The sequence below is a fragment of the Lissotriton helveticus genome, chromosome 11 (assembly GCF_964261635.1).
Source record: "Lissotriton helveticus chromosome 11, aLisHel1.1, whole genome shotgun sequence".
Lineage (NCBI taxonomy): Eukaryota > Metazoa > Chordata > Amphibia > Caudata > Salamandridae > Lissotriton > Lissotriton helveticus.
In genome coordinates, this window is record NC_136072.1 from 1,198,578,029 (window position 1) to 1,198,650,117 (window position 72,089).

Sequence of the window (72,089 nt, forward strand, 5' to 3'; positions counted from 1 at the left end):
ATGCTCCCACAGTGATGTATGCTCCCATAGTGATGCATGCTCCCATAGTAATGCATGTTCCCATAGTGATGCATGCTCCCATAGTGATGCATGCTCCCATAGTAATGCATGCTCCCATAGTGATGCATGCTCCCATAGTGATGCATGCTCCCATAGTCATGCATGCTCCCATAGTGATGCATGCTCCCATAGTGATGCATGCTCCCATAGTAATGCATGCTCCCATAGTGATGCATGCTCCCATAGTGATGCATGCTCCCATAGTGATGTGATGCATGCTCCCATAGCGATGCATGCTCCCATAGTGATGCATGCTCCCATAGTGAAATATAGGAATGCGACCGAACAGTGTTTGGCCACTTCCTAATGAGGCGGTCGGGACTGGTGACCGGGTGTTGGTTGGTCCCCGGATCAAGTCGGTGCCATCAAAATCAATGCCTAAGTGCCTGTGCCGAGCACCAGAAACCACCGCCTCAAATTATGCACTGGTTGGGGCATCTGAGATGCATCAAAGGGAGGCTCAAATTCACTAATGTAGTATCAAGAGTGAGAAGAGAGTCTGGCCTTCTTCCCAATAATGTGCATGAGAGCGCCTAGTGCCTGTCGCGAGCCACCTTCCGGCCTCGGTGCTGATGAGAGGGTCTCTGCGCAGGATGAGGACACTGGGGATGCTTTCATGAGTGTCTCTTTGACAACCGCATGCCTGGCTGTGCAGGCTCAAAATCAGGCTAAAAACAATTCGTGCAGAAGGCTTGATTTGTCGAGTGCTTAAAGAAGGCAGAGTTTGAGCCGCTACATTGTTCCCTCTGTAAGTTGGGTTTGCTCGAGTAAGATCCGGGTACCAGCAGAATCCCCAGGTAAAATGGGCGGGAATCCGCAGATGTCTACACTCAGAGAGCTCTGTGTCCGTGCTTGATCTGGTCCGGACTATTGAAAGGAGAAGCAGCTGTGGTGTGTCTCACTGTTGCTCTCAGAAGCTTGCAGTGTGAGTAGTAACACCAGAGTGCAAGAGCGTTGGCCTCCGTCTGCCAGGGGCTCTGTCCTGAAGGGTTCTCTTCCAGCGCCGATGCTGCGCTTAGACGATTGGTTAACTTTTCCTGCACGGGGTGAGGGCTTCACGGTGCGTCGAATGCACCGAAATGAAAGGAAACACTACAATATTCGTGCGACCTTGCCCGACCTCCAGGAGGCATTCATTTATGAGTCAACGCCGTGCAGGGCACAAGTCTTAAAAAAAAAAGTGGGGGGACGCTCCAAGTTAGGTGGTGTCACATGAAGTGACGTCACAACAGGAAGTGACGTAACGAAAGGTAGTCCCCTCTTATTACCGGGAGACCCGCTTCACTTCGGGGGCATGTTAACCCACTGTGGAATGTAGCCTCATTCTCCGACAGTCTCGGCGCGCAGATCAGCAGTTTACAGAACATCCCTTCCTTCGATACAATGAGGTTCCGTGAATTCTGAACCTGGGCCATAAAGGTCGTGGTTCTGTTACGATTTTGGTAACAGCGAACCGTAAACAGTGAGCTCAGCAAGTATGAGTGTTTTCGTCATGTTACACCGATGGATTCACTGTGTATTTGAAGATTTCGTTCTGAACCCTTGGGTTCCATTTTGTGCATGGCAGCCATTTTGTGGTTGCCCTCGCATAGGCCGATGACTTTAGCTGACTTTTAGATGACCTTAGTGAACTGACCCTGTTGCCTGAAGCTGACCTTGTTAGGCCAGTTCCTTGCCCAGTAGCTGACCAAGATTAAGGATCAGAGCATAGGAGATTGTAAAGTTTGGTATGCACATACACACCCCTTATCCTACTTCTCATCTGTTTCTGTTCCTTCTTTTATGACCTGTTTACGATATGGGTTGTGGTCTTTTATTATGGGTTTGGCCGGCTTGTGTAAGAAGGAATGTTAGGCATTTTGCATGCTTTCAAAAGCAAGGACTGCCCCTTTCTTTTATGCTGAGTTTTGTATTCCTAAACATTTATAAGGCCTCTGTTCTCTGTATTCCTCAGACTACCTCATTCAGTTGCTACGGCTTCTGTGTGACGTGGCCTCACTTAATTAAGTTTAATCAAGATGTCTTTTCATATTTCAGCTTCTGTGCCAAGTTCTTTGTTATATTAGTAAGTATTCCCTGAGAATGAAGATTACAGTTCTTCAACAATGCCATCCAGGTCGGATTTCTCACAGGCTACCAGGGGCCTGACATCACTTACTAAATGCACGTTGCAAACTCGCTACTCACGCACCACGCATCCTAGTACACGGAAGTGCTGGTAAACAATTCCACGGAATCACGCGCCAGCGAGCTCCAAGATAAACAGAACCATTCTCCAACCGCCAGGCTTTTGGGCAGGGGGGACGGCGTCCACCCGGTTAAATAAGTGGGGAGACGCCGTCCACCTGCGTGGTACCCCGACTCGAGCCCTGACGCCGTGTCTGACAGTCTTTGTAGCTCTGGGAATGCCTAAAAAACCTGAGAACGCACAGGTACCATCCAGGAAGTACGCCTTCACACAAGTATGTTTGCACTAAAACAGGTCAACGTTCTAGCAGAAACGTATTTTGCATGGAAAGGATATACTTTATCAAGAGTTTGCACTGCGTCGCATCGCTTTGCATGGAACTGCAGATGTCTCTTTGCTCTGTCAGAGAGATGACTTGCAAGTCTCATAAAATCTTCATAGCAGATCTGATACATGGGTCCCCTAAAAGATAACCACAAATTCTGTGGGTAGGCGGTCAGAGGGGCATATTACCAAGGCGGGCGATATGAGATTATTGCCGCTTTAGCCGACCGTTTTCGGCCGCTAAGCGGCGATAATTCTATTGCCCTATTAGCAAGCTGTCGCTAACAGCAGTTAGCGACAGCTTGTAGGCGATAGCAAGAGGTTTGGGGCCCGCATTGCATGTCAGCGATATTTATCGCGCTAATGACATGCAAAGTGGGCGTACCCAAACTGTTAGCGACTGAAAGCAGTCGCTAACACAGCTATCGCCTATTATCAACGCAGGCGTAGCGATGGAAATATTCGGGCTAAGCGTGAATATCTCCAAAACCTAACGCCTGCTCAGACCAGTTCTTAGCCTATATATCCAATGGGAGGTGGATATTCAAGCTAAGTCCCTATTAGCGATAATGCCGGAATATCGCTGGATTTCCAGCTATATTCGCGCATTTCACCGCTATCGCTGGGAATTTGAACGCTTTAGAGATAAACGTTGCTAATAGAACGTTATCTCTGCGATACAATCTGTCGATGCATGGCGATAAAAAAAATGTCACTAAGCTTATTTAGCGATAAATATCGCTAGTTGTTGATAATATGCCCCAGAGTTACTCACGGTCCTTCACTCCCCACCTCTCAAACTGAAGAAAAACACATAGGGGCAGATTTACTACTTCTGGCGCCTCTGTGCTAATCAGCAGGGATGCGCCAGAAGAGTTGTGATACATCTGCCCACCTGTGCGCCAGCACTGATGCGCCGCATTTACAATGCGGCGCACAGTGGTGCACGGATGGGCAGATGCATGTCGCATCCCCCAGTGGAAAGGCGGCGCATTGCTGGAGTTGCGTCGCAAGCTTGACGCAGCTCCAGCAATGCTCGGGGTGCCCCTATTCCCAACATGCTGCGTCAATCCTTATGCCTGCTTCAAGCAGGCGCAGGGTTTTCTCGCAGCATGGCCTTAAAAGTGACTGAGTGAAATCTTGTAGATTTCACTCAGCTACTATTAGGAGGCATTCTTGCGCCGGAACGCCCCCCCCCCTTGCGCCGGAACACCTACATGTGGCGCAGTGGATTTACAACGTGATGCATCTCCCAGATGCGTCACATTGTACATACCCCGCAGCATGGCGCTGTCTTTGCTCCGCCGCTGCATCACAAAAGTGACGCAACGGCAGCAAAAAAAAAAGTGGCGCAAAGGGCTTGTAAATCAGCCCCATACTGTTTTCAGTAGGGGACAGAGGTTCTGAATGGTACTTTGCGGCCTGGTTTTGCTCACAGTAGGCAATTCTATTTTTTATAAAAATAAACCTCTCTTTGTGACGAGTGGATTTGTATGCTGGTCGCGATAGACGGGCAGGGAGGGATGCTGGTCGCGATAGACGGGCAGGCAGGGATGCTGGTGACGATAGACAGGCAGGCAGGGATGCTGGTCGCGATAGACGGGCAGGCAGGGATGCTGGTGACGATAGACAGGCAGGCAGGGATGCTGGTCGCGATAGGCGGGCAGGCAGGGATGCTGGTGACGATAGACAGGCAGGCAGGGATGCTGGTCGCGTTAGACAGGCAGGCAGGGAAGCTGGTCGCGATAGCTTTGTCAGTGGTGCAGCTGGTCGTGTAAAGGGTGTGGACCGGCCAAGGGAGTCTGGGATTTCATCCGGATGGTGGTCCCTGGCGCTCCAGGGTGTTTGCTCTTCTCCTGTCTGTCATTGTTTATGTCCCTGTTTCGACGACTACATGGACATAGAAGACAGACTAAAACAGCGAGTGACCAGAGCTGCTGACCTTGGAGCTGGGACCCAGGTTCGAATTTCAGGCTCAGCTGCGTCTCCTGTCACTCTGGGCAAATCATCTGCCCGTGCCAACCAAAGAGCAGAGTGAGGGAATATCATGCAATAGGTCTTAGCTGAGTGTCGCTCCCAGTGTCCTCCTCGTCCTTTCCTTCAATGCCCATGTAACCATGGGTGTGATATATAGATTTGCAACCAAGGAGAGAAGCTTTATGAGCAGCTGACACCAGCAGTGAAAATAAAAAAGTAATTTTTTTGTAACAGTCTACTGCTTTGGCGTGGGAGCCATCACATCACACAGTGTGTCAAAAGAAACAAGGTGGCACCCTGCCCTACAGAGGCCTGGCACACTGCCCAGCAGAGGCCTACCACCTCCCCCTGCAGAGGCCTGGCACACTGCCTTGCAGAGACCTGGCACCACCTCCTGCAGAGGTCTGGCACACTGTCCTGCAGAGTCCTGGCACACTCCCCGGCAGAGTCCTGGCACCTTCTCCTGCAGAAGCCTGGCACACTGACCTGCAGAGTCCTGGTACACTGCCTAGGAGATGCCTGGCACCTTCTCCTGCAGAGTCTTGGCACACTACCCTGCATAGGCCTGGTACATTGCCCTGCAGAGACCTGTAACACTGCCCGCAGAGTCTTGGCACACTACCCTGCAGAGGCCTGGTACATTGCCCTGCAGTCTTGGCACACTGCCCTGTAGAGGCCTGGCACCTCCTCCTGCAGAGCCCTGGCACACTGCCCTGCAGAGGCCTGGCACACTGCCCTGCAGAGTCCAGGCACCTCCTCCTGCAGAGGCCTGGCACACTGCCCTGCAGAGTCCTGGCACCCTGCCCAGGAGATGCCTGGCACCTTCTCCTGCAGAGTCTTGGCACACTGCCCTGCAGAGGCCTGGCACACTGCCCTGTAGAGGCCTGGCACCTCCTCCTGCAGAGGCCTGGCACATTGCCTTGCAGAGTTTTGGCACACTGCCCTGCAGAGGCTTGGCACCCTCTCCTGCAAAGGCCTGGCACCCTCTCCTGCAGAGGCATGGCACACTGCCCTGCAGAATCCTGGCTCACTGCCCTGCAGAGAACTAGCATACTGTCCTGCAGAGTCTTGGTACACTGCCCTTCAGAGTCTTGGCACACTGCCCTGCAGAGGCCTGGCACCCTGCCCTGCAGAGTCTTGGCACACTGCCCTGCAGAGGCCTTGCACCTCCTACTGCAGAGACCTGGCACACTGCCCTGCAGAGACCTGGCACACTGCCCTGCAGAGTCTTGGCACACTGCCCTGCAGAGCCCTGGCACTGTCTCCTGCAAAGACCTGGCACCCTCTCCTGCAGAGGCATGGCATACTACCATGCAGAGTCATGGCACCTTCAAGCAATCAATCAATCATTTGTAAAGTGCACTACATATCCGCGAGGGTCTAAGGGGGCTCGGGGGAGGGGGTCGCTATTAATCGAACAGCCAGGTCTTGAGTATCCTCCTGAAGGTCAGCAGGTCTTGGGTCTGTCGTAGGCTCAGTGGGAGGGTGTTCCATGCCTCGGCGGTGAGGTGGGAGAAGGATCTCCCCCGGTGGTTGTTCTTCGGATGCGCGGGACGGTGGTGAGTGAGAGGTCGGCGGAGCATAGCTGGCGGTTGGGGGTGTAGAAGTAGAGCCGTCTGTTGAGGTAGGCTGGGCTGGTCTTGTGGAGTGCCTTGTGAGCGTGGGTGAGGAGCTTTAAGGATATCCTCTTGTTGACAGGGAGCCTGCGCAGGTTTCTCAGGTGGGGGTGATGTGGCCGTGGCGTGGTATGTCGAGGAACAGGCGTGCCGAGGCGTTTTGGATATGTTGTAGTCGTTTGATGAGCTTGGTCGGGGTTCCCGCATAGAGGGCGTTTCCTTAGTCGAGTCTGTTGCTGAAGAGGGCCTGGGTGACTGTCTTTCTTGTATCTGTCGGGATCCATCTCTAGATCTTGCGGAGCATGCGGAGGGTGTTGAAGCAGGAGGATGAGACGGCGTTGACTTGCTTGGTCATTGAGAGCGTTGAGTCGAGGATGATTCCCAGGTTGCGTGCGTGGTCGGTGGGTGTCGGGTCTGCCCCCAGTGACGTCGGCCACCAGGAGTCATCCCAGGCTGAAGGGTTAGAGCCAAGGATGAGGACCTCCGTCTTGTCCGAGTTCAGCTTCAGACGGCTGGTCTTCATCCAGTCGACGACGGCCTTCATTCCTTTGTGGGGGTTGGCTTTGGCGGTGATGGGATCCTTGGTGAGGGAGAGGATCAGCTGAGTGTCGCGGCATAAGAGATTATGTTGAGGTCGTGCTGTCGGGCTACGTGTGTGAGCGGGGCCATGTAAATGTTGAACAGCGTTGGGCTGAGGGAGGATCCCTGGGGTATGCCGCAGATGATCTCGGAGGCTTTGGAATGGAATGGGGGAGGCGGACGCTCTGGGTTCTGCTGGAGAGGAAGGAGGTGGTCCAATCCAGAGACTTATCTCGGAACCCTGTGGCGTGGAGGGGTGCACGTAGTGGACGGTGGCAGATGGTGTCAAAGGCAGGCAGAGAGAGCACGGGGACAGCGAGGGGAACAGAGGGAAGAAAAAGGGGCACGGACCACGTACAGGCAGCGGGGGAAGACAGACAACAGCAGTCACACACACAACAATGAAAATAGAGGCAATACAATAAAAGCAATAAAGCGGAGTGTTGGACTTGGCCCTTAGGGCAGGTTCACCCCTAGACTTTTTGCCTTTAAATGGGGACCTGGTTATGGTGATTTTTTGATTCTGCGCACTTTCACTGTGTCCCAGTGGAAAGTGCGTGCGCACTCTGAGTGCATGTGCTGAGCTAGGCCTGCCCGCCCATAGGAATGCATGGGGAATGTATGTGTCCCTGGTAGTTCCTGATGCGTGGGGTGTACAGGCTCGAGTTTGGTATGTGTGAACTCGTGGGAATGAATGCTGCGCAACGGTATGTGCGGCTTGTATGTGTCTAGTGGGGAAGTGTCATTCCTAGACATGGCTGTACGTGTGCAGTGAGGGTGCTGGAGTGTGATTGGCTGGAGCTGGCTGGCATGCCAGGCTCCAGGAAGTCTGGATGGGTCTGCCCGGTGGTGAGTGGGAGATTAGCATGAGTGATGTGTGGGAGAAGTGTACCTGTGTCCTGGATGGGCTGGGTTTTCCCCACACAATGCTGGCTCCGCCCCCCTGTGGTGTGTCTAACGACCCAAGCCCTGCCAGTGAATAGAGAGGGTGGTTGAGGTAAACAGAGTACTCAAGAACCAGCTGCGACTGGTTCTGCCCCCACCCTGCACCTTCAGACAAAGGAATGTACTGTATAAAAATGGGCCTGTGTCCCCACAGAAGTTGTTCTTTTCCTGATCCTACTGGAGGGGGCTGCTGCTGCTGGGGCCAGGAGGAACCGCCACTTGGACTGCCTCCCTGCCTGGAGGGCCAGTGAGCTGGCCCCTGGCCCAGCCTTGCCCCCCCTGCCTGCCTAGGAGGACTTTTGCTGGGCTTGTTGGCCCCTAGCGCCTGGGAGTGCTTTGTTTGGGCCTCTAGCGCTTGAGAGCGTGTTATTTTCGTCGTAGCGCTAGAAGCGCTTTATTGGTGAGAGCCGGTGCCCACCAGGCATTTTCCCCGTTCTTTGCCATTTTTTTAAGCCCCCTGGCAGGTGCCCACCATGCCAGGGACATTGCTGCCCAAAGCGAGTGCCCTCTTCGCTTTATACCTTATTCCTGGAGGGAGCCCACCCCTCGCTTGCCTCCTCGAGAATCACCGCCGCCCGGCCCGCAACCAGGAAGTCAGGCAGGCCGGGGGCGGTACTGCGGGACACTCGTCATTCCCCGGGCCGCGCTCTGATTGGCTGCCGGCCCGGGACAGGAAGGAGGAAGCCAGAAGCTGCCGGGAGCCGACCCCGGGATCCGGTGAGTGAGGAGAGAGAAGCCGGCGTCTTCCCTTGTCCCCCCCGGGCTCCCAAAGCGAGGGAGAGCCCAGGAGAGAGAGGGCAGAAGTCTGCAGAGAGCCCCGAGGAGCGGGAGCTCTCGTGAAGCAGCCGGCCGCCGCAGGAGACCCGGTGAGTGGGGACGTCCTGAGGCATTGCTGCTGTTCGAGCCCCAGAGGCTCTTGGGGGCCAGAGCTGCTTTGAGTCCCCAGGAGGGGGACTCCACCAAGGCAGCACACTTGTGTAGAGCCCAGTGAGGCTCTGGAGGGCCACATATATTTCTTAGGGCCCGGAGAGAGGCTCCAGGCACCAAAGTTGTTTTGAAGAGCCCAGAGAGGCTCTTGAGCCCCCCATTGTTGTTTAAGAGCCTAGAGAGGCTCAGGGGCCATTGGTGTATTCAGAGCCCAGTGAGGCTCCAAGGGGACAGTCATTCTGCAGAGCCTGTGAGGCTCCCCCATCGTGTTGGCCCCATCATTGTGCTACCCAGTTGCCCAGCACTCTGTGGGCAACTGCTCCGTTTAGGCCCCCCTGGACTTTGGACACAGGGCGTCCTAGCCCCAACAAGGCCAGTTGGCCTAGGGACAGTCACAGGTGGTGACCTGTGTGAGTTTGGCGCAATTATTATTGTTTTTACACCTCTGAATGTATTGTTGATGCATCATGTGTTTCCCTCCTTACACCTCTGAATGAATGTTATGCATTGCATCATGTGTTATGTTCTTACACCCCTACAGGTACGGTAATACTTAGGTGGTTGTTTTCTCCCTACTACAGGTTGTGCTAGTGAGGTCCTGGTTACCAGTGATTACTGGTTGTGTGCTATTTTGTGCTAAAGTAATTTTACATTCTAAGTGCTATTTCTGAAAGTGTTACTTCTGATTCCTGACAGTGGTCCAGGTGGCCCTGTCTTGTACATATCCCTTGCAAAATCTTGCCCGTGCCCCTGGCACATTGTAAAGTGTGTGTTTTATCTAATGTGTTTTGGTGTAATACAAAGGCTATTTTTATATAACCTTGTGTGGAGTTTCCTTTGTGGTGGGCCTTTGGTTGTTGTTGCTGGGGTGCGTGCGCAAATACTTAACTTACATCGCCTCCAAGTTTAGCCTTGCTGCTCGCGCCACGTTACCTAGAGGGTGAGCAGGGGTTATCTTGGCGTGTAACTCCCTTGCCCTGACTTGGGAGTGGTGGTCTCTGACTGACTTTGGCGAAAGCCCTGGCCAGCCGGGGATCCCATTTCCAACATTGGCGGCAAGCGGTGAGGATAAGGATTTGTGTTTGCCTTGTACCTTAGTAGCAGCTGGCTGCACCACAAAACTCTACATTTTTAGATAACCACATTTTGGGGATTATTGTTTTTGGTGAAATTCCATTGTTTCTTCTCCTGAAGAGGGTAATTTGATAATTGTGTTCAGTACATTTGTCCCCTGCCCTGCTTCCAGAGTTTGGTACCTGTGTCGCTTTTGGTCAGGTTGAGAAGTCAGGGGTGGTAGAAACTGCCTTACCGATCCGAGGGTAGGGTGTGTGTGGATGAATGGTGTGTTTTCCTGGACGCATGAGTATGAGTTCTCTTTGATAAGGAGATTGTTGAAGTTTTGGAATTGTGTACTCTTACTTCAGATTGTTAAGTCCCCTGTGTTGCACGTGTCTGAGAGCATCTTGCCAAGATGGAGTCTGCTTTTAATGTCTGGGGTCTGTTTTTGCATGAACTGAGAGAGTTTTGCGAAGAGAGAGACATTGCAGTGAATGAGTCAGACACCCAGTCCCAACTTAGGGGTAACCTAATCCAATGGCAGAAGGAGGACTGGGAGCGTGAGCACAGTGAGGAGAGGGCCCGGGTCTCACACCATGAGGGTGGTGGGTCAGAGGGGAGCCCTGAAGAGTCTGAGGAGGAGGAAGAAGATGATAGCACAGGGACGCCAGCAGATAGTGAGGACCCCATAGATAGGGAGTCCCTTGCTGGGTCCAGCGTAGGAGGCAGCGCCTCATCCCTTTACCTATCCCCAGAGGAGCTGGAAGATAGGAGGAGAGAAAGGGAGCACCAGCTGGCTTTAGAGAGGCTCAGGTTGGAGCATGCCCAGGCTATGGCACAGCTGGGCGTTAGAAAGCAACAGCTGGATGTTAAGAAGCAACAGCTAGAGACTGAGAGGGTCTTAGCGCAGGAAAGGAAAGAGGAGGCTGAGAGGGCCTCCACCAGAGGCAAAGTAGCTCTGGAGGGTAGACTATCCCCTGCGCGCAGTGTTGAGTTTCTGGATCCCCCAGGGAGGGTTGAGTCCAGTGGTGGCAGCTATTTAGATTTCAGTGTAGGAAATCCCAGTCCCAGTTCCCCCAGTCTGGTACCTGTTTCCCAGGAAGAGCAGTATAGGTTGAAATTCAGGGGCAGTAGGAAGCTGCCTCACCAGTCGTGGGAGAAGTTTGAGGATGAATGTCATGGAGCACTGTGGGCTTGGGTAGAGGTTCACACTGACTCTGATTTTGAGAAACTGTTTGATATGATTGTCAAAGAGCAGGTGCTCAGTGGTTGTTGTCCAGAGTTGCGCCAACACCTGTTGGAATATGGGTCTTCTTGTTCAGAGCAGCTTGCCGTGGAAGCAGACAGCTGGGAAAGGGCCAGAGGTTCTCTAGAGTCATTAGGGAGTGATTCCAAAAGTAGTGGTTCAGGGATCTTCCAGCCCAGCGTGGTGGAAGAGGCTCAGTGTAGCCCAGCTAGGTCCCAGGATAGCGAGGAGGGTGTAGGGGCTCACTGCCTGGCTCAGTGGAGCAGGAGTGAGGGGGAGACCGAGGTTCCCCAGACGCCCGAAGCCCTGCCTCAGGACTTGGATGGTTTCTGTAGGGAACACCAGGTTGGGGACCTAGGCTGTCCTGTTAGTCCATTTGAGGAGGATCTCCCAGTGAGTAGAGGACCCGGAGCATCTGTAACCAGAGCTCCTGTGGTTCTAGAGTCTGGCAGTACCGCTCCGGTAGGGAGGGTACAGGAGTCCAGCGTGAGGAGTGATTGGGGGATGAGTTTCCCAGTGGATGCACCAGTGGACCAGGGACTAGCCAGTTGGGCTAGATCTTCTTGGGGGGACCCGGGTGGCGCCACTTCTGGTCTGGGGGATCGTCACGCACTGTCAGGTGGACAGAGGGCGGGAGATCTGCACCAGACAGACAGTCACACAACAGATGTGTCATTTGTTAGCCTCAGGGGGATTGTGTGTGAGTCCCCAGAAGTCCTGGAGTGCCAGGCAATTGTTCCACCGAAGGTTTTAGACCAGAGGTTGGAATGCCAGGTTCAGGATCAGCCTGACCTGAAGGGTAGGACGACTGTAACCAGTGTCCTGACCGGTTCTTCTTCCAGAGGAACTTCTCCAGGTGGGAGATGGCAGACCTCTAGAAGGGGGTGCAGAGGGTGGGAGAGCCCACCTCTGACCCCGGTGCAACCTGAGTGGATAAGCCCTGGGTTGGAATGGCGTTCTAGGTGTACCCCTCGTCGGAGGTGGAGGAACCCTAGGAGAAGAGGTAGGGGGAGGAGAGCCTTCCCCGAGACTCCTGGTCCGCCTGAGGTTGTAGACCCTAGGCTGGAGTACCAGTGGCAGTCTAGTCCTGTCTGGCAGACAGGAAGAGTGGAGAATGGCTCCTATGGGCCAGGGGTTACTACCCCCCGCTCTGTGAATAGGCAAGGACCAGTGGCACCTGGGTGTCCCAGGGCCTGGTCCTGGCCGCGGACAGCTTGGGAGTACCAGTGGGGTAGCCCAGTTGGTCCAGACAGTGGTTTGAGATGGAATCCCATGGGTTCACCGTGGCGTAGAACAGGAGGGTGTCCCTGCAGTTGCGGGCCCGCGTCCGTGTTCTATCGCCCCAAGCAGGGAAGTCCATCACGGTGGTGATTGTTCTCCCCTGCGTTTTGGCTGGAAGGGGGTTGTGTTGGACTTTGGCCCTTAGGGCAGGTTCACCCCTAGACTTTTTGCCTTTAAATGGTGACCTGGCAATGGTGATTTTTGGATTCTGCGCACTTTCACTGTGTCCCAGTGGAAAGTGCGTGCGCACTCTGAGTGCATGTGCTGAGCTAGGCCTGCCCGCCCATAGGAATGCATGGGGAATGTATGTGTCCCTGGTAGTTCCTGATGCGTGGGGTGTACAGGCTTGAGTCTGGTATGTGTGAACTCGTGAGAATGAATGCTGCGCAACGGTATGTGCGGCTTGTATGTGTCTAGTGGGGAAGTATCATTACTAGACATGGCTGTACGTGTGCAGTGAGGGTGCTGGAGCGTGATTGGCTGGAGCTGGCTGGCATGCCAGGCCAGGAAGTCTGGATGGGTCTGCCCGGTGGTGAGTGTGAGATTAGCATGAGTGATGTGTGGGAGGAGTGTACCTGTGTCCTGGATGGGCTGGGTTTTCCCCACACAATGCTCGCTCCGCCCCCCTGTGGTGTGTCTAATGACCCAAGCCCTGCCAGTGAATAGAGAGGGTGGTTGAGGTAAACAGAGTACTCAAGAACCAGCTGCGACTGGTTCCGCCCCCACCCTGCACCTTCAGACAAAGGAATGTACTGTATAAAAATGGGGCTGTGTCCCCACAGAAGTTGTTCTTTTCCTGATCCTACTTGAGGGGGCTGCTGCTGCTGCTGGGGCCAGGAGGAACCGCCACTTGGACTGCCTCCCTGCCTGGAGGGCCAGTGAGCTGGCCCCTGGCCCAGCCTTGCCCCCCCCTGCCTGCCTAGGAGGACTTTTGCTGGGCTTGTTGGCCCCTAGCGCTTGGGAGCGCTTTTGATTGCCTGTTAGCGCTTGAGAGCGCTTTATTGTAACCCAGCGCTTAAGAGCGCTTTATTTTGCTTATAGCGCTTGGGGAGCGCTGTATTTGCGTTTTAGAGCTGGGAGCGCTTCTCTCTCATCCCTAGCACCTGGAAGCGCTTTATTTGTTCAGCCGGTGCCCACCCGGCATTGCCCCGCTCCTTGCCGCATTTTTCCTTTGCCAGTATCGCCGCCGCCGCCCGGCCGGAAGTCAGGCAGGCCGGGGGCAGGACGAGCGGGACACCAGGAAGCTGACGGGACATCCCGTGACCTAGGTGCCCGGGCCGCGCTCTGATTGGCTGCCGGCCCGGGACCTGCCTGGAGAGAGTGAGGAAGCCGGAAGCTGCCTGCCGGGGCTCCCATGGGAAGGGAAAGCCCCGGGGAGAGCAAGAAGGAGTCTGCAGCAGTTGCCCTGCCTTCAGCGAGGCCCTGGAGAGTGGGAGCCTCGCCCGCCACACCAGCAAGTCTGCGCGGAGGAGCTTTCCCACCTGCAGACGCCGCTGACTGGAGAAGAAGTCTCCATCCTGCCACAGACCCGGTGAGTGGGGCCCCGGGGGCATTCCTTCTTTGAGCCCCGGAGAGGCTCTGGCCGCATATTTGTTTTATAGCCCTGAGAGGGCTCTGGGGGCAGTTCCTTTCCGAGTCCCAGGGAAGGACTCCGACGGCAGGGGCACTACTTAAGGGCCTAGGAGAGGTTCAGGCTGCATTCTGATCGAGCCCAGAGGCTCTTGGGGGCCCAAGCTGCTTCGAGTCCCCAGGAGGGGGGCTCCATCGAAGAGGCAGCATTTGTGTGGGTAAAGAGCCCAGAGAGGCTCAAGGTGCCAGTGTTGAGGAGCCCGGAGAGGCTCTAGGGGCATCAGTTAATTTGAGCCTGAGAGGTTCCTGAGGGGCCAGTCCTATGTTTTTCGAGCCCAGAGGAGGCTCAAGGGGACAGTTGTTTACTAAGAGCCCAGAGAGGCTCTAGGGGGCACATCTTTGTTCTTGGGCACAGAGCCCAGGAGGCTCCCACGTTGGCCCCAGTATTGTCTGCACAGCTGCCCAGCACTTTGTGGGCAGCTGCCACGTTTAGGCCCCCCCTGACTTTGGACACAGGGCGTCCTAGCCCCAACAAGGCCAGTTGGCCTAGGGACAGTCACAGGTGGTGACCTGTGTGAGTTTGGCGCAATTATTATTGTTTTTACACCTCTGAATGTATTGTTGATGCATCATGTGTTTCCCTCCTTACACCTCTAAATGAATGTTATGCATTGCATCATGTGTTATGTTCTTACACCCCTACAGGTACTGTAATACTTAGGTGGTTGTTTTCTCCCTAGTATAGGTGGTGCTAGTGAGGTCCTGGTTACCAGTGATTACTGGTTGTGTGCTATTTTGTGCTAAAGTAATTTTACATTCTAAGTGCTATTTCTGAAAGTGTTACTTCTGATTCCTGACAGTGGTCCAGGTGGCCCTGTCTTGTACATATCCCTTGTAAAATCTTGCCCGTGCCCCTGGCACATTGTAAAGTGTGTGTTTTATCTAATGTGTTTTGGTGTAATACAAAGGCTATTTTTATATAACCTTGTGTGGAGTTTCCTTTGTGGTGGGCCTTTGGTTGTTGTTGCTGGGGTGCGTGCGCAAATACTTAACTTACATCGCCTCCAAGTTTAGCCTTGCTGCTCGCGCCACGTTACCTAGAGGGTGAGCAGAGGTTATCTTGGCGTGTAACTCCCTTGCCCTGACTTGGGAGTGGTGGTCTCTGACTGACTTTGGCGAAAGCCCTGGCCAGCCAGGGATCCCATTTCCAACAGGGGCTCACAAACTTAGCCATGATATCCACCTTGCATAGGATATCATGGCTAAGTCAGGAAAATACCAGGTGTAAAAAAAAGCAGCGCTAACCGCGGTTAGCGCTGCTTTTTTTATCACTAACAGGGTTAGCGAAATCCTTGATAATAGGAGAAATGTCGCTTAACAACATTTCTCCTATTATTTTTCTCTGGAACGCCAAGGGGAAGCGTAGAGAACAAGAGTGCTAACATGCGAATTTGCGTGTTAGCACCCTGTTGCTGATAGGGAGATAAGCCAAAAAAGCGGAGATAAATCCCTTGATAATATATCCCAGAGTCCTCTCCTGGGGGTCCAACATTAAAAACCCTGCCTTCTGCCTCTTACAGGCTCTGTGAGTGACAGATGTGTCTGAGAGGCCACAGATAAACAGGGTGAGCGACAGGTTTATTTCCATGCTCTGGGTGGTGCCCCTCCAAGGGACCATCTGGTGTTCCTCATGTCCAACAGAGTCCTCTTCTGTCAGTGTAACATAAAATTCCTGCCTTCTGCCTCTCTGTTGGAAATGGGATCCCTGGCTGGCCAGGGCTTGCGCCAAAGTCAGTCAGAGACCACCACTCCTAAGTCAAGGTAAGGGAGTTACACGCCAAAGATAACGCCTGCTCACCCTCTAGGTAACGTGGCACGAGCAGCAAGGCTAAACTTGGAGGCGATGTGAGTTAAGTATTTGCGCACGCACCCCCGCAACAACACCCAAAGGCCCACCACAAAGGAAACTCCACACAAGGTTATATAAAAATAGCCTTTGTATTACACCAAAACACATTAGATAAAACACACACTTTACAATGTGCCAGAGGCACGGGCAGAATTTACAGGGGATATGTACAAGACAGGGCCCCCTGGACCACTGTCAGGAATCAGCACTTTTAGAAGTAACACTTTTAGAAATTAGCACTTAGAATATAAATTTACTTTAGCACAAAATAGCACACAACCAGTAATCACTGGTAACCAGGACCTCACTAGCACCACCTGCAGAGGCCTGGCACACTGTCCGGCAGAGGCCTGGCACCCTGTCCTCTAGAGGCATGGCACACTGTCCTGCAGAGGCATGGCACCCTGTCCTGCAGAGGCATGGCACACTGTCCTGCATAGGCATGGCACCCTGTCCTGCAGAGGCATGGCACACTGTCCTGCAGAGGCATGGCACCCTGTCCTGCAGAGGCATGGCACCCTGTCCTGCAGAGGCATGGCACACTGTCCTGCAGAGGCATGGCACCCTGACCTGCAGAGGCCTGGCACCCTGTCCTCTAGAGGCATGGCACACTGTCCTGCAGAGGGATGGCACCCTGTCCTGCAGAGGCATGGCACCCTGTCCTGCAGAGGCATGGCACACTGTCCTGCAGAGGCATGGCACCCTGTCCTGCAGAGGCATGGCACACTGTCCTGCAGAGGCATGGCACCCTGACCTGCAGAGGCCTGGCACACTGTCCTGCAGAGGTCTGGCACCCTGTCCTCTAGAGGCATGGCACACTGTCCTGCAGAGGGATAGCACCCTGTCCTGCAGAGGCATGGCACCCTGTCCTGCAGAGGCATGGCACACTGTCCTGCAGAGGCATGGCACCCTGTCCTGCAGAGGCATGGCACACTGTCCTGCAGAGGCATGGCACCGTGACCTGCAGAGGCCTGGCACACTGTCCTGCAGAGGCCTGCCACCCTGTCCTGCAGAGGCATGGCACCCTGTCCTGCAGAGGCCTGGCACCCTGTCCTGCAGAGGCATGGCACCCTGTCCTTCAGAGGCCTGGCACCCTGTCCTGCAGAGGCATGGCACCCTGTCCTACAGAAAATTAGATCCACTCCGGATTCTTGACGCGTCTTTATAAATTAAAATTCAATGTTCGAATAGAGAAGCGAATCCAGGTCCCCATTGGTGCCGGCTATCCAAAAACATTAGCAAACCCATCACACTCGATGCGGTTCTTTCTCCGCGCGCCCCTCGTGCTCGGGGGTTGGGGGGGTTCTGGGGCCTGAATCGAGGAGCGGGGGTGGGGGGCTCGAAATGAAGGGGCTGCGTCTGATTGGCTGTGATAGAATGAACACCAGACAGGCTTAATGAACATTAATTCAGGAGCACTTGAAAAACGGCAGGCGGGGCCTGATTAGGACAAGACTGACTGACGGCATTCACACGTCATCAGCTCGAGGCTGAGGGTTTAATGCACTGTTTGTCGTGGCTCAGTATTCATATTAAAAGAGGGACAGGGTTCATCCATGCCAGGGGTGGCTTCTGTCGGCCCCGCGTGTCCAACAGATGGGCATATTACCAACGATTAGCGATATTTATCGCTAACGAGGCTTAGCTACAAATTTTTTAACGCTAAGCATCGCCGGAAATTATCGCAGAGATAACTTGCTATTAGCAAGGTTTATCTCAGAAGTGATAAAAATCCTCGCGCTAACTGCCAAATGAGAGATTATCGCCGGAAAAACAACGATAATCTCTCGAAGTTTGGCGTTAGCTTGATGATAGGGGCCCACAAACTTATCCATGATATCCACCTTGCATAGGATATCATGGCTAAGTCAGGAAAATACCAGGTGTAAAAAGAAGCAGCGCTAACCGCGGTTAGCGCTGCTTTTTTTATCACTAACAGGGTTAGCGAAATCCTTGATAATAGGAGAAATGTTGCTTAACAACATTTCTCCTGTTATTTTTCTCTGAAACGCCAAGGGGAAGCGTAGAGAACAAGGGTGCTAACATGCGAATTTGCATAATAGCACCCTGTTGCTGATAGGGAGATAATTTTATCTCCGCTTTCTTGGCTTTTAAAGCCAAAAAAGCGGAGATAAATCCCTTGATAATATATCCCAGAGTCCTCTCCTGGGGGTCCAACATTAAAAACCCTGCCTTCTGCCTCTTACAGGCTCTGTGAGTGACAGATGTGTCTGAGAGGCCACAGATAAACAGGGTGAGTGACAGGTTTATTTCCATGCTCTGGGTGGTGCCCCTCCAAGGGACCATCTGGTGTTCCTCATGTCCAACAGAGTCCTCTTCTGTCAGTGTAACATAAAATTCCTGCCTTCTGCCTCTCCGAGGCTCTGTGGTCTAGAGATGTGTGCCTGAGAGGCCACTGACAGACATGGTGAGGGACAGATGTGAGGCCAAACCCTGGAAGGATATCCGGAAGCAACATTCTAGACCGGACCAATGAAAAGGTGTCTTCAGTGCCGGCTCCTCCACTATGGTGGAGGAGCGTCGCCCACTGCTTTTAAGCAGTGCCAAGTAAAAACAGAAGAAGATAACTTAGAGTTATTATCATTTTATACAGTGTGTCCTGCTGCTTTGCAGCTGAGTGGGCGGGGCTGCTCTGCTCTCGTAGCGGGGGAGGCGTGGTTTGCCCACTCCTAAGTGCACAATGACTGTTTGGTCGGCGCTCTCGGGCCCCCTTAAACCAGTCATGCGCACTTTCCCCTTCTCCATGCTGCCTGCATGGAGAACATGCCCACCCCTCCAGCCCCTGGCTGAATGCCGTGTCATGGAGCTCAGACCAATCACAATGCTACATTGCAGCATTGTGATTGGCTCAGGGTAGGTAGCCTGGCTGCCTGCTTCCTGTTCCTGGAGTCAGAGGCAGGAAAGCAGGAGCAGAGACACAGGACCCGGCCTCAAGGTAATTTTATTTATTTTTCATACCCTCCGCGCGCGATCCTTGCCGGCTGCCACTGGTGTCATCTGCAGCTGGCTGCTGAAATATCTCTCCCACCGAAACACAAACCTGGGGATAGTGGGGACTACTATCCCAGTCACATGCACTCAGTTTCAGGGCAGGCCTCTCCCTCTACAGGTGAGACCACAGGATATATTCATGTTATGCCTGTGGGAGAGGCGTACAGGTGGGTGTTCTCAAGGCAAGCGTAAAGGTGGCTGCAATTTCCATGGTCTCAATGAGTTTTTCAGATTATTCTGTAATTTACATCTGCCTTTAGTTCAGAATTTCTTTTATTTTACATTGTGTGTTTATTCTATAGCTCTGGCCTAGATACAGCGCCGTCGAAGCGCTGCACAACATGAGCGAAATCAAAATAGGACATATTTAACCTCTTCCATGGTCATGAGCCACGTCGCTCAGGTGCTCATGACGAGCTCAGCTCGTCATGAGCCGTGGAACGCTCGCATGCGGGGATAATCCCCCTGCTGTGCTGAGTGTTCCACGGCAGGTAATGCACCTGTGACGAGCTGAGCTCGTCATGAGCATAGGAGCGCCGTGCCTCATGACGAGCTCAGCTCCTCATGACCATGCGGGCGCTGTGCGCGCCCCCCCCCAGTACAGCGGGAAAATAACACCCGCAGCGAGGGGGTTAAAGATTTGTACAAACTTAGAAACGATTGATCCACAAAGCAAGCACATGTGTGTGTAAGTTTGTATGTAGAGGTACTTGTATGACACACACCTAGCTAAAATTGACGGATCACTGGAGTGAAAGGAAAACTGAACAAGCATTGGTAAATGCAACAAGTTTCGCCTATCTGATTAATAGTAAGTTTTAATTTTTGTGTAAGTTTTAGATTGGTGAGCAGCTGAGCAATACAAAATAAAGAGACTGTGAATGACAAGTAGAGTAGGTATTTACTTGTCCACCTTAAACATACTTTGGGTACCACAATGGATTCTGAAGTGATGCAAATGTAAAGACAGTACAATAACGCTAACATCAAAAAATCCCTAGGGCACAGAGGGGCAGATTTACAAGCCCCTTGCGCCACTTTTGCGTCACTTTTCCTATGCTAAAAGTGATGCAAAAGTGGCGCAAGGGGCTTGTAAATCTGCCCCAGAGTTTTTTCAACTGCAGCAAGAAACAGAAGGGAGCCCACAGGCATGCACAGGCAGTAATTTAACAAGTTCAGGGACTCATCTGTAATGTAGCATCTTTCCCTCATAAACACAATAGCCTGAGCAGTGGTTTGAACCCCTGGCTGCTGCACACGTAATCTCGCACACCGAGCTTCTGTTATGGGTAAGTATGTACAAAACGTGGCTTGGTGACAGAAACCCACAGCTGAAACGGAAGCCTCTGTGAACATATTATCTCGATAATAGATACATTAACCACCAGAACAGCTTGCTGTGTCCATATACAAATTGTCCTCGCCCTGAATGGCGCTTTGCTTTCAGGCTCTCTTTCTTCTTAACAACAATATAAATAAAACTTGAAAAAGTGTGCACTCTGAGGCATTGTAACAAGATAGCACTTGTCAACTTTATATTTAGAGCCCGATATGGAAGTGTTTGACCTGTGATGAAGCAAGGTGCAGAGCAAAATTTTGTTCAAACCTGCAAAGTTATTTTCCCATAATAATAATTGAATGAATATGCTTGTGGTGAAAATTACTAATCAATTTATTTTAAGAATACATACATCAGTACACGCGGGATAAATTAATATGCTTTATGTTGAAAACGCAAAGAAAAATAATAAACTAACCTTGTCTATTGTCTTTGTCAGTATTAAATGTGGCTGTTTAATTAATGGCATGTGCTTATTTTTTGTGCTTATGTTATGTCTTTCCGTGACAAAAGCTCAAGGAGTTTGTGTGGTTCCTAAAAGGAAAGGTAGATATAATGCTGCTTATTTGTGCTTCTGCCAGGTAACATAATTAACAGGATTAATTAGTAAAAGGGGTGGGTAACAGAATGGGTCTCAATTCTTTAATTAATTGATGTCTTGTGTTTGGTTGATAATAGTTTCCAAAAGTGAGGCCTAATGGTGGTTCAGCTTGTCCAGAGCGATGCCTTGCATATGTGCAGCTGTGAAGACTTTTTACTGCACAATCATCATAAATTGAAAAAGCAGCTCTTCGGCTGTGTTGAACGTGCTCTCGGAGAAAAAGGCTCAAGGACAGGAACTTAATGTGTCTGCCAAGGCAAGGAAGTAAAGTAAATGTTTCTAACTCGTGGAAAAAGTATCTTTCCTGAGGAAGCTGGAAGTCGTGGAAATGAGAGACAATAGGGCTTATGTAAAGCCTGGTCCTGGTCAAGTAACGGAGGTGATCTAATGTTTTATCGTGGACTGACACAGGACAGCCAATGAAAAGCTTGGATTTTCATAAAAGAATGTAAAATGTAGAAAGTTTAGCTAGAAAGAAAGGTATAAAACCTGACACTTGGAGCAGGGAAAAACTCTTCTTTTCCGATTCCTGAATGACTTGACATGCTGTTGGACTTTTGGCGCACGTAAGGACAGCAGACTTTAAATGATTTTTCCTTTTTAGGTGAAGAGAGAATCAGACAGGGAAAATAGATTTAGGGAATAGAAACTTTTATTCTGCTAATATTTCATGATTTTGAGCTTGCTTTGAAAATGTCAGTTTATCAATTCATTTCCTCACTAAAATGCTGCTTTCTTATTTGTCTATAAAATAAAGATTTCTTTAAAGTAAATGCTTTTTCTTTATGAAAATAAAGTTAATAAAATTAGGTTTGAAAAGACAAGCTGGTCTTGTTTATTCATGATCTAGTTACCATCAGTTGATTCAATCGCCTTAGTGGCCTCATTAATGAAAGATAAATCTTTTAATACCATGGTGAAAATAGATAAACTGCAGTTGTATATAATTTTGTAAATTATTTGTGAGTAGTTTAGTTAATCAGACCACATGATTCAGTCGCTCAAAAATTGTCTCATTGGTGTTATGGGCCTTTATGTGTGTTCCATGATTAATGGTGAGTATTGAGGGGTTAGGTAGCGTTTATGAGACAGTTTTTCAAAGAGAGCGCTGGATCAATTTCTTGGTAGCAGAGTTCGGTTACTATGGTAACTGACATGTTACATGGTAAATACATAGGATCAATGTTTAACATATGTTAGGTTTGTTAAGTTGTTCAGTTGTTATATGTAGTCGAAAGGTTTTTTCCGGCAGTGTGAAAATTCCTGTTTGTGCCGGCAAGAGTAGTGTGACAGGTGAAGTTACACAGAGCATTTGTTCTGTTTCAAAATAGTGGTATCGCCGTATATAACTAGTGTTGTGGACGTACAGCACAAGTTTAGGGATTTTAGGTGTGTAAGGTAGAATGTATAATGAGGATTGTCTATGAAATTGTAGCTTTCGAGTATAGGGACTTGGATCCTGTTTTAAAACTCACTGTGAAAAGAGTAGTAGAATTTATCTAAGCTTGAGTGAAGGGTAAGGAAGCGCCGTCTATCTTACTGGCGAGTGAGGATTTCTATTGGTGGGTTAAAGTCCTACCAAAGATTCATGTATGCATGGTTAGGGATTTCTCTGCATGAATGTGCGTAAATGATTTGTAATGTACGATCGAGTGAAACTCTGAATTGTCTCTAAGGAGGTGTAAAATATCTCTGTATGTGCATTTAGAGAGAAACGAGTTCGTTATTACCAGCTAGAAGGGTAAAGTAGCCTTACTTTATCGACGAATTTAAATATTCTGTGAAAATAGCGTCATCTATCACGCAAAAAGAATACTTGAATGTTTGAGAAAGCTATCACTTTATTTAGCGAAACAGACAAATGGTTTGTTTTTATGTGGAGTTACTAACAGAATTCAATTGAAAGTTTTGTAAATATGGCGCTTTGAAAAAAATTTGTAAAGGAGGTGTCAATTTAAGGAGTGGAGTGAGGGACAGAGAAGCTGCAGCGGCAGTATCCATCACAAGAGTCGCGCTGTGATTGGCTAACATAAGTCACAGTGTTCGCGCACAGATTAGTGCATGTGACTAGCAAGCTTACAGCTGATTGGCTCATCCAGAAAAACAGTAATTCTATTGGTTGAGCAAAATACTGACGTAGCTTAACCTGATTGGTTTGTTGGTGATTATCGCGCACGGATTGGTTGGAGTTGTGGAATAACAAGGAAGTTGTTACGATCTTTACCGAAGTAAGGGAAATTGTTTTTAAACATGGATTATTATTACATGAAAGAGAAAAAGAAGTTTTCATGGTTTCAGAAATTGAAAAATAAGCTTAAACCCGACAAGAAAATTGCAACACGAGGTGGAAGATTAATTCATAAGTACAAAACACCTGCAGCGTATATGTTGGGTGAATATGGTTATCATACTTGCCTTTAGATTGAGAATTGGATGAAGTATACTGAAAAGGATGGTGTATTAGCATGGCCGGAAGATGGATCTTTTAATATGGCAGTTTTGAAAAACTTAGGAGAAAAAATGATGAAACTTGTACCACAGCCTAGACCTACCCAATTTGAGGCGCTAGCTGAATGGGAGGATGAAATGTTTGAGTTACAACGAGAAAGTAGAGGAATATCAAGGAGAACAGGACTAGATCTTAATAGGGAAACACATGAGGATAGAATGCGTCGATGGAGAAGTGCAGACATGTGTGATGGCTTGTACCCAGTGAGACTAATTAGTGAGGTAACTGGACAAAAGAGTGCCCAAAAGAAAAATAATATTGGTGAAGAAAGTGATTCAGAAGATTCGGTATTAGAAGAAATTTATACTAGAAAACCACCACCTTATCAACCGGTTTAATCATGGACTTCTCCAAGTGCTCCTCCAAGAGAAATTATTGATGAGTCGTCTCCTAAAACAAATTCAAATAATAGAAAAACACCTGAAAGAGTAGAAACAAGATGTAGTTCAAATATATCAGGAGAAAATAGAAATTACACTGATACCCGAGTCCATAGAAATGATACCCCAGTCCATAGAAATGATACCCCAAATTGTAAAAGAACAGGAAGGTATGAGGAATTACCAAGTACCTCAGACAATATTCATTCTACGAATGAATTAATACAGCAGTTAACTAAAAGCATGGAAGCAGTAACAGTACCTGTAACGATTGGGCCTGTACTTCCAGTATTCGATCAAAAAGAAATTAGATATTCGGCTTTAACTGTTCCATTAAATTCAGAAATACAGAAGGTGACTGAAATTTTTTATTCGGATTTGTCTGAAATACATCGAGAGAAAATTATGATGCCTTACTTAACTTTTAATCAGAGTTTGACAAGTAAAAGTCCATCTGGTGCAGATTCTGATTCTGGAACTCCAGAAAAGAGTCCAAGTAAAATAGATTTAACACAAACCCCAGAATGTAAATTACTTGATGTTGCAAAATTGAGAGCAGATTTGGAGGAATTAATAATTGGAACAATTGGAACTGACAGTTTGAAAGCATATCAGGATGTTGAATTATTATTTATTTGCAAAAGCATAACATGGAAAACGAAAAACAAATATGATCAGTTAGAGGAAATGGCTGCTGAATTAGAAGTAGATCTAAGCAAGCAGAAGAATTTGCAGAAACATTATAGGGTGGATTTCTCTGAAAAAGGCATTGAAAATATGAATACCACAGGAAAAATCATTCATATAAAAGACTTAATTGTGATTTTGAGAAAATGGGGTGATTTGGAGAGTAAAATGGACAAAGAAAAGAGATGAAGACAGAACAAGTTTAGCTTTTCCTGTCAGAGAAAAGGAAGAGGTAGTAAATGAACTTCCAATGAGAGAAATACCGGGAGGAGGGTATGTACATGTCCCATGGACAAGACAAGACATTTTAATGTTTACAAATGATTTTCCTCGTTTGAGAGAAAAACCTGTCGAATGGTATCGACAGGTAGACAGATTTGTGAAAGTTTCAAATGTTTTGTGGATTGATCTTGATGGATTCTTTGATATAGTTTTCCCTTCAGATCTTTGGGCAGAATGTAAAATTACTATAAATTGGCATAAAGAAGAATACCCTCAACATATAGTAACAGGTGCTCCTTCACCAGAGGTAATGAGAAAGTACGATCAGGTAATTGTGTTTTTGAAAAACAAGATTCCCCCAAAAGAGATATATTGGGTTAAAATAGATAGAACAACCCAGGAGCCAAGAGAATCAGTACATTCATTTTATGAAAGATTACTGCTGGTATTTAAACAATACAGTGGTTATGAAATTTTAAGTGAAAAAGATATGAGTCATTTTATATACAGATTTGTATATTGCTTGAGACCTGAAATTAGTGAAATGGTAAGAACTGGAATAGTTGGTTGGCAATCAAACACAGTAGATGAAATCTTGAGAAAAGCAAAATACTGTAGTGATGAAATAGATGCTAAACAAAAGAAGCTGAAAGAAAAGGCTATGTGGGCACAGGTAAAAGTGGCTGAACAACAATTAGCAACTTTAGGAAATAAAAACGTTGATCGGAATCAAGGGAAATTTAAAGGTAATTATAATAAACCAAAATTTATGGGAAATATAGAAGAGTTAAAACAGAAACTCCCATGTTTTAATTGTGGCGAAATTGGACACTGGAAGCGAGAATGTAAGAATCCGCCCAGAAATTATTTAAAAAATGCATCATTAAATCCACAGATGCAGAATGAGATAAATCAGCAGCAACAGCTTCAGCGACAGGTAGTGAATCAGCAAAGTCAGATACCAAACCGCCATTGCCAAACTGTGTAAATGTGCAGAGATACAGTGCAGAAACAGGATTCAGCGGAGGTGAACAGGTAAACAGATCGCCAAGAGTGAATGTGTCAAATGTGTCACAACAATATTGGTTGAAAGAAGATGGAGGGAGTGATTCTGAGGATTACTTCTGACGGTGCCTGAGAGAGGAGGAAGAGTGTGTGCTTGGAGCCACTCTTGAAGTAGATCAATCTTGTCCATTTGTTAATGGTAAAGTGAATAATGTAGAAATTACTTTCCTAGTGGATACAGGTGCTACCCGTTCTACTGTTAGATCAGTGGAAATAGAAAACCTGCCTCTCTCTGGGGACACAATCCAAGTAGTAGGTGTAGCTCATCAGCAAATTAAAACAGATTTAACTGAACCAGTTGAAGTTGAAATTGGTAAATTTAAAGATATGCACAGATTTATAGTTTGTGATAGCAGTCCTGTAAATCTATTAGGTAGGGATATCCTTTGCAAGATGAATTGTAAAATATATTGCTCACCGGATGGTATTGAGCTTCAAACTCCAGAAGAAGATGGGCTGTACAAATTAACAATGTCAATGGTTGAGGCAGAAGAAAGTAAACTATTTCCTGTGTTTGACAAGAATAGTCTACCTGAAGAATTAAAAGACACAGTGAATGTAAAAATTTGGGATTTCACTGGAGATGAAATGGGTTTGATGAAAAATGTAGATCCAGTAAAAATATCAGTAAAACAAGGAGCAGATTATCCAAACATTCCTCAGTATAAAATGAAAGCAGAAGTGATTGAAGGAGTTATTCCTGTAATTGACAAATTCATAAAACAAGGTGTTCTTAAAGAAATTGAGAGTAGTCCATGTAGTTCACCGATTATGGGAATTAAAAAGCCAAATGGAACTTTCAGGATTGTTCAAGACCTGAGAAAGGTTAATAAAATTGTTATTCCATGTTGCCCAGTTGTACCAAACCCAGCGGTAATTTTATATCAGATTCCGCATGATGCAGAATGGTATAGAGTTATAGATTTATGTAACGCATTCTTTACTGTTCCATTGCATCCAGAAAGCCAGTAAATCTTTGCGTTCAGGTTCAAAGAGCGTATATTAGCATGGTGTTGTATCCCTCAAGGGTACACCGAAAGTCCATCCATTTTTAATCAGTTGCTAAAGAAATCCTTGGAGAATCTAGATTTACCTGGAAAATCTATGTTAGTGCAGTATATTGATGATCTCCTTGTGGCTGCAAAAACAAGAGATAATTGTGTAACAGATACCATTACTCTTTTAAATCATCTGGCAGATGAGGGACATAAAGTATCTCCTGCGAAATTACAGTTTTGCAAACAAGAAGTAAAATATCTTGGTCACAGAATTGCAAAAGGAGTCAGACCAGTGACAACAGAAAGAATAAAAATGATTCAAGCAATGCAACCTCCAAAAACACAGAGACAGGTTAGAATGTGTCTAGGAATGGTAGGTTATTGTCGCCAATGGATTAGTGGATTTTCAGTAATTGCAAAACCACTGCAGAGACTGACAAAAGCAGACATAAAAGACCGGATTAGTCTAACAGAAATTGAATTAGAAGCTTTTGAACAGTTGAAGAAAAGTTTGTGTGTGTTTGGGAATGCCTGATTATGAAAAATAATTTGAGCTTTATTGCAGTGAAAGAGAAGGATGTGCATTATCAGTGCTGATTCAAAGACATGGAAGACTGAGAAAGCCAAAAGGCATATTTCTCAGCTGTTCTTGACCCTGTTTCAAAAGCATTACCAGGTTGCTTAAAAGCAGTAGCTGCAACAAGTGTAAACTTGGAACAAAGTGAAGGAATAATAATGGGATTTCCTGTAAAAGTATATGTGCCACATTCAGTTGATATTCTCCTCACAAAAAGCAGAACACAACACTTGATAAATAGTAGGCTAACAAAATATGAAAAGGTTATCCTTGGCAATGTTTCAATTGCGAGATGTGTGAATTTAAATCCTTCCACATTATTACCTGATGGTACTGAAACATAAATCAGGGATGAGGTTGATCATGAATACTTGGATGTATTAGAATATTGCACAAAACCCAGACAGGACATAAAAGATGTCCCATTAGCTGAATCAGATTATGTTCTATTTGTTGATGGTTCATGCTTAAGAACAGATGAAGGTGTTCTGAGTGCAGCATATTCGGTTTGTACAGTTGCAGATGTAATTGAAGCCTCTTGTCTCAAAGGAATTCGTTCAGCTCAAGTAGCAGAATTGATTGCTTTGATTCTTGCATGTGAATTGGGAAAAGAGCTAAAAGTTACCATAGTGACTGATAGTCAGTATGGATATGGCGTAGTCCATGACTATGGCCAGCTCTGGTCTCAAATTATTATTATTATTATTATTTCTGAATTTGTAGAGCGCGAACTGTCACCATTGCAGGCATCCTGGCGCTGACAGAGTCTGAGAATGAAACGGGAAAAGGGGCAAGGGGCGTGAGTTAGTTAGGGAAGAGCCAGGTTTTGACCTTTTTCCTAAATGACAAGAGATCATTAATGTGCCTGATCTCAACGGGGAGGGAATTCCAGAGTCTGGCCGCAGCCACCTCAAAGGATCTACCTCCTGCTCTGACTTTCCTAAATCTGGGGATGATCACCAGTTTCGCATCAGAGGAGCGGAGTTGTCTTGGAGGAGCATACCACCCAAATTTAGATTGAAGAGGGGTCGGACCGGAGCCATGAAGGGCCCTGAAGACAATACAGAGGGCCTTGAACTGGATCCTCTGTCTAAGAGGGAGCCAGTGCAATTGTGCTAAGGCAGCGGAACCGTGAGATCTTCTTGGCAACCCCAAAGCTAATTTTGCGGCCGCAGATTGAACCCTTTGAAGCCTATCCAACAGAAACTCGGGGGACCCAAGCAGGAGGGCATTACAGTAATCCAACCTGCTCAGGATGGTACACCTAACCACTTCAATGCGGGCCTGTGTGGGTAGGAGGGGCAGGACTTTCCTAAGCGAACGAAGGATGGCAAAACAACAGGCTGAGGTTTTTTGAACGTGGGTCTCCATGCTGAGTTTGTGATCAAGCATGACCCCTAAGTTACGGACCGAAACTACAGGTTGTACAGCGGACACTGTTTCCGGGGGCCAGAAAATGTTCGGAAACGGTCGGGGGCTCCTTGAGCCAGTGTTGAAAAGTACCTCCGTTTTGCTAGAATTAAACTGAAGTGAGTTGTCCTTCAGCCATCTAGATGTAGCCCGCAAGCAGTTATGTAGGGCCTCTACTGAAATAGAGTCCTCCCCTTCCAAAGAGGTTATTTAACTTCTGCGGGATCACCAATCAGAAATGCAGAGTTGATTAAAAGACTAATTGATGGAATTCAGTTGCCAGAAAAAATTGCAGTTGTAAAGTGCACAGCACATAAAAAGGGTGAAGATTACATAACAAAAGAAAATTCATACGCTGACACAATTGCAAAATTCAGTGCAAAAGAAAATATGGCAATTAATCGGTAAAAAGAAAATGAACATGTTTTGATTTCAGTTATGCTAACATCTGTAGTTGAGACTTGGCAGGGAGTAAAACAGTTGCAAGATGAGGCAGATGATGAGGAGAAAAATACATGGTTAAAAGCAGGATGCAGACAGAGAGAAGAAGACGAAGTTTGGGTTTACAAAGATGACAGACCAGTAATGCTAGACAGTATGATTTCTGACATGGCACGCATGTATCATGGTCCAGGTCATATTGGAAGAGATTCAATGATTAGATTATTTAGGCAAACATGGTACAATCCAAAATTCTGAATAATTGCAGAATCTCTTTGTCAGAGGTGTCTTATCTGCCAGCAGATCAACCCAAACAGAAATACTGTTGTGAGCATGGGAACCATAGGACGGGAGGGTGGTCCATTTACCAGATTACAGCTTGACTTCATTGACATGCCACCTCACAACAAACTGGGATATGTCTTGGTGATAGTCTGTTTGTTTTCAAGATGGGTGGAAGCATTTTCAACACGCTGCAATGATTCAATTACTGTGGCAAAATTGCTTTTGAGAGAAATCATACCAAGGTATGGATTTCCTGTGACGGTCGAGACAGATCGTGGCACCCATTTTGAAAACAGATTGCTAAAATTAGTTTGTGAGGCACTGGATATAAAACAAAAGTTACACTGTGCTTACAGACCAGAAGCATCAGGTGTTGTTGAACAAGTGAATGGTACAATAAAAAACAGAATAGCAAAGATGTGTTTAGCTCCAGGAATGAAGTGGACTGATGTACTTCCACTTGTTTTAATGTCTTTAAGAAGCATTCCAGATAGAAAAACAGGTTTGAGGCCTCATGAGATTATAATGGGTAGGGTCATGAGGCAAGCATTTGTTCCAGTTGATAAACTGTTGAGCATTAATGATAGCATCATAATGGATTACTGCAAAAATCTATCTGATGTGGTGACTTCTGTGTTCCATCAGGTGGGAACTGAAGTGATTACAAAAGAGAAAGAACAAGCTCATGATCTGTTACTAGGAGACTGGGCGAGGACAAAAGTACACCGAAGAAGAAACTGCCTAGTACCAAGGTGGCAGAAGGCAATACAGGTGATATTAGTCACAACAAATGCAGTAAAGTGTAGGGGATTGAAGAGATGGATTCATGCTAGCCACACCATTAGTGTGCCAGCTCCTGAGAATCCTAATGAAGGAGAAACAACAGCTGATTCAGATTCAGAAGAAGAACCTGAAAGAAATCCAGATTCGGAAGATCGACAAGAAAGTCGACATCTGGAAAATTCAATTGCGAATGAGGCATTGAATAAAGAAAATGAAGAAATTGTGATACAAGAGTCTGAGGAAAATGAAAATGATGAAGATCTGCTAGATCAAGAAGCAGAAAAAGAGAATGAACAAGGAGTGATCCAAGATCAAGATCAGGAGTGTATTGAAAAGCAGATTGGGAGCTCTGGAAGAAGGAACGGAAATTCTTGAAACTGGAAAATTGGAAGTAATTGAAGAAGAAGAAGATAAAATTCCAAGTACCTGCTATAAGGATGATGTTCCTAACAGAGTGAAACTGCAGAGTAAAGAAGTTCCTGTATCTAAAAAACTGACTATTAATGAATCAGCTGACAACTCAGAAAGTTAAACAGATGAAAGTGGAGATGAATCAAAAGTGAAAAGATCAAGGAAAAGAGCTTGGAGAGTGGAGTATAATTTAGCGGAACTGAAAAGAAAATTATCGAGAAAAGGAGATAATTGGCCAAATGAAAACGAAGGCTTAAAATTTAAATTAGCAAAAGACCAGGTACATGAGATCACAAGTCATTTCATTTCATTTCATGAAGCTTTATTCGGTACATTTTTGACAATGACCATAAAAGCACACAAGCAAAATGCATGATAAAATACAGATACAATTGAAGAAAAAGAAAGGAATAAATATATTTAAAATATCATGCTGTTTCTAAACTGGATTGATTTACATATAAAAGTCACTGTATAAAAACATTTGTCCGTAGAATTCACGTTGTAAATTAACTTCATTGCGTCCTCCACATTTCTGACACCATACTTTACAAAGATTGGCTTCAAGTAGGCCACCCTGACATTCGAGAAGAGAGTACAAATTAGCATAAAGTGCAGGGTGCTTTGCTTCGAACGCCCATCACATGGGCACGGCCCGACGGGGTACTTCTTTGGTTGGGGGAAAGCCACCAAAACGTGAGCCGTACCAAATCTGAGTCTGGTTAAAACAAACCTATGGGCAGGTCTAATTACCGTGTTCACGTATAACTGTAAACCATCGCTTTCGATATATTTGTTATAAAGGTGGACTGTAGTAAGGCGACAGTTAACTACTAGACGTTTCTGGGCTCTATACAACATAAAAGTATTTTCAATATCTGATTTAGAGATGTTTCCTGCAGAACATGGTTCTACCAATAAGTTAAGCCCAAAAATATCCCGGAAGCTGTCTACAACATACTTGAGCCAAGGTATCTTGATATAATTGTCCAGATCTAGACAGTCCTTGATGACGTTTTGATTAAAAGCAGTCTCTTCCTTCCGCCAAATCGCACGCCATATCATCAGAGGTCTCAGCAGGATGAGGTCGCCTAAATAAGCGACACCAAATTCCCTATGGACCAACTCATTTGGGGCTGAGGTTGGTAGGCAAAGAAGTTTTTTAAGGAAGGTATTTTCTTCCCTTTGCACAGAACCTACATTTGTATAGCCCCATAGCCCTGCTCCATATAACGCAATTGAACACTCTTGGCCTTATAAACATCATGTCCCTGATCCGCCTATCGCTGATCTTGGAGTCGAATTTAAATATACCATAAGCACTCTGCCATCTTAGTCCTGACATTTAAAAGTTCTTGGGACCAGCTACCAGTACTCGTACATGTGACACCCAAGTAGCAAAATGTTTCCACTTGCTTCACTTTCACCCCTTCAATAAAAAAGGCATGCTTTTTATTGTTTTTAGCCCCACAGATCATTATATGTGTTTTACTCTTGTTAATCAACAGCTTTCTTTCTCTAATAAATTCAGAGAACCTATCCATCAGGTGCTGTAGACCTATAGGGGTCCTTGATAATAGCACAGCGTCATCTGCATAAAGCAGAACTGGCACGCCTGATCCATTTACCTGTGGAGCATCCGCCTTGACTGTTTTCAAAACGGAGTCCACAGCGTTAACAAAAAGAGTGAACAACAGGGGGGCAAGAATGCAGCCCTGTCTAATTCCCCGCTTTACATTGAAATTAGGGGTGCACTCTCCATTTACCCCGTAACGCACGCAGGCTTGCATCTTTTTGTAGAGTCTAGCTAAGAAAAAGATGATAGCCTCCGGTGCACCCAGTTCTAGCAAGACTGGCCATAGAATAGAATGGTCTACTAGATCGAATGCACTGCTTAAATCGGCAAAACAAAGATACAAAGTACCGGGCTTCGCCTTTGTATACTTGCCAATTAAAAGTTCTAAATTCGGGCACTGATCTAGTGTCCCTTGGCCCTTTCTAAAGCCATACTGGGAGCTCGCAAGGATCCCCTTCTCCTCCGCCTAAACTTCCAATCTAGACAGCAGCACTCCGCTCATGACTTTCACCGATGAGTCGAGCAGACTTATTGGACGGTAGTTACTAGCTGCTGACTTGTCCCCCTTCTTATAAATAGGGACAATAATGGAGTCTCCCCATGTAGGCGGGATCAGGGTTGTCACAGCTGCGATAAGAACCAGGGTAAGAATAGGTCCCCACAACAGCGGCACAGCCCTATACACATCAATGGGGACTCCATCAGGCCCTTGTGCCTTACCTCCCTTGCTAGCCCCGATACTACTTTCAACTTCTCCCAAGGAGATGTCCAACGGGACTATAGACCAACAACTTTGTTCTCCCTCGTTAGGGCCACCAGTATGGAATATGGCCGAAAAATGAGATACCCATGCCTCACTACTAACATTAGATGCAAGATGTGGGACTTTATCGTCCTTAAGAAAGGGCGAATTTACCGTGGACCAAAACAAACAACTATCAGAGGTTTCTGCTGCCCGAGATAAACTATCCCATGCTTCCAATTGCAGCTCCCTCTTCCTTTTTGAGAGTGTATTTTTATAGTCACGTCTCAAAAGTGTAATTTAGTTCAGGTCCCTCGGTCTAAGTGTTAAGGCCTGTTTGAGTTGGGCAAGGATCGCTGTACAGGCATGGTCAAACCAGCCCTTTTTGTGTACAGCATTACCTGACCTACGTCCTGTAAATATGGAGTCAATAATTTTACTGATATTAACAAAATTATTCACAATGGCAACAGGCGCACTACCTGCTGCCAGAATGCCCTCGATATCTACCAGAGATTTTGATATAATTATAGGCAATACTGTGGTGGATTTTTCCCCTTTCCACCTTAGCCTAGTCCCATTTGGCCTGTGTGGCTCCACACTAACTAGAGTTTTTAACACGTCCTGACTTCTACAGTGCCAGGACTCCATTCTCAATACAATACAATTGTGGTCACTTAAAGTAGGATCCTCAATTACCAAAGTCCTACAGTGTGGTACAATACTTGATGAAGCCATAATGTGATCTATGTTGGAATTAGTATTCCTTCCAGTGTATGTAGGGATAATTTGACCACTATTATCTGTCACTGGCTCTAATAGCTCTAAATCAAATGTTACCATAATATTGTTTATGGCCTCCCCATATGTGTTATGTGGAAAGTGGGGTGTATTCTCACCACTATTATTTAACACCCCACATGCCCTGGAGGACGAAAGTGGACAAGTCGAAGAATTAAAATCACCCAGTCAAATATAGCTAAAAATATATTTTGCTTCGGTTTCAAGCTTCACGAGGGCAAAAAGAAGAAGACTCAAATAAGAAAAAACAAGCAGGAAAGAAAATAGAAGTGATTAGTAGCAAAGCAAAAAGAATAATAATGCCAAATCAGAAGTACAAGTCACCTGAGTGGACCTACATAATAATTCCACCAGTAGTAGGAGTAAACAGTAGTCAAGGTAATTTTGATGATGCAAGTGATAATGATTGATTTTGTTCATTAGGTGACACAAGGTTGAAGAAACTGTGTTAGGTGACACAAGGTCGAAGAAATTGTGTTAGCTGGAAAACAAATTGATGTATGACATAAGGTCGAAGAAAAGCTGTTAAAAGTAAAGTTATTTGTTAAAAAAAAAAGGGGAGTATATTCAGTAATTTTTAATTTTAATTTTTTTTATTTTTAGGGCTCATGTTGAAAGAAAAGATGCCTTCTTATAATAATAATTCGAGATGCTCAATTTTTAAAAGATGTTGCAAGTTGTCTTCAATATGTGTAATTTTGATAATTTTAGTTTGGTTAATTTTAGCTGTCATTTTTCCTTTTGGAATAGATAAGGAGATGTACAAAACTAACATGACTAGTAAGTTTGTGGTTAATCATGATAAAGTTGATAATACTGATAAGATTATTGTACATAGACCAGAAATTCATCAAGATAGACCAGTAGGATATTTTTCTAGTAATACATTTTCAAGACTTCTATCTGAATATGTTAAGGTGATGGATGCAAAAGATTGCTAAATTTGTGTGAAATTACCTACTTCTGTGTCGGAAGGTGTAACATATAATATGCTTCCTCTTACTTATGGCATAACCTGTAGTGCAATAGCTAGCTTGTTTTATCAAACTGGTCGTTTGGAATATTACTACTCTGACTTTGATGAGATTTTTGCAAACTTAAAAGTTGTAGATAGTTTGAATAAAGTGAAACATGCTAAACAGATGACGGAATTTTTCTTTAGTAACTAATGAACTCACTTATGAGTATGCTTTTAGAAATAATTTACAACAAGGGGTGGTGAGGGACAGAGTCTCTGAATTAAGCAGAATACTCTCACCCAGTCAAGAGATCAGGGCTAGATCCAACACCGTTCTTTAGCTCATTGCACCATCCCAGTTTCAGAACCCGGCTGTATGCAAATTAGTCTGTCCCTGGCCCAGTGCATCATGGGAACAGGGCAGACCAGACTACAAAAGCCAATTCTTACACTGGGAAGGAAACAAGCTTCCGGGGACCGGTTTCTGGCATTACAGCCGTCTTCGGCCCGGCTTGCTTGAATCCTGATGGTGCAATGAGCAAGGGACTCATGTCTGAGTATACCCTTCCACGCTTAGGGTGGACAAAAATATTTACAACAAGGGGTGGTGAGGGACAGAGTCTCTGAATTAAGCAGAATACTCTCACCCAGTCAAGAGATCAGGGTTAGATCCAACACCGTTCTTTAGCTCATTGCACCATCCCAGTTTCAGAACCCGGCTGTATGCAAATTAGTCTGTCCCTGGCCCAGTGCATCATGGGAACAGGGCAGACCAGACTACAAAAGCCAATTCTTACACTGGGAAGGAAACAAGCTTCCGGGGACCGGTTTCTGACATTACAGCCGTCTTCGGCCCGGCTTGCTTGAATCCTGATGGTGCAATGAGCAAGGGACTCATGTCTGAGTATACCCTTCCACGCTTAGGGTGGACAAAAATATTTACAACAAGGGGTGGTGAGGGACAGAGTCTCTGAATTAAGCAGAATACTCTCACCCAGTCAAGAGATCACGGCTAGATCCAACACCGTTCTTTAGCTCATTGCACCATCCCAGTTTCAGAACCCGGCTGTATGCAAATTAGTCTGTCCCTGGCCCAGTGCATCATGGGAACAGGGCAGACCAGACTACAAAAGCCAATTCTTACACTGGGAAGGAAACAAGCTTCCGGGGACCAGTTTCTGGCATTACAGCCGTCTTCGGCCCGGCTTGCTTGAATCCTGATGGTGCAATGAGCAAGGGACTCATGTCTGAGTATACCCTTCCACGCTTAGGGTGGACAAAAATATTTACAACAAGGGGTGGTGAGGGACAGAGTCTCTGAATTAAGCAGAATACTCTCACCCAGTCAAGAGATCAGGGCTAGATCCAACACCGTTCTTTAGCTCATTGCACCATCCCAGTTTCAGAACCCGGCTGTATGCAAATTAGTCTGTCCCTGGCCCAGTGCATCATGGGAACAGGGCAGACCAGACTACAAAAGCCAATTCTTACACTGGGAAGGAAACAAGCTTCCGGGGACCGGTTTCTGGCATTACAGCCGTCTTCGGCCTGGCTTGCTTGTATCCTGATGGTGCAATGAGCAAGGGACTCATGTCTGAGTATACCCTTCCACGCTTAGGGTGGACAAAAATATTTACAACAAGGGGTGGTGAGGGACAGAGTCTCTGAATTAAGCAGAATACTCTTACCCAGTCAAGAGATCAGGGCTAGATCCAACACCGTTCTTTAGCTCATTGCACCATCCCAGTTTCAGAACCCGGCTGTATGCAAATTAGTCTGTCCCTGGCCCAGTGCATCATGGGAACAGGGCAGACCAGACTACAAAAGCCAATTCTTACACTGGGAAGGAAACAAGCTTCCGGGGACCGGTTTCTGGCATTACAGCCGTCTTCGGCCCGGCTTGCTTGAATCCTGATGGTGCAATGAGCAAGGGACTCATGTCTGAGTATACCCTTCCACGCTTAGGGTGGACAAAAATATTTACAACAAGGGGTGGTGAGGGACAGAGTCTCTGAATTAAGCAGAGTACTCTCACCCAGTCAAGAGATCAGGGCTCGATCCAACACCGTTCTTTAGCTCATTACACCATCCCAGTTTCAGAACCCGGCTGTATGCAAATTAGTCTGTCCCTGGCCCAGTGCATCATGGGAACAGGGCAGACCAGACTACAAAAGCCAGGGACAGACTAATTTGCATACAGCCAGGTTCTGAAATCGGGATGGTGCAATGAGCTAAAAAACGGTGTTCGATCTAGCCCTGATCTCTTGACTGGGTGAGAGTATTCTGCTTAATTCAGAGACTCTGTCCATCACCACCCCTTGTTGTAAATATTTAGAAATAATTTAACATGTAAACTGAGAACAGAAGGGAAAACATTCTTAAATATGGTGAAAGAGAGAAGGGCAATTTACAAACGAAATGAGATGATGAAACATACTAAGTCTAAATTTTGGCAAATAGAAGATGAAAAGCTCAATGATAGAAATGAAAATGTTGCAATTCACATAGATACAACTCTGTATGTGCCCGCCCTTTGTTTTTTTTTTACAACCACCTAAATGAAACCTCGAAATCACAAGTTGTTCATCATCACTCATTAACATCCCCCTTTGTGCAAAGCACAGTGCCACATGCCCTTTCTGGTCGTTACAATCCAACAACTCAAGATTCTTATTGTTACAATCTATGCAGACCAAATTTTCCACCTGAGCAAATCTTACCTTTATTTAACCGGTTCGCTCCCTTAACATCTCTGGAGGAAAACGATTGACTGGTTGAAAATCAACAGACACAAGCTCAACCATGCAGAATAATGACCTGGAATGTTGCTGGACTGAGGGGTAAAATGGGAAATGAAATTTGGATTGACTATTTAAAAACTTTTGACATTGTGGCCTTACAGGAAACATAGGACCAATCGAATTGTTTCTCACTTGATGGATATGTTCATTTTTTTATCCCTGCCATAGCCAGTCGGGTGGGAAGAGCGAAAGGGGGTCTGCTAACTCTATTCAAAACAGAGTTAAAAGGAAAGTTAACTCAGCTTGACTCAGGATGTAGCAATTGTTTAATTGTGGAATTGAATCCCCCATATTCCATCATATTTTATTCATACATTTTTATAATGTTTCTGCAAATGATAGTACCAGACTTAATCTGGATCAACTAGATACATTTTTGTCAGTCTACACAACCATGGCAACCGGTTGTGAGATAATTCTTTTAGGTGACTTCAATATTCACCCATGTACTTTTCCATGTGCCGATCCTGTAGAAGAGGGTCCCCCATGTTCTGCAGTAGCGCACTTTGAACACACAAAAAGAGGGGAGGCTCTCGAAGAATTTCTGGCGGCATGGAACCTGTATGAATCAAGTTGCAGGGAAGGTGATTTGACTGTCCCTACTTTCAAAGGTTCGGGTGATGGTACAGTTATTGACTTTATTTTTATGTCTTGTTACATTTTAGGAAAAGTATTAAAGTACAGAACAGAAATTTCAGTCTTTAGTGATCACAATCCAGTTTTACTGGAAGTTCTGTCTAAGGGTTTTTTATCATTCAAAACAGGGTCTCATAAGGGTGGTCAGGATGTGACCCCGACAGATCAGGGTCGCAGACTAAAATGGGCAAATATAAACCCAGATGCCTTCCTACAGGATGTACTAAATAAGGTGGATGAAGACGTAGCGAAGCGTTTAGACTCACAGGCTGCTACTGAGCAAGTGATTAGTTCATTTGACAGTATTTGTAAACAGATCAAACAGAGTTTAACGGTGGCTGAGGGTCGCCCACAAAGTCGGGCCAAGAGATGGTTTGATCGCTCTTGCTCCAAGGCTCATTCTGACCTGTTAAAGGCCTTAAAGTCTGACCCAAAAGATCGCGCCCTAGTAGCCAGGCTAGGAGTAACCTATAAACATGCCATACAAACTAGAAAAAATTAGTTAAAAGATAATGCTTGGTCACAGCTACTAGATCCAGATGTTTTAAAAAATAGTTCCCAATTCTGGAAAGTAGTAAATCAACCCCTATTCGCTTCTGTAGAGAATAGCGTTCTTGAATCCAACGTTGCTGACGAGGCCTGGATCACGCACTTTAGTAACATATACTCTAGTACCACTCCTCAAGAGTCAATATTTACGACTAAAGAGATTAATTAGTAAAAGGGGTGGGTAACAGAATGGGTCTCAATTCTTTAATTAATTGATTTCTTGTGTTTGTTTGATAATAGTTTCCAAAAGTGAGGCCAAATGGCGGTTCAGCTTGTCCAGAGCGATGCCTTGCATTTGTGCAGCTGTGAAGACTTTTTACTGCACAATCATCATAAATTGAAATCAATCAATCACCGCATTTGTGTAGCGCACTACTCACCCGGAGGGTCTCAAGGCGCTGGGGGGAGGGGGGTCCGCTACTGCTCGAACAGCCAGGTCTTGAGCTGTTTCCTGAAGGCGAGGTGGTCCTGGGTCAGGCGGAGGTGGATCGGAAGGGAGTTCCAAGTCTTGGCGGCCAGGTAGGAGAAGAACCTTCCTCCAGTGGTGGCTCTTCGGATGCGGGGGACGGTGGCGAGGGCGTGGCTGGTCGATCGAAGCTGGCGTTTGGGAGCGTAGAAGTTGAGGCGGCTGTTGAGGTATCCTGGTCCTTGGTTGTGTAGGGCTTTGTGTGCGTGGGTGAGGAGCCGGAAGGTGATTCTCTTGTTGACCGGGAGCCAGTGCAGGTCTCTCAGGTGTTCGGAGATGTGGCTGCGGCGGGGGATGTCCAGGATGAGTCGTGCTGATGTGTTCTGGATCCGCTGGAGTCTTTTCTGGAGTTTGGCGGTGGTTACGGCGTAGAGGGAGTTGCCGTAGTCCAGTCGGCTGGTGACGAGGGCCTGGGTGACCGTCTTCCTGGTCTCGGTGAGGATCCATCGGAAGATCTTGCGTAGCATGCGCAGGATGTTGAAGCACGACGAGGAGACGGCGTTGACTTGTCTGGTCATGGAGAGGGAGGAGTCCAGGATGAAGCCCAGGTTGCGTGCGTGGTCAGTTGGTTTGGGTGAGCTGCCCAGGGCGGGGGGCCACCAGGAGTCGTCCCAGGCGGAGGGTGAGGATCCCAGGATGAGGACTTCCGTCTTGTCTGAGTTCAGTTTCAGGCGGCTGTTCGACATCCATTTGGCTACGTCTGTCATCCCTTCGTGCAGGTTGGCTCTGGCGGTGGCGGGGTCGTTAGTGAGGGAGAGGATCAGCTGGGTGTCGTCGGCGTAGGAGATGATGTTCAGGTTGTGCTGGCGTGCGATGGCTGCGAGGGGGCTCATGTAGACGTTGAAGAGTGTTGGGCTGAGCGAGGAGCCTTGAGGGACGCCGCAGATGACTTCGGTGGCTTCCGATCTGAACGGAGGGAGGCGGACTCTCTGTGTCCTTCCGGCGAGGAAGGAGGTGATCCACTCCAGTGCCTTCTCCTGGATTCCGACATTGCTGAGGCGCTGTACTAGGGTACGGTGGCAGACAGTGTCGAAGGCCGCGGAGAGGTCCAGGAGGAAGAGGGCCGCTGTTTCTCCGTTGTCAAGCAGGGCTCGGATGTCATCTGTAGCTGCGATCAAGGCGGTCTCGGTGCTGTGGTTGGCCCGGAAGCCAGACTGCGAGAGGTCGAGGGAGCCGTTCGTCTTGAGGAAGGCAGCCAGTTGCTTGTTGACGGTCTTCTCGATGACTTTAGCCGGGAACGGGAGCAGCGAGATGGGGCGGTAGTTCTTGAGGTCGGTGGGGTCGGCTGATGGTTTCTTGAGTAGAGCGCTGAGTTCGGCATGCTTCCAGCTCTCCGGGAAGGTAGCGGTGTCGAAGGAGGTGTTGATGATGTCCCGCAGGTGGGGTGCGATGACAGCGTCGGCCTTGTTGAAGACGTGGTGGGGGCAGGGGTCGGTCGGAGATCCGGAGTGGATGGAGTTCATCGTGCGGATGGTGTCTTCGGTGCTGATCGGGGTCCAGGCGCGGAGGGTGGTGGTGGGGGGCGGTGGTTCCGTCGTGGCGTGCGTCGGGTGAGTGCTGAAGCTGTTGTGTATGTCCACGATCTTGTTGTGGAAGTAGGAGGCGAGGGAGTTGCAGAGGTCTTGCGAAGGGGTGATGTCGTTGTTTCCGGCGTTGGGGTTGGAGAGCTCTTTCACGATGTTGAAGAGTTCCTTGCTGTTGTGTGCGAAAAAGCAGCTCTTCGGCTGTGTTGAACGTGCTCTCGGAGAAAAAGGCTCAAGGACAGGAACGTAATGTGTCTGCCAAGGCTAGGAAGTAAATTAAATGTTTGTAACTCGTGGAAAAAGTATCTTTCCTGAGGAAGCTGGAAGTCGTGGAAATGAGAGACAATAGGGCTTATGTAAAGCCTGGTCCTGGTCAAGTAACGGAGGTGATCTAATGTTTTATCATGGACTGACACAGGACAGCCAATGAAAAGCTTGGATTTTCATAAAAGAATGTAAAATGTAGAAAGTTTAGCTAGAAAGAAAGGTATAAAACCTGACACTTGGAGCAGGGAAAAAAATCTTCTTTTCCGATTCCTGAATGACGTGACATGCTGTTGGACTTTTGGCGCACGTAAGGACAGCAGACTTTAAATGATTTTTCCTTTTTAGGCGAAGAGAGAATCAGACAGGGAAAATAGATTTAGGGAATGGAAACTTTTACTCTGCTAATATTTCATGATTTTGAGCTTGCTTTGAAAATGTCAGTTTATTAATTAATTTCCTCACTAAAATGCTGCTTTCCTATTTGTCTATAAAATAAAGATTTCTTTAAAGTAAATGCTTTTTCTATATGAAAATAAAGTTAATAAAATTAGGTTTGAAAAGACAAGCTGGTCTTGTTTATTCATGATCTAGTTACCATCAGTTGATTCAATAGCCTTAGTGACCCGATTAATGAAAGATAAATCTTTTAATACCATGGTGAAAATAGATAAACTGCAGTTGTATATAATTTTGTAAATAATTTTTGAGTAGTTTAGTTATTCAGACCACATGATTCAGTCGCTCAAAAATTGTCTCATTGGTGTGATGGGCCTTTATGTGTGTTCCATGATTAATGGTGAGTATTGAGGTGTTAGGTAGCGTTTATGAGACAGTTTTTCAAACAGAGCGCTGGATCACCTGCAAGGTTCAGTAGCAGGCTGCCGTCTCAGTGAGACATCTTAAAACGGGGCAAGCAAGAATGGGGCAGGGGTAAGCCAGGTGGGTGGGGGGGTAAGCCAGGTGGGTGGGGGGCAGCCAAAACACAGGAGAGAGGGACAAACATCAACAGTCCAAGCAACGATGGGACAACGACAGGGTGAGTAGTGATGGGGAAACAATAACTGGGCAACAGCAACGTGCAGAGGAAGGAGGGAAACAGCCTACAAACGCACGCGCTCTTAACCCCTTCACTGCGGCGGCTTTTCCGCCGCAGTGCTAAGGGGTCGGGGCGCCGCATGCTGTTGATGGAACTGCTCCGTCACCAGCCGCGGTTGAGCTGTGCTCATGACGGAGCGGTTCCGTCACGGCCCCGCCCGCTCATTAGAAAGCTCAGCGCAGGCGCGGAATCCGTGCCGCGCAGGCGCGCCGAGCGGGCCATGACGGAACCGCTCCGTCATCAGCACAGCGCGACCGCAGCTGATGACGGAGTGGTTCCATCACCAGCAGGGGAGGGGTTAAGGAGTGTATAAATAAAATGTAAACAAGTTTACAGCGGAGTCGAGGCACCACTGACGTTGTTGGAGTGGTGGCAGACTCAATATGTTCATAGGGACACCTGTGTTGATTTGATCTTACTGGTGCAGGACCATGCACACACACACACACAGCATTCTACACATGCAGCATTATTATGAGCAGCACAACTCTTTCTCCGAAGACTGAAAGCATTAAAGTGCACACCCATAGGTTTCACAGTGAACACTATGACAGGTGCTATATGTGAATACGACACGCTCCTAAGGAGCAATAACTGCATGGCTTATTTGTGGTTCTAGAGTCTGCAGGTGTTAAAACCTAAGGGGCATATGTATCAACTGAATTTTGATTTGCAAATGCTGCGAATCGCAAAAAAGCAGCATTTGCGACTCAAAATTCGGAAAACAGTATGTATGAGGATAATCGCAATGCAAATCTAAGGAATCGCAAAATTTGCATTTCCTTAACTTTGCATAAGCATTTAAGGATTCGCAAATAGCGATTCCTTAAATGCTATGCAGCAACCACTGAAGTTTTGCGATTTCTCCTTAAGAAATCGCAAGTTACCACCAACTTCAAGTTGGTGGTAATTTGCGATTTCTTTCACAAATGCACTTTTTGCCATTTGTGAAGGTGCCATGTGGCGCACATGCATGCCCTTAGGGCATGCATGTGCGCCATATGCGCACACATGTGAATTACTTGTGTCCAACAGAGTCCTCTCCTGTCAGTCTAACATAAAAACCGTGCCTTCTGCCTCTTACAGACTCTGTGAGTGACAGATGTGTCTGAGAGGCCACAGATAGACAGGGTGAGCGACAGGTTTATTTCCATGCTCCTGACCGGTGCCCCTCTCAGTGACCTTCTAGTGTCCCTCAGGTCCAACATATTCCTCTCCTGTGGGTCCAACAGTAAAAACCCTGCCTTCTGCCTCTTACAGGCTCTGTGAGTTACAGGTGTGTCTAAGAGGCCACAGATAGACAGGGTGAGTGACAGGTTTATTTCCCTGCTCCTGGCCGTGCCACCACCAGGGACCGTCTGGTGTCCCTTGTGTCCAACAGAGTCCTCTCCTGTCAGTCTAACATAAAAACCCTGCCTTCTGCCTCTTGCAGGCGCTGTGCTCCTGAGATGTGTGCCTGAGAGGCCACTGACAGACAGAATTGCAAATTGAGAATAACTTCCCATTCATTCCTATGAGCCTCCTGGCCCCGAGAAATGAATGGGAAAGTATTCCTTACTTAATTGCGAAAAGTCGCAATTTGCTAATCGCAGTTAAGGAATATTAAGAAATCGCAAAAAAAAATGTGATTTTTTTACATACATCCCTTTTTGAAATTCTTAAATAGCTATTTCTAAAAAATCACAATTTGAGAATCGCAAATGAGGGTGTTGATACATATGGTCCTAAATCTTTTCTGTGGAATAGGACACACATTGGTAAAAAGCAGAAGCAGAAAACTCTTTGGATTATCTCACCTCAAAGTAGATGCTGACATGAATTAAGCCTCATCAATAAATCAATTAACCTGCCTCTGGCAGTGCTGGCATGATAAGTTGTGTTAATGATGGGGATCCCAAAAGGAAAGTTTTTTTTACTGGGAATAAAACGGTACGAATCTTGCCGCAATGTCTACTCCCCAGTTTCGATTCTGTTGACAAACCAACTTCAATCTGCTGGAGTCTCCAAGTACAGCTAACTAAAGCGTAGAAGACCAGTCAGCCAACATCTTTGTACTGACGTCCCTTAACACCACCCATAGACGGAAGTCAGGGAGACTAGTAGCTATTTACTGAGCCGCTGGCACTTACATGCTCTGAAATTCAGCAGTTAATTAACTAGTTAGTATCCCCTCAGCCAATCACACTACAAGAGTTTCTCAACAAATGCAAGTCTCTATAACTTATTGCTATTGGTTGAATACATTTCCACTTATGTGATTGGGTATGTAAGATCTTTCTGGTGTTACAGGACTAAGGAATTTATTCAGATTACTTGAAAGGTCGTTGGACAAAAAGCTTCCTTTAACGCGTTTACCGCAGCGGCAGTTCCGCAGCGTTGTGAGGTTCCGTGAATTCTGAACCTGGGTCATAAAGGTCGTGGTTCTGTTACGATTTTGGTAACAGCGAACCATAAATGGTGAGCTCAGCAAGCATGAGTGTTTCCGTCATGTTACATTGATGGATTCACTGTGTATTTGACGATTTAGTTCTGAACATTTGGGTTCCATTTTGTGCATGGCAGCCATTTTGTGGTTGCCCTCACATAGGCAGATGACTTTAGCTGACTCTTAGATGACCTGAGTGAACTGACCCTGTTGCCTGAAGCTGACCTTGCCAAACCAGTTTTTGCCCTTTAGCTGATCAAGATAGAGATCAAAGAGCAGGACATTGCTGAGTTTATGGTACATGCACACACCCTTCTATCTTGCTTCTCATCTGTTTCTGTTCCTTCTTTTTATGACCTGTTTACGATATGGGGTGTGGTATTTTATTATGGGTTTGTTCAGCTTGTGTAAGAAGGAATGTTGTTTTTTTTGCATGCTTGCAAAAGCTAGGACTGCCCCTTACTTTTGTGCTGAGTCATGTAACCCTAAAACATATAAAAGGCCTCTGTCCTCTGTATTCCTCAGACTGCCTCATTCAGTTGCTAAGGCAGCTGGGTGACGTAGCCTCACTTATTCAAAGTTTAATAAAGATGTCTTTTCATATTTCAGCTTCTGTGCCAAGTTCTTATGCATTAGTAAGTATTCCCTGAGAATGAAGATTTCAGTTCTTCCGTTGCGGTGGCTTTGATGAGCGGGCGGGGCAGTGTCGGCCAACGTATGTGCGCAGCACTACGGAGGTAGTGCTCGCGATGGCCGTTGGCCGACAGAAGCACACAACGGGTTAAATGCGTGCAGCAAGGAAGAGTTAAGTAAACGTGCCATTAAATACTGAGAGTGTAGGACAAACAAAGAAACATAGCCAAATGTGCTGCCACAAAAAGCATCTACAAATGCTTCAGCAAGGTACGCAAACAAATGCGTGCATCATGGGAAAGTTAAATAAAAGCCGATTAAATATTAAAAGTGTCAGAGAATCAAAGAAATGTAGTCATACTTGCTGCCACAAAAATAATTCTTCAAATGCATCAGAGAAAGTACGCAGACATTATTTAAAAGAAGTTGGATCCCAGCCTCCACCTAATAAAATACGTTATTTGGATAGAACAAGCAGCTGGGTTCTAGCGGACTGCACTACCAGATTTAGTCACAATCTTATTAGCCTATATTGCCCACCTCAAATGATTTGCTGCTGGTAGATCATAAAATAGATACTACAATTTCTGGATGAGAGGCAACATAAAAAGGACACATCAAATGTACATATTTAAGTCGACGAAATGGTTCCGGTGTTTATAGTTTTCTTTTATTTGTCAGATGTGTTCGTAGTATGCACAGGATCGACAACATCCAATGCATTTCACCCAGAAATAGGGCTTCTTCAGGGCTGATCCCGAGTTGAGAGTGTCCCGTGTAAGGGAAAACTCTTTGAGGAGAACACAAGGTCCTGCAAGTTGCTCGGTCCAAGTCGAAGTGTGGGAGCCATGACCAGTGTACGTCAAGCTGTCAGAATTGGTAGTGCGAAGTGACCATATATATATATATGTATGCTTGCTGAACGGGATATTGTGGAAGCAGCTTGAAAGCAGTCTGTTGGATATATATATATATAACTTTTTATTTTTATTTATTTCATAGACTGCGAAATAAAGATTTTCTGTGTAATATTTATTATCTAAATATTTCAGATTTGTGGTTTTGGTTTGTGTTGTTTTTTATTGTTAGTGACAGTTATAGCTTGGCTATTGCGTTAGCTACTATTTCAATGTAGTGTAGTCCTTTGTTACGTACAAATTGTTGTACTTTGAAATGTAACTTTTCTTACATCTCTTTTGTCTGTTTTGATATTTTTGGTTTGATTTCAATCAATCAGGGTTCTTGTAAAGCACAGCTAATCACCCGTCGCTGGCTGATTAGGCTTACTGATAGTTCTATTCTTAGTTGTTAATAGCTGTGTTGAAGGATTTCTAGGAATTTGTATGGGGTAGAGTGACCTCGGAATAATGTGGTTTGCAAATTGTTGTGGTATTTTTCCACTGTTTCGTTGGTTTCGGATTGTTTAACCATTGCGCTGTTATAAACATTCAACCATGGGGTTTGAAACCTGGGTTGGCATCCATAGCTGGAGCAGTGCACTCTGATTACCCAATAGAGTTCAAATAGTTCTTGAGGGGACTTAGGTCTTGATTTAGATCTTGGCGGTACAGGTCCCTCTGTTGCTTTTTCAGTGGTCTTGGTGATTGGCCCACCCGATTTAGATGTTGGCCGGTTCTGAAAGAGAAGATCGACAAAGTCCCGCCACCTCCTCCGAGACTCCTACCCCCTGGTCGATGGCGGTGGAGTCAGAAGCAGCTCCTGGAGGCTGTCCCACCCACCTTCCCGCCATCCAGATAACAATGTGACTTTCAATCGAGCCCTTTCTGGCGGGGTCACCTCCATGCACAAATCAATGGAATGGAAGGAAAAGAGGTGAAAACTCACCTTTTTTTGGCAGTCCCACTTTGGAATCTGTCTAGTACGCCATTGTCCAGGACCTTCTTCTGCTGCTGGTCAATTTCCCAGATGCTCAGCACCTCCGTTGTCGCGACAATCTAAGGTAGTTATTTGTGGTTGGTGTGTGTGTAGAGTCAATGGTGTGTATATGTTGATGGTGTGCAATGCTACATGTAAATACAATGGCCAGTGCACATTACCTACACAAACATATTGACATATACACAACATATTGACATATACACAACATATTTGTGTTTTGAGATGTAAATAAGTAGTACTTACATGATTACTTGGGACCAATGCCGCAACGGACCGGCTGTGAGACCGGCAAGATCAAAATCATTTAGCAGTTATGTGGATTTTGTTAGTGTGCTGGAAAGGGTAACTACTCCTGTAATTGGCATGCATGCTAAGGCGTTTTTATTTTTTATTTCAAAGACAACCTCAATGTTATTTCATATTTTTTAAACTTATTTCAGATTTTTTGAGGTGTCTCTAAATGCTTTGATTAAAATGATAAAAGCAGCCTTGTTTTCTTTTCCATATATGATTTTTTTTCTGTCATTATTTCTATTGTCGTGCAGGAGGAAGGGCTCTTCATTGTGCATAGTGTGTAAGTGTCCTGGCATGTTTATGTCTCAATATCTTCTAGGATCAGCAAGGATTTAGGTTATGGATTGTCTAGTGCTGGCTAATAATCTTCCTATATTCTGGACTGCTGGCAGATGAACTGTGATGTGCTCATGTGCTTGAGGCGGTGCTTGCTTCTCTCAGATCTTGGAGAACACTTCTTACTTCTACCTGTTCCTTTTTGAGGGTGGTTGTGTTCTCTAACTTTAATCACAATACAATTGTCCGTTGTGGCCCTCAGACAATAAGTATTAACATAGTATCTGGTACATTTTCAGTTTACATTTTACTGCTTGTGCTTTCCTTGCTGGATTTGTATTAACTTTTGTTTGTCTTTTTACAAGGTGATATTTGTGGCTCTTTGTGCCATTTTATCTGTAAATAGAAGAGGTAAATAGGTTTTATTGTGTATTAAACATTCTATTGTAATTATTGCTAATACATAAAAATGCATTTCTATTTCGTCCCAGAAGATGGTAATCCCTGCCCTGGTAATCTCCTGCTTAGACTATTTCAACAATCTCTTTTTTTTCTTATTTCTTTTTTCTTTTTTTTTATTACAGAGCTTTCAAAACTCAGCAGCACCTCTGCTGTTGAAGCTTCCCAGGCCTGCTTCCACCAGGGCCGACTTGAGAAATATGGCTGCAGATTGAGAAAAGAATGCACTTCAAAGCACTCTGCTATTGCCAGAAGGCACTCTCTGGCTCCCCGAGACCTTAAATCTCTGATTAATTAAAACCTATAGTCCAAGGAGGACGTTTGGATCTCCTGGTGCTAGGTTAGCACAGGTTCCTAAATTCCACAAATCCAGAGTAGTCAGCAGTTCTTTCAGATATCTTGCCCCTAGATTTGGCATATTCGGCCCACTACACTTCCGCAGACATTCTCGGAAGAATTCATTCAGGACACAGTTCAAAACATAGGGTCATATTCTCAAAGGGGTCATCGCCATGTTATCTGCACTTTATCGCAGCCAAAGTCGCGATAAATTTATCGTCCCATTCACAAGCTGGTGCTAACAGCACATATTATTATTATTATATATGAATTTATTCAGCGCGCAGCTACCCGAAGGTTTCCCGGCGCTAGAGAAGCAGAGGCAGAGGAGTGGATCAAAGGATCAAAATAAGCTTTATTCGGCTTTTTAGTTTAAAAACCATAAAAGCAGCAAAATGAAGTGCATTTCATACAAAAATATCTCAACAATACATTTCATAGTTAAAAATATGAATTGACTTGAACCCAACTAAAATAGTTTAACAAAAACTACTATTCAAAGTAATAGCCCAAGATACACAGAATCCCCCCTGTTTCACCCGATGTTATGGTGATTCGGTGCTCGGGGACCAGGATAGAAATCGTGCAGGTCCCAGATACAGATGGAACCATCTCCAAGTTTGGGTTTGGTAGATCTCAAATAGGGGGCAATGTTCCTATATTTAAATTTAATTAAGATCAGGTCCCCCGAAACATTTTTGGGTAGATGACCAAGCCACCCCACTCTTCTGACGCTCATTATCCCACCGTCTAGTGTAGGTGGTAATGATCTATTGTTTTTGAGCCAAAAAATGGCTTTGTTCAGTAGGTCCTGGTGTAGCTCGCGTTTGCCCGGACTGAGAGGGGGGACCCCAGAGAGAACAGTGACGTATGGGGCAGCTTCGGGGGGTAGATCAATACGATGTCTTCTCTCTAGGGGGATCATATGAGCTCTATGTGGGGCATGTTCAGAATTACAAGTCGCTTTTTTTCCAGTATGAGTGGGTGGTATCAAAGGGGAGTTGCAAGTTTCAATTATCCTGGGAGCATTGTTAGACCTTTCACGGGTGTTATGGTGGATATTAGAGGGGGTAGAACGTGTGGGTATAACAGTATTACCAGTTGATGGGTATGACCCAATTACAGTTTTTTCGATTCTGGCCAGCCTGTCTCCCAAGTCATTTATTTTTGCTACCAGTGGAGATAGAGCAGTGATGAACAGTCGCTCTATTTGGGCCAGGAGGGTCACTTGAAGGGGGGATGCGGAGTCATTTGGTCGAGTCTCTGCTTTATCCAACGTAAATGAGGCTGGGTTGGGAGCAAGTAGAGAGGAGCTGCATTTATTGGATGGAGAGAGGGTTATAACGGGAGATGCCTGGGGAGAGAAATATACTAAATCAGTGTCTCTGGCCGCTATGGGGGGGGTTATTGCATCTGGGATATAGTTTGTGCCACAGAGGTCGTTCAGCTCTTCCCAGATGGACATTATAGTTTGTAGTCTGGATCCGGACGACAACCGTAATTAGTAATTAGTTCAGAGCGCTAGAGGTTAAATGGATAGAACCTGACTGTACCTTATACTATGATGGAACCAAGAGTGGTGGCCCGTCCCGTCCTCTTTGTGCCTCTGAGGGCCACAGAGGGCCCGCCCTTTGCCCGGGCTTAGCCCGGCGCCGACCCGCGTGCGGTCCCGCGAGGCGGATGCTGGAGCCCTTTTGAAGCGCCTCCTGGCGCAGGAAATCCGTGTGGCGGCGTGTCCCGCCGCTAGGGCTGCTGGTGAGTGTAGTTCTGGGCCGGGCACGCCCCCCTCGCACTGCGGCCGCTGGTCAGGGATAGCGGAGGCAGGAGGGAGCGTCGGAGCTGTGCTGCAGTGGCCCAGGGTATGCCCCCCAAACGGTTTTGGCTGTCTCCCTGCTCCACCGATACTGGAGCCCTTTTGAAGCGCCTCCTGGCGCAGGAAATCCGTGTGGCGGCGTGTCCCGCCGCTAGGGCTGCTGGTGAGTGTAGTTCTGGGCTGGGCACGCCCCCCTCGCACTGCGGCCGCTGGTCAGGGATAGCGGCGGCAGGAGGGAGCGTCGGAGCTGTGCTGCAGTGGCCCAGGGTATGCCCCCCAAACGGTTTTGGCTGTCTCCCTGCTCCACCGATGCTGGAGCCCTTTTGAAGCGCCTCCTGGCGCAGGAAATCCGTGTGGCGGCGTGTCCCGCCGCTAGGGCTGCTGGTGAGTGTAGTTCTGGGCCGGGCACGCCCCCCTCGCACTGCGGCCGCTGGTCAGGGATAGCGGCGGCAGGAGGGAGCGTCGGAGCTGTGCTGCAGTGGCCCAGGGTATGCCCCCCAAACGGTTTTGGCTGTCTCCCTGCTCCACTGATGCTGGAGCCCTTTTGAAGCGCCTCCTGGCGCAGGAAATCCGTGTGGCGGCGTGTCCCGCCGCTAGGGCTGCTGGTGAGTGTAGTTCTGGGCCGGGCACGCCCCCCTCGCACTGCGGCCGCTGGTCAGGGATAGAGGCGGCAGGAGGGAGCGTCGGAGCTGTGCTGCAGTGGCCCAGGGTATGCCCCCCAAACGGTTTTGGCTGTCTCCCTGCTCCACCGATGCTGGAGCCCTTTTGAAGCGCCTCCTGGCGCAGGAAATCCGTGTGGCGGCGTGTCCCGCCGCTAGGGCTGCTGGTGAGTGTAGTTCTGGGCCGGGCACGCCCCCCTCGCACTGCGGCCGCTGGTCAGGGATAGCGCCGGCAGGAGGGAGCGTCGGAGCTGTGCTGCAGTGGCCCAGGGTATGCCCCCCAAACGGTTTTGGCTGTCTCCCTGCTCCACCGATACTGGAGCCCTTTTGAAGCGCCTCCTGGCGCAGGAAATCCGTGTGGCGGCGTGTCCCGCCGCTAGGGCTGCTGGTGAGTGTAGTTCTGGGCCGGGCACGCCCCCCTCGCACTGCGGCCGCTGGTCAGGGATAGCGGCGGCAGGAGGGAGCGTCGGAGCTGTGCTGCAGTGGCCCAGGGTATGCCCCCCAAACGGTTTTGGCTGTCTCCCTGCTCCACCGATGCTGGAGCCCTTTTGAAGCGCCTCCTGGCGCTGGAAATCCGTGTGGCGGCGTGTCCCGCCGCTAGGGCTGCTGGTGAGTGTAGTTCTGGGCCGGGCACGCCCCCCTCGCACTGCGGCCGCTGGTCAGGGATAGCGGCGGCAGGAGGGAGCGTCGGAGCTGTGCTGCAGTGGCCCAGGGTATGCCCCCCAAACGGTTTTGGCTGTCTCCCTGCTCCACCGATACTGGAGCCCTTTTGAAGTGCCTCCTGGCGCAGGAAATCCGTGTGGCGGCGTGTCCCGCCGCTAGGGCTGCTGGTGAGTGTAGTTCTGGGCCGGGCACGCCCCCCTCGCACTGCGGCCGCTGGTCAGGGATAGCGGCGGCAGGAGGGAGCGTCGGAGCTGTGCTGCAGTGGCCCAGGGTATGCCCCCCAAACGGTTTTGGCTGTCTCCCTGCTCCACCGATGCTGGAGCCCTTTTGAAGCGCCTCCTGGCGCAGGAAATCCGTGTGGCGGCGTGTCCCGCCGCTAGGGCTGCTGGTGAGTGTAGTTCTGGGCCGGGCACGCCCCCCTCGCACTGCGGCCGCTGGTCAGGGATAGCGGCGGCAGGAGGGAGCGTCGGAGCTGTGCTGCAGTGGCCCAGGGTATGCCCCCCAAACGGTTTTGGCTGGCAGAGGAGTGAGAAGGAACAGGTTACAAAGAAAACAGCCAGGTCTTCACTCCTTTGCGGAACTTGAGATAACAAGTTTCCAACCGCAAAGGGACGGGTAGCGAATTCCAGAGCGAGGGCGCCAAGTAGGAGAACGAGCGCCCACCAACTCTAGCCCGCTTGAAACGGGGAACACAGAATCTACTTTGAGTTGAGGATCTGAGGGTGCGGGAGGGACAGTAGAGATGGACTAAGGAGGATAGATAGTGAGGGGATTTTCCAGCTTTGATGCGATGCATGAAGCATAATGCTTTAAATTTAGACCTAGACTCTATGCGCAACCAATGCAGGCTGCGCAGGGAGGCAGAGACGGAGGCAGTTCTAGGCAGATTGCAGGTTAATCGGGCAGCCATGTTCTGGACCACTCGGAGCTTGCGGGTGACCTCTTTGCAGGCACCTAGTAGAAGTACATTCCCGTAGTCCAGCCGAGATGTCACTAAGGCCTGGACTACTGACCTCTGGGTGTCTGAGGGAAGCTTCCATGTGATCTTCCTCAGCCACCTGATGATGGTAGTACAGGTGGCTGAGACTTTGACCACATGTTGCCTCATAGATAACTGATTGTCAAAGAGGACACCGAGATTGCGTGCTGTTGTTGCTGGGACTGGCAGCGGTCCCATTTGCTGAGGCCAATGTTGTGGGCCCCAGGAGCGGAATCCGGCCCAAACAGGAGCAGCTCCGTTTTATCGCCGTTCAGCTTCAGTTTGTTAGTCAGCATCCAATTTTTTTTTTTTGTTGCAAAACCTTTATTGATCTTTTATAAAAGTACATCATTGTTGGCCTACAACCCGGGGGCCGGCCGCAATCATCACATCTTAATGCAGGATTAGTATATTTGCTGATATGAATGTTGACGTTAGATACTTGCTTCATCTTGACGTCGCCGCACATATAACAATCTTGCAACATTGATATTACGTTTTGCACTTCTTTTTTTGTCGTCTTTCAGTTGACTGAAATTAACTAAACACAACCTTAAACTTAGAGACCTTAATCATAAAACGCGCTGTAATCTGTGCATCTTTGTCTTACCCCCCTTATGGACTGAGGAGTGGCAGTAGTCCAGTGGCACAGTGGAACGTAACAGGCATCCTAACATCACAAGATTAGGCATCAGTTAAACATTTTAGGTCCTATGATCCCCCCACGTCTGCATCATTTACTGTGAGCAAATAATCCGTTAGATAGCACCAAAAGTCTTTAGGTCTGGATTTCGCTGGCAAATCTTCCTCATACGTTACCAACTTATCCCTGCAATTGGACATATTCTGCAACCAATTGGACAATGTAGGTACTTTTCTACTGTGCCAGCACTGTGCAACCTGTCTTTTGGCCAGTAGCAGGGACACCGCACAGAATTTTCGTCTAGTGGATTTAAGGTGTGGGATTAGTCCCAATAAGCAAACCTGTATTGTGCAGTCTATGTCAATCCCTACCATAACGGAAAGGGTTCTGGTTACTTCCATCCAATAGTCCTGCACTTTTAAGCAACTCCATGCCAAGTGCGTAATATCAGCGCTACCTAGGCCACATCTCCTGCACCTATCCTCCACTTGGCCCCCAAATTTGCACATCCGTGTAGGCGTATAATATACTTGGTGGAGGAATTTATAATGAATGATTCTAAGGTTGCCATTCGGAGTGAGGAGCCGAGTTAGTGTGCATGTTTGCGTCCATTCTTGGTCTGTCAATGGTTCCAGCAATACCCTGTCCCAGCGCTGTTTGGCCTTCCCTGTGTCGTGCGGTATTTCCTCCTGTGCCATGGAATACAGTCGTGATACCAAGTGCACTGTGTCAGATGTTGTAATAACCATTTGCAATGAGTTCAGACATTCAGGTTCTGCAGGGAATGTAGTGTATAATGCTTTTAAAGCATTTTTCAATCTGTGATATGTGAATTGAAACATAGGTGATTTATTCTGAATATATGTTAGGTCTGTAATATCTAGAAATTCACCCTCGTGAAATAGATTGCCCATTTTATCTATTCCCGCCCTTTGCAGCAATGTCATGCCTACCTTTTCCCCAGTCACCGACAGTGCTTGATGGTGATGCAGTGGCATAGCAGGTGCATACAACGGTGTTTTATGTGCTAAGTGAGCTAGTCGTTGCCAGGCCCTAACCGTCACATCTACAGAATTGATGTCTCGTGCATGCAGTGGCCGTCTAGTGTGGGAAATAATTGCTGTCAGTGGGATAGATGCAGCGTCATCCTTTTCGATGGCAGTATGGGTGAGATATGGTATGTCGTGGTACCAATATGCAGCATATTGCGCCTGGGCGCACAGGAAATATAACAGAAAATCCGGCACTCCAAAACCTCTGCGCACATATGGAAGACTAAGCGTCCGGAGATCTATACGGGCTTGCTTGCCTGCCCATATTAGTTTCAGCACCAGCGATTTTAGACGGCGAAATACTTCTGCAGGGGGGGTAATGGGGATATTGTTAAAAAGGTACAGCAGTTTAGGGAGCATGTTCATTTTTACAATCGCAATGCGATCTGCAAGGGACAATGGCAACTGAATCCATCTTTGTACCTTATCCTCCAGCTTGGAAATTACTGCACCATAGTTTGATCTAATTACCTCTACTGGGTCTCTATGATACATCACCCCTAAGTAGCGTATGGGCTCGCTTTGCCATTCTAACGGATAGTCCGTAGCAAATGGGGTCGTCGTGTCCGTAAGCGGGATAATTGAAGACTTCGGCCAGTTTATGGCTAGCCCTGAATGTCCTCCAAATTTGATATATTCTCTCAGTAGTTCGTTTAAATGCGTATCTGGGTCGCGGACGTATAATAGCATATCGTCCGCATATAGAGAGATGTGAAGAGGTCTTGAGGTAAAGCGGAGGGCCGATTCTTTGAAGTTCTGTCTAATTATGCATGCTAAGGGTTCAAGTGCTAAGGCGAACAGCAAAGGCGATAGTGGGCAACCTTGTCTGGTGCCACGCTCAATCGGAAACCTGTCAGAGACATACCCATTGACCCTCACTCTAGCACATGGATTGGTATAGATCAGCGTTACCCATTGGACGAATCTTTTAGGAAAGCCCATCCTGTGTAATACAGTTATCAGGTATGTCCATTCTATGGAGTCAAAAGCCTTGGCGGCGTCGAGTAGAATCGCTGCCGCCTTCGTGTTGGGCTGTAAGTAGTGTGATAAAGCGAATAGTGACCGAGTGTTATGTGACGTTGACCTCGTGGGAATGAATCCTGCTTGGTCCGGCAAGACTAATTTCATCATCAATGGGGTTAGGCGAGCCGCTAATAATTTCGTTAGTATTTTGGAGTCAGTGTTGATGAGTGACAGCGGTCTGTAGGAGTCGCATTTTTCCGGGTCTTTGGAGGGTTTGAGGAGAGCTATTATCACAGCCTCGCGGAGTGAGGGGGGTAGTTCTTTCTGGTCAAACGCTGTCCCAAACATGCCCACCATGCGCGGAGCAATCAGGTCTACATACTGTTTGTAGAATTCATTAGTGTACCCATCTGGTCCAGGCGCTTTGCCGTTGGGGAGGGTCCTAATTACTTCAGATACGTCTTCTACTGTGATTGGCCTCGCTAAGAACTCTCTATGTCCATCTGACAGCCATCCAATTGCTACCTCGTCTAGATATTGGAGGATTTCTTCCGTAGACGCGGTTGGCTGTGATTTATATAGTGTCGAATATGTGTCCACAAAGCTACTCAATATGCCCTCCGCTTGTGTGTGTACCTTTCCATCGTCTGATTGGATCCGCAGCACCGCAGAGTGACTCTTGCCCTCACATATTTTATGTGCTAGCATCCTGCCTGGTCTCCCACCCTATCCGTATGATCTAGCGGAGTGTTTCCTGTTGAGATATTTAATTTCATCTTCAATGAAAGTCTGATGTTCTGAATGCACCTGACGCAGCTCAGCCAGCAAAACGGTATCTTGCGTGGTTTCGAACTCTGTCTCAAGCTCCCTCATGCGTTTCTCACATCTCCCTATCTGCTGTCAGATGTCTTTAAGTATGCCAATGGTAGTTGTCATACAGACCCCCCTGATAGTGGCTTTGAAGGCCTCCCACAGAAGCATCGGGTCATCCACTACCGGCTCGTTTATGTGAAAATATTCTTTGATCGCTTTTTCTATAGTGTCGATATAAACGTGATCAGTAAGCGCACGTGAATTGAACCGCCAGTGGAATGGGGGTGGAGTATATTGCGGAATTGCCAGTTGTAAGAGCACTGGGTTATGATCCGATAATGTGCGCGGTAGGACGCTTACATGTGTCGCCCATAATGCAATGTTATTAGTGCCCAGCCAGTAGTCTAGGCGTGACCAGCTGTTGTGAATCGCTGATATGTGAGTGGCACCTGGCTCGCCCGTGTGACTCTGCCTCCATATATCCGTTAGTGAGATGTCTTGCAGCATATGCCCCAGTTTGGTTCTTGCCTGTCTGTGCTGTTCAACAGAATGTGTGGATCGATCAACCCCATCCGTCAGTGTCACATTCCAGTCTCCCCCACATACAATATTGGAGTTAGTGAACGTTTGCAAATGTCCCCACAATTCCTGAAAGAAGTCTGGCGAGTCTACATTTGGACCATAGACATTCAGAAGCGTCAAGCTTTGTCCTCTTATGGTGCCAGACACTATTACAAATCTCCCATTAGGGTCCTGTATCACTCGATGCACTTTAAAGTTCACCCCTTTTCTGACCAGGGTGATCACCCCTCTGGAGTACGATGAATATGGGGCAGCGTAAGACGCCTCGGCCCCGTGTTTTCCTATGTGTTGCTGTGTATTTGGTGCAATATGAGTCTCCTGCAGTATGGCTATGTCAATATTCCATCTGTTGAAATAGGCAAACACTTGTCTAATTTTACGTGGTTGTGTGAAACCTCTAGTATTCCACGTTAGAAATTTTAAGTGTGTTCTGTCTGTACCTGTCGCGTCTGGGGTCATCTATAAGGCCTTGACGTCACAGAAATGATCGATTGGTAGTCCATAATGAACCCAAAAATGCTTATATTGTCACATAGCCCGATTCCTTCCCGCCACATCATGTTTTCTATCATAACAAGTCCATTAGCGATTGGTCTCTGAACATAAACTGTACCTTTACCCTCCATCCCCCCTCCCACTCCAGCAACCCAAACCTGCCGAAGCCATTCACCCCTGACGTAGAAACCCATAAACTAGAGTAATTTAGAACAAACTGTCGTGGGGAATACCCTTGGGAGGTCCGCCTGGGGCACAACTCAGCGCCCAATCCAATGGGCGTGGACGGCTCATTCTACAAATTTGCACAATCTTGTTTGTGGAACATGTCCCTGCGAACTCCCCCCCCTCTCCCCCGCAACCTAATAACCGATACTGTCAACATTAAATCAATGGATCGATGTTATGCTACCCCCCTTGGTGAGGTCAGGTCGTTGTTGCGTTGCACGCAGTATACGCCCAATACAGGCGTGTCGTTATCTCTTCTCTAAATTTTGTCCCTAGATAAGAGCGTGCAACTGTAATACCAGTTCAAGTTAGGAGTATGCAGAGGTCTGCATCACAGTTAGTGTGTCTGTAGTTAGTGCATTGCACAATCATTCAACTTTCCAGGGCCTCCTTCTGTGCAACAAAGCCTACCGCACCCTCCACCATATAGTGGGTCCAATGTTCGTGGTCAATATAGTCTGTGTGCTTCTGCCCCTCAGCTATCTTAGACTAGGTCTTAGTCTCTGGCATTGAAACGCAGTGGCTGTCATCCCAGTGGGGCTCAAGTTTGGGCTCGTTACTATCAATAGGAGTGGCAGTCGACCGACCCTGCGGGTCCCCATAGCCGTGTGTACAAGACAGCGTGGGATACAAAAAAGTTAGGTCTTACCATGAGTCAGTCGATAGCACTCTCCCTCTTACTCATTAACCTCTGAGTCCGCGTGGTGATCATCTCGTGCCCGCTGCTTGGTGTGTTGTATCACCTTCTTAACGAATTCCTGAGCAGCCTTCGGGGACGGCAACACAACTGCTTTGTCTTCCCATGTGACACGTAGTCTCGCCGGATACAGCATAGAGTATCCCACGTTGAGTTCTCTCAGCTTCGACTTGACGGTTGCATATTCCTTCCTCGCTTGTTGGACCGCCAATGTGTGGTCTGGATAGAACTCCAAAGTGTTTCCTTGATGCGTGATCTTCCCCTTCTCACGCGCTAAGCGCAAGATAGTGTCTCTGTCACGATAATTTAGAATTCATGCCACTATCGGGCGTGGCGTCGCTCCCGGTCTCGGCCTGGGCGCCAGGGATCTATGGGCCCTTTCGACGATGAAAATTGGAGATAGGGCCTCCGCACCAAAGATGTCTCTGCATAATTGCTCCATGTAGACCTCCATTTTGCCCGTGTTGGTCGACTCAGGTAGGCCCGTAACGCGTATGTTATTTCTTCTGGAGCGTGCTTCTAACTCTTCCTCCTTTGCCTTGATCATTTCGAGAACGCGTTCCATGCCAGTGCACTTGCTGGTCGTGGCATGTGCCTCATCTTCCACCGATGATATCCTGGCTTCGGCATTGTCCAGACGTTCGCCATGTTTCTCGAGCTTGTCAGACATCCCGTCCATTCTGCACGTGAGATTATCCAGCTTCCCGTTAATATCCTGGACGTTCGCCTGTATGGACAGCAGTATCTTTTCCATGTTAGAGGTAGGCTCCATCGTCGGTGCCCCTTCCCCCTCGGGCGATTGATCGGTGTTTTTTGGTGATTTTTTGCTCTCAAAGGAGATCTTTTGTTGTTGTTTATCCGGCTTTCCCATAGTAAGAGTCTTAGACGGTTGCTTGTCTGTCGATTGCCGCGTGGATCTGGTGGTTCTCGCCGCCGTCGCCGTCTTCAGACCGTTTGTGGCAATCGTGGGGCACACTTCACTCACTCGGTCAGCCAGTTCTCCCCTTCGTGTTTTCAGCCCCCAATTTATCGGTAGGTCCCAGTGAACGCAGACCCCAACGCAGGCGGGGTCGTGGTGTAAAACTATCTCTGCACTGCAGCACATGCGCAATGAGGCCTGTCTCGTCACACAGCAGCACGACTCTTCATTAATACACTGGGGGGCGATCTCCGGTCGGCACCGCGGCAGACCACTCCGTGGCAGCGACCTGAGTGCTCCGCTTCTGGCAGGGTGCGTTTTCCGTGTGTTAGGTGTAATGCCTCATCATCAAAGGTGGGGTAGGGAGCCTGGTTGTGTGTTTGTGGGCGGTAGCAGTGGCGTGTATCCCCGTTGTCCGACTGGGCCTTGCATGCGTTAGTGGTTGGGGCAACACGTGGAAAGGCGCCCCACCGCTCCTCACTCCATCATGTTCATAACCCTGTACGTGTTTCAGTGAACTCCTGAGGCAGCAGGCATCAGTTCAATTACACCTCCGTGTACATGCAGCAACCGACATTAGCTGTGATCACTACGTTGACGTTCCCCTCAGCACCGGGAGGCAGCACGACTTGTAATGTGGGGGCAATGTGTCCGGAACAGTGTAGAGCACATGGCAATCGTTACCCTGCAGTCTCTGTGCCCATTCGCATGTCAGGGGCCGCTGATTCCGTATCCATGCGCTATTTCCCCCCTCCGCGCACTCCACAGAGAAGCTCCGCACCCTGGACGAGTGATCCCAGGTTTCTCCGACCCCAGCGCGCTGATGTTGGGACTCTCCCTGCGCAGCAGACGATCCTGTGCAGCGCTTACCTCGGGTCAAGCACTCCCGGGCTGTGTGATGCCGATGGGCGCCGCCATTTTGCGGTCCCGGGACTGAAGTTTCTTAAAGGAGCCAAGCCGTTTTTAGTAAAAGACAAAAAAAAGTTTTCCACATCGCTCCTTACTGCACACTTCACCGGCACATCCACCGAATCTACTGCCTGTGCCTGCAATCCGCTGTGATGAGCCGCCTATGGGCCCAGGGCGCGTCGCTTTGCGGAGGTCTGCCTGTCCCTCGTTTCATCGCCCGCCATCTTGTAGCCTGCTCCGATCACCCCCGCATTTATCGCAGTTTTTGGGCGTCAGCCTCTATGCAGCTGTCCTCAGAGCGCTACATCAAGTGCTGGGTGTCTTCGCACCATCGATCCGTCGGTTTGCTGCGGTCAGGAGGGGATATTGACCGGCTCAGACAGCGTGTTAAGAGCCGTCCGGCGGAGCTGAGGTTTTACTCAGCCATCCCGCTGTGCGCCCCCTAGCGCCTCCCGTTAGTCAGCATCCAATTGGCGATATCAATAAGCCCAGAACGAAGAGAAGATGAGGGGGAATGTTGATTGGAAGAAAGAGAGCAGATGATTTGAGTATCATCTGCATAAGAAAAAATAGATAACCCAGATTGTTCGGCAAGAAAAGCAAGAGGTCTAACATAAAGATTGAAAAACAAAGGACTAAGAATAGAACCTTGGGGAACACCACGGGGGGAATTATGAACAGAGGACACAAAAGAGGGGGAGAAAACCTGAAAAGTGCGATCAGAAAGAAAATTGGAAATCCAAGCAAGTGCGGAGGCACCGATACCGACCAACTTCAGGGCAGAAAGAAGGGTGGAGTGGGAGACGGTGTCGAAAGCGGCACTCAAGTCCAAAAGGATGAGTGCCACCGTCTCCCCACCATCTACCTGGCGTCTGACGGTCTCCTTGACTCCCAGGAGTGTGGACTCCGTGGAGAAGCCCGCCCTAAAACCTGACTGGGAAGGATGAAGGGCGTTCGCCGATTCGATGTGAGATGTTAAGTGACGATTAATATGTTTCTCCAGCACTTTCGAGAGGCAGGGGAGCAAGGAGATGGGTCGAAAGTTGGCTGGGTTGCTGGAATCAGCATTCGCTTTTTTTAAAAGCGGGACCACCATCGCATGCTTCCAAACATTAGGGACAATAGCCTCAATGAGAGAGGCATTCAAGAGAGCCACATAGTACCAGTTTACCCATGATAGCAGCCACAAAAAAAAATCGCCAAAGATGACCCCCGCAACTATCGCTAATGAGATGCAGAGTAGGCGTTCCCGTGGCAAAAGCCGCAACAACACCACTCTGCAACATTCTCAACAAGCAGCCTGATCCACGATTCGATAACAAAACATGCGATAAGGCGCATTAGCAGCAGGAAACTAACACCTGCTCTGACCTGGTGTAAAGTCGGACCACAGCCTGCATCACAAAAGGGAGCCAAGGCCAGACCAACACCTGAAGGGCAACAGATGCCATGGAGCCATTGATCAAGCATCTCGGAGCCCCAGCAGGACCACAACACCCACCGCCACCACCCCCAGGACCCCCCCCCCCTTCCCAGGCACACTCCCCCAGCCAAAGACATGCCAAATCAACTACACAGAATTATGTACCAAATAATTTGCCTGATGTCGCACAGTCACATCTGGTGACATGCATGTGCCCTCACAAAAAGGAGCATCACACATCACCTTTGAATCAACAAATGAAATGTATTCAAAGAAACACAGAACAGAAATGAAGACACATGGCGGGTCTCCTCGGGAAAATGTGTAGGTCACAGCCTGGAAGACAAAAATCATGATGAGAAGGTGTGTCCTGCACACATCAAGGGACAGAGAGAGAGAGAATGAGAGAGGGAGATACAGAGAGAGAGAGAAAGAGAGGGAGAGGGAGATAGACGGACAGAGAGGGGAGAGAGAGATAGACGGACAGAGAGGGGGAGCGAGAGATAGACAGAGAGGGGGGGTGAGAGATTGACGGACAGAGAAGGAGAGAGAGATATAGATGGAAAGAGAGGGGTGAGAGAGATAGACGTACAGAGAGGGGGAAAGAGCGCTAGACGGACAAAGGGGGGAGAGAGCCACAGATAACAGAAGAGATGGACAGAGAGAGAGAGTGCCGACACTGCGCACCATGGCCACATTGCTCACCTCCTGCCACCGGTGTGTCTCCAACCACATGCCGGCATGTAGTGCAGTTCACCAGGTCACACATCTGAAATAGATCCCTCATCTGAAGCAGAGTTCAGATACATGAATGGCAAAGTACATACAATTGCACACATCATCATCGCTTGCCCTCCCCTGCGCACCCAGGCAGCTGCACCCAGCCCCTCCCACCAGCCCAGCAGTGCATGCCCACCCCAGAGCACCCCGGCAACTGCACTGAAGCCCCTCCTGCCAACCCAGTGGTGCATGCCTGCCACTGCGGCCCCAGGCAGCTGCACCCCAGCCCCTCCCACCGCCCAGTGGTGCATACCTGCCCATGTGCATTCAGGTCTCACTGCTCACCTTCCGCCACTGGCGTGTAGGAAAAAAGGACCACCACATGCTGCTGCAAGCTACAAGCCCTGGTCCGTGGACATGGCACCCTCCACATCATGCAGCCCCGCTCCGCAGGCTACCAGGTCTCACTTTTGATGCTGGATCTTGATTTCGCCATTTCAGACGACATGCCAGTGTACCCGTCATCATCGCAGGCTGCACATCGGCTCAGCCTTATAGGTGCCACTAACTCTGTGATCCAGGAGGTGATGCCACATGGCAGTAGGCCCGCGCTGCCCCCTGGCTCAGGCCTATACTGCGGTCCAGCAGGTTACACAAAACCTGAGCTGGTTGGACCGCTGAGACGGGGCATCATCTCAGGCTGCACACCTGCTCAACACGTAAGGTGCCACTACTTCAGTTCACCAAAAGACACCGTCCCGTGGTGGTGTGCCTGTGCCGGCCGCAGTGTATCCGGTGCCACCAAGTCTGTGCCCCGCAAGTCATTAACCCTCTATGATTGGGTATCATGCCACCTCCGGGCTGGCGGAATGTGATGCCGCAGGCCCCTGGGCCCCCATGCCTACATAAACACCACACGGATACACCCCAAGAGTGGTTGGAAATGGCGTCCAGCACGTGCGCCTGGCCCTTTTTATTGGCAGGGTCACATGTCCTGTGACATGGGTGCTAGATGGGTGTAGTGTGGGTGTAAACATGCCATGAGGGAGTGGCTGTAGCATTCTGACAACTAGACCTGTGATCAGCAGATCACTACAGGGTAGACCTGCGACATGTAGCGCTGCTGTCCCTCCCTGTGAGTGTAAGCGGAGCAGGCTGGCCTGACATAGGCCAGTCCAGCGTAGGGGTGTTAACCCCAGGTCTCTGGGCGTGGTTCAGTTGCGTCGTCACCACCCGTACAACATTCAGCTATGTGTCTGTGACTCGATTCCGACGACTTAAACCACATGGACGTAAGAGGAATTCACTGACCCTACATTCATCCATACTTCCACACTTGAAAGACCATAGACATGACACATCTGTGTGATTGGGAATGTTTAATGCACATTCAGTGGAGTGTTGCATCTGGAGCAGTAGAGGGCCGTGCAAACCACACATGAGGATGTTGGCCCGTGGAGGGCCCGCCAGAGTCCTTCAGGGAATGAAAGGTCCAAAGGAAGAGGAAGAGTTCCGTCCGCAGTCTGATTGCTTTGTCATTGGTGATTAAACAGAATATGGCAGTCCATGTCGCAGTGCAAGGTGAGTGTCGAAGGGTGCATTGGGGGACAGTGGAAGGTGATAATGCAGAGGGCAGAACCAAGCAGAAACCGGCCATATGGCAGAGATGAATGATACTGCGTCCTTCTTACCACATGGGCGGTTTTATCGACATCTTCTTCCTCTGCTGTTACATGGCCTCATGTGTGGGTGGTGCTGGCCTTTCTCCAGCACTGTGTGGCAGTGATACCACAGGGGCCAAAGGTGGAATGTCTGGCGCACTGTGTGGCCCTGACACCTCAGGAGGTGGAGATGTGGATGTAGTGGTTGCAGCAGCATGCATCAGCGCCAGGCCTTGTGGCTGCAATGCCATGAGGATGGTTTTGAGGTCATTGAGGAACCCAGCTACCACTGTCTGGTGTGCAGCTGTGGCAGACGCTCTTTCTGCATGCGCCTGGTCCATGGTCTCCATTAACCCCCGCATGTGGTTATTTTTTTTTTTAAGTTAAGTTAAGTTTTTTGAGTTAACTCAACTCCGGTGTGACATCGCTAGAGCCACTCTGACTGGACAGTTGTTCTTGTCTCTGATTCAGGGCTCAAGTGATGTCAGCCATGGTCCGTTGGAGAGCATGGAGCAGACTGTGGGTGTCTTTTAGGGACTGTGAGTGGTCCCTGATGGGACTGAGACAGCCACATATGGCATCTAGTTTGTATGCCATGCGGTCAAAGCCCACTCGCACCTGTTCAGCCAGCTGCTCCTGGCACCCCAACACACGGCATTGGAAGGTCATGTGTTCTTCGTGGGGGTCCTGGGAGGCAGCCGTGGTGGTGGGCGCTTCATGCTGTGTGGTCTGTGCAGGGGGTGGGGTGTCTTTGTTGCAGCTGGGCTGCCCTACTCCTGGAGGTGGGGTGCGGAGGCTCTCCATGAACTCTCGGAGGGCGTCAGAGTCGAAGTTGTGGTGGTCCTCTTCGTCATCAGAGAAGAGAGGTTTGGGCTGCTCTGCAGGAGGTGTTGGTTGTCCCCCTGCAATGGGGAGGGGAGATGCAACTTAACAATGTGTTCACATGTATGTTGTTGCATTGTACATGTTTACATACAGACTGCATGACTGTGTACATCTTGGTTGTTTGGAGGTAGCTTCCTATTTGATGGGGGACAGTGGACATTTCAACTACAGAAGTGTGTGTTTGTACGTGTACATTTTCAACTCACATTTCCATGCAATGCCACTTGTGATTTGCCAGTGGCTACACACAGTCGGCACCAGTTGTGTCCTGTGTTCTGTTGTGGACGTGTTACAGTTTGTGACACATTGTTGTCAGTGTTGAAGTGCTCTGCATGTTATGTGTGTGAGCTGCATTTTGGGGGAGTGGCCCCTGCTACTCTGATTATGCTGCCCCTTATACCTTTCCTGCGATGTGCCTTTGACTTCTGTCCTTATACAGTGCTGAGATGGTGCATACTTGGGTACATTGGTCTCTTGGTGGGAGTTGGGGGCTGGGGAATGGTTTGTCCGCAGATGTGCTCAGCTCATTTGTACATGTGTGTCATTGTGCCCATCTCCCCCATTCCCCCAGTCCCTGGTCGTTACTCACCCTGGTGCTGTTGTGGCCAGTCATGTTGAGCAGTGTCTGGTCCCCTGACTCCAGGCAGCGTCTTCCCACTGATGACTGTGGACACCATTTCCTCCATATCGTTCAGCTCAAACTGTAGTGCAGCACTCCCACCTCCAGTCTACATTGCTGCCTTACGGTTGTTGGTGAGTTTCAGCTTGGTTTTGCGCTTGACGTCATTCCAGCACCTCTTGACCTCTTCCATTGTCCTCTTCAGCACTCCGACTGCATTCACCTTGTCCACGATGGACTGCCATATTTCATTTTTTGTTGCCAATGACACAGTGGAGGTGACAAACAGTAGTTGATGGTGTTCTACCACCTACTTTATCAGGATCCTGTTTTCCTTCAGACTGAATGTGTGTTCCTACTCTTTTTCTCCTTGGCCTTCCCTGACACGAGATACCAGGCAGGTCCTCCGGGGAGGTGGGGGGAGGGGTTCTGGTTCACCTCCGTACTTGCTCCGGCAACATCCATTTTGCTTCTCTGTTGTTTGGCATTTGTTTCTCAGTTTTTTTGTCTAGTTTTATGGTGATTGTTCCCGTCTGACACGTGTGAATTGCAGGTCTGTACTGTAGCTGGTTTTCGCTGATTTCTGTATCGCAATTGGCCTCATCGCAGCTTTCTTTGCGTTCGCATTTTTGCGGCGTGGCGTTGATTTTATTGCAGTCAGTTGACGCGTTATCTGGAGTACATTGCATGGTGTCGCTGTGTTGAGAATGCTTCGTTAACACGGCGTCATTTTCCTGCAAAAGACTGCTATGTGGGAAGTTGCATTACGTTACTTTGGGGATGGTTATCACACTTTCTTGAGAATATGCCACATGGTTTTTCCGATTTCACCCTGCTGGTAACTCAACTTTAATAGCTCTTCCCACCACCTTTGCAGAATTCTAGCCCTGGGACAGTTCAAGAGAAGTAGCCGTGCACTCTACATATCAGCCTAATATTACTTTTCATTTGTCATACGAGTTTGCTGTGCTTAAACACTGGTGCTTCTTCTCTTCAGATTCTGTTTAATTCCGGTGAGATGTAGGTCAGGTGGGACATCTTTGCTTGCTAGAAGGAAAGTGTTTGTTTAATGTTGATTTTAACAATATACTTTAGTTGAGGCATTAGCTTGGGTTAAGTGTTAATTTTAAGCCTATGGGGTTAGTGTTTGGTGTTGTGAGTAGCATGTCTTTGTTGAGGTTAAATTATATGAGGTCGGAGTTGTTGGTCTGGAGAATGGCGTGTTTCTTCAAACTGTGACAGCAAAATCTAAAGTTTCATATTTCGTTTTTTAAATTGAGGTGAAAGAAATTTCCTCAAGTTGCATTACAGGTTTTAGCTTATTTTCCTTAATTTTTGTTATTTTTTGTTATTTTTGTCATGATTTGTTCCTGGTTTTTGATGCGGAAATCCAGTAGAGGTATGTTGTTGGGAACTTGTAGCATTTTTTGCTGCCAAATAAGGTTAATTTGTTTGGCTCCTTTTATAGTGGTGTATTAATTAGGTAAAATAACTATGTTATTTGTTATTTAGATTTTTATTGGTTGGTCAATTAGCGTGCTCTTTCAATTTTTATTTCAGTTCGTCCCTTAGTTGGAGGATGCTACTGACGTTTTTTTAATCTATATAAATATATTTTAGTTTTCAAATATTATTTCTGTTTTTAATGAATACTACATTTTTATTAATTATTTATGATGTATTTATGTATCACTTATTCTTTTTCTATTGTTTATCCTTGATTTAGTGCGTTGTAATTTATTCGTAGGTTTTACTCAAGTGTATGTGGTGTTGTGAATACATTTCTTAGTGCTTATGTTTTAATTACATTGATTTGAAAGTTATGCATTTGTGTAGTAGTGATATGATTATATGGTTTTATGGGATACTCTAAATAAATTCTTAATGTAATGAAATGATTTGAACATATTTTAGTCAATATTTTTGCAAGGAAAATTTAGTTTTTCGATATTTTATTTATATTCTATGTATCTAATGTTTTAACAATATTTTATTTATCGATAATTATGTTATCAGTATTGTTTTTTTTTTTCTACAGCAATAATATTGCTATCTATAAATGTGTTTTTCTTGTTTATGTAAAGAATGACCATTTTTAGTTCAACAATATATATTTTGGATGTGTCGTGGTAAGTTGAAATTGTGCATGTCAATATTATGTCAAATAACTGCACAGAAAGCATCTAAGAACCTGTATCTTCATTCAGTAGTAGCTGGATGAGAAGATGGTGGTTTGAGATGTTGTCTCAGCACCATGAAGCCATATCAATGGATTTAATTAAAAAAATTAACAAAGCATAGTTCTATTACAAACAAAGCTTTGGGCACAAGTTGGCATGCACAGTTGGGTTTGGTGTGACCAGCTCTTTGTGTTAGATGATCTTGCAGTTTTAACTATGTGGAGGGCGTGTGCCCCCCTTACGGCGAGGGGTAGCAAGCTCCTCGGTACGAAGGCAGATCCAGAAGAAGTCTATTTCAATGTCTAGAGATCCTTAGCCATACACCCTGTCTACCTATGGATGTGCTAAAGCTGTGGGAGCATTTCCATGGAGTGCATTGTATGTGATGAGGCCAGTATGACAGAGCAATGGTCTTCAAGAGAGAACCGCGGGTGATGCTCTTCTACTGGAGTAATGGGACCCCTGCTGTGAGAGGCTGTAGCGATATGCGCTTCAGAGTTTATGAACTTCAGGAGAGCTTCTCTAGAGTTATATAGTCCAAAAAGGACTGAATTCCTATAACCAGTTCCACTGAGGACCTGAGCTTGTGTAACAATGATCACCTCCTGTTTAGCCCTGGGGGTGAAGATGTGGCTCAAAACAGGAACAAGTTGGATTAATTAAATGCAGCGGCTGGGGGCGTCTCGACAGAGTAGCATCTGAAGAAAGTCTCTCGTTGTACAGAAGTTTTGGCTGACAATTTATTCTGTTCCTGAGGTACAATAAATTGATCTGGCATGCATGGCCTCATCATAAACTAATACAACCATCGGATAAGGGGGACACTGTTGCCTCTCAACTTCTGGGAGAGCCAGTGTGGGTAAGTGTGTATGTGTTCAGATGTTCGGCATGGGGAGCGCATGATCGCTAAAGTGTGGTGTGTATGCTGTGTATGCTGTGCCCTGATTGGCTGTGTGTTCCTAACTGCATGTGGAACCTAACTTTGCTGTAATCTGGGAATGCACACCTTTGGCCAAACGTGTTTTATTGGGGACCATTGGTGCAATTACCTTTCTGTATTCTGTGTGATCAAACAGGATTTCCCATGGATCCGCATTTGTCGTTGGGCTAAGTGTGACTCCACATTTGACCTGTCAGTCGGTTGGCTCTTGTTTGGGTCACAGGACCGGTCTGACCACGTATCGCTGACCCACAGTTGATGGGGAGGTCTCCCTGGGTAAATTCGAAAGAAATTATATGAGTTCGCTAAATTGTGTACAATTAACAAGGTGGCCACTGATATCTATTTTACGGACATCCTCAGTATTGCGTGTACAGTTGTCATAGTGTACATCAATATTGCCTTTACGGATATTGACATTGTTATGCGTGCATAGATTATGGCATACATAGACATTGTTTCTCCTAGTATTGCCATTGTTATGCGAGCACATTTTATGATGTGTATCAACATTGTATTTATTGATATTGCCGTGGTCGGGCCTGCATAAACAATGGTGTGTAATAACATCATATTCATGAATATCAAGAAGGCTGCCATTAACAGGATGGAGGGCAGGGTGACATGACAACCCCTTACTACACACATCCCTTCATCCGTCCCCTGCATTGTCAATGTCACACTAAACCCAGCCAGGCACCACTCCCTTCTGAGTGGATGTTGCCAGTCCCGCCGATCCACAGCTCCCGGTCTTCGGCTCATGGGGAGGAGTCTTTACTTGCGGTGAGCTTCCTGATGTGGACGCATGATGAGGAGACGGCATTGGTCTGTCTGCTCATGGAAAGGTTGGTGTCCAGATGATCCAGAGGTTCTTGGCATGGTCCGCACCGAAATTTGCCTTTTTCGGTGTGGTTATGTAGTCTGGACACCGACACATCCTCCTGACCAGCCTTCACAGAATCATTGTCGGACTGAGTGTGGGGTGGTTCCTGCTGGAACCCTGACTGCACCTGCTGCACACTTAGGAACTACAGCAAAAGAAGGACTTTGCCTTGCTCTTAATGTTTGAGGAGTGGACTTCCTGAAAGTAACAGGTTAACAGAGCACGACCTGCATCATCAACAGAAAGAAGAGACCAGCCGACCTCCTTCAGCTAGAAGGATCTGGCCAGGTGAATTATGGGAACTGTAGTCTCAATGTCCCAAAGAGCAACCCAGAGATTTGGGAACCTTGGATTGGTGTTGTGGACACTTTGATACCACAAAAGGACATTTTGGAGGCATCTCCAGATGTTTGAGATCATTTTTTGCCTTTTGAGCAAAAAACTCCATAAGTTGACTGACCTGTCGTCGAGAGTCAAGCCAGAGACATTGAACCACGACCTGCCCTAAAATAAAGGTTTGTCCCACCAAAGGTCCAGAGCTTTTCATCATAAATGAGACTTCCGCGAGTTGACAGAGGCCTCCCGGTGGACCAAGCCACCATTGTTGAACCCAGAGCCAGCCTGACAAGGAGCCTCAGTTGACATGGAGAGAAAAAGCTCAAAGAAAGTGACTAAGTTAGATGGTAAAAACTTGACCGGGCCCTACCACTCAATGTATCCGATTCAGGCTCCATCGCAGTTGGCCTGAACCGTTGACTTTGTCCCAGTCAAGTGCGACCAGATGTCCCACAGTGGTGTGTTTGGCTTTTAGGTACTAGAAAGTGTTTATTCTTTAAAAACACATATCTCTGGTTCCCTACATTAGTTTTTTGTTGTTTTGGTGTCATTTTAATCATCAAAATATTTCCTATTTTTATACATTGGGTTTGGATTTTTTATTAAGTTTGTGTCCTATTTATTTAATGTATTGGTGTTTTAAATTATTTACACATCTGTCTCTTAAATTAAGCCTGCCTGCTCGTAGTTAGCTATCAAGAGTTGAGCAAGGAATAATTTATTGAGACCTTGGCAGGACATCATATTGTGATTATGGCCTTATTACTAGTGATAGGCACCTACCTACATATATTTAAAGGACGGCATCATCTAGTAAATGTGATTGAGAGAGCCTAAGTCAGGTGTGAGATAATGTAAAGAGATCCCTAAAGTAAATAATAAGGCAAAGCTCTTGCAAACTTCTTAGCTGTTAAATTACACATCTGGCTTTTTTGAGGTAACTTTGTTGAATGGAACTCTTAATACATTAATGCATGTTATGAAGATTTGTAGAGCGCACTATCACGCATGAGGGTATTCTGGCACATTGAGGACCATATGTAGGTAAATCCCAAATACCGAATCTTAAATACCGTTTATTACCGAATTTTACCGAATCGGTAATAAGAATTCAGTATTTGGGATGTAGGTAAAAATTTGGTAATATTTACCGAATCAGTAATATTCGTTATTACCGATTCAGTATTTACCGAATTGGTAATGGGGGAGCATATTCAAGGGTGGCAGGGTGTCACATTGACACCCTATTGTACCCATGAATCATGCATGGGTGCACATGTGGCGCACATACATGCCCTAAGGGCATGCATGTCTGCCACATGGCACTTTTAAAAAAGCACAAAATTGCTTTTTGAAAGGTTTTCGATATTTACCACCAACTTGTAGTTGGAGGTAAATAACGAATCCTTAAATTAAAAATGCACTCACTTGAGTGCTCCCTACATAGGATTTAAAGATTCGGTAATTTACCGATTCGATATTTTAAGGATTCGGTAATTTACCGATTCCTTAAATTACCCAATCGGTAAATTACCGAATCCTTAAATCCAGACACCTACATTAGAAAAAGCTAACTACTGGTCGGTAACGGCAAATTTACTGAATTTCGGCCGTTACCGACCGGTATTAAGCTACCTACATATGGCCCTAAATTTTGTACTCTATAATCAAGTAACAGACGTGAAATGTCAGGTGGACACCTCCAGATTTATCCCTTTTAATTCTGAAATCCTCCAAGAACAGAAGGCTGAACAGGATAAAGGATTTGTAAAAGTTTCCCAGTAGAAGGTGTGGAGCAGGGCCTTTTTTGAGCCGGAGGATGGAGTTAGGGGCCCCTGGCACTCATTTTTTGGGACCAGCACTTATTTTTTCACATTAGACATTTATCAAGAGCAAGCCAGGGACAAACACAATAAAGAATAAAGACGGGGGATGAGAAAGATGAAAAAAGTCACAAAGGAAGAACCTGCAAGAGTGAGATGAAGGGGAAGGGAGTTTCTGGTAGTGGAATAAAGAGGTGCCGAATACGCAGCCGTCATATTCCGCACTCAGACTTTTAAGAGCATCGGGTTTTTCAGCATAGCTTTGGGCACAAGAACTCAGGGCCCGATTCACAGAACTAACTTAAGACAAAATCCTAAACTTACTATTTTTGGTATTCACAGAAGGCATTTAGTAGCAGTAAAGTTAGGCTTTTGTCTTAAGTATATCTTAAGTCTGTCTTACGTCACACTTAAGATACAATCCTAACTTTACTACTACTAAATGCCTTCTGTGAATACCAAAAGTAGTAGAACAGACTTAAGACAAACTTAAGACAAACTTAAGACAGACTTAGGACAGACTTAAGACAGACTTAAGACAGACTTAAGACAGACTTAAGACAAACTTAAGACAGACTTAGGACAGACTTAAGACAGACTTAAGACAGACTTAAGACAAACTCCTAACTTTACTACTACTAAATGCCTTCTGTGAATACCAAAAGTAGTAAGTTTAGGATTTTGTCTTAAGTTAGTTCTGTGAATCGGGCCCTCATTGTTTTTAAAAATTAAGTACTGGGTAGGGACTTAGTGAGACATCAAAGACAAAAAAAATCATATTCGAACATGTTTTTTAAAAACTTTGAGGGATATTTAATTCACATGAAGATCAAAGCACCATGATGACCACTCTCTAAAACAACTGCTAACCCGGATGTCAACAAACATTTCAAAGACTAAATGCAGAACGTTAATACATTTATTTGGTTTTAAAACGCCATAAATGTAAATGCATTACTAATTATTTGGAAAAACCAAAAATGTATTATTTAATTCTAACCCTCAAATAAGTAAATTCATTCAGTCTTTGGGTTGAACCCTCCCTGTCGATGACTTCACAAAGCAAC